The sequence below is a fragment of the Chiloscyllium plagiosum genome, unplaced genomic scaffold, assembly GCF_037043375.1.
Source record: "Chiloscyllium plagiosum isolate Xiang-an unplaced genomic scaffold, Cpla_swu_hap1 HiC_scaffold_41, whole genome shotgun sequence".
NCBI classification, from domain to species: Eukaryota; Metazoa; Chordata; class Chondrichthyes; order Orectolobiformes; family Hemiscylliidae; genus Chiloscyllium; species Chiloscyllium plagiosum.
The window spans coordinates 26,955,717-27,027,805 of NW_028270179.1; the positions used below are offsets into that span (position 1 = coordinate 26,955,717).

The 72,089-nt window shown below is 44.5% G+C and overlaps 1 long non-coding RNA gene across 1 annotated transcript; it reads right to left on the reverse strand.

Annotated features, from left to right (window-relative positions):
* Positions 1 to 14,132: 14,132 nt before the first annotated feature.
* LOC148138196 (uncharacterized) lies at positions 14,133 to 16,609 on the reverse strand. The gene is made up of 3 exons (XR_015754039.1): positions 16,569 to 16,609; positions 15,173 to 15,394; positions 14,133 to 14,252 (listed from the first exon to the last, which is right to left on the reverse strand). It is a non-coding gene; the product is annotated as an uncharacterized LOC148138196 (long non-coding RNA).
* Between the last annotated feature and the right edge of the window lie 55,480 nt (positions 16,610 to 72,089).

Genomic DNA, 72,089 nt, shown 5'->3' on the forward strand with positions numbered 1-72,089 from the left:
TCCAGTCCAAAGGCTGAGCTTAAAGGCAATATGACTATGCATTTCCCTTTTAACTTCCCTCCCAGCCAGAAAGGAGAAGCTTCTTTGAGGCCGCAGGAGAGAAAGGCCAATGTTGCTTACTCTCAGCTATGAAGCTCTGACGACAAAGATACACAAAGCTCTACGCGTTTCACTTTGTGTTTTTCTGTGCCCAGTCAAAAATGTGGGACCCCATCAAGAGCCATCAGTTAATTACTGACCAACACACAGACTCTGAGATCAAGGACACCAGTGCGTTGATAATCGAGAACTGAAAGATAATTCCCTTCCATGTCCTTTCATTGAATTTTGCAGAACCCAACCTATGTGTGTTCAAGCAGATTTCGCTTAATTTATGCATTTCAAAATTAGCTTCAACTCTCCACTTTGGATTGTGCTATCGGATGGAGCAAGGGACTACTGGAAGGATTTGCGCCAATAGATATCACTAATAGACTCTGGCTGTTAGAGCTCGACAAAGGTTCTCAGAAGAAACCAAACGAGGCAACCTTGACCATGGATGTTCAATTTGCATCAACCGGAGTCCATCCTGCTCCTTTGCTGATGTTCCGTATTTCTTTCAGCTAGCATTTAACATTTAGACACAGAATGACATCAGTGCAACAGATCTTGCTCATCACTACAGGATGTTGATTGTTTGAGCTTGCTGTGTATTTATTTCTTCCAGTGCTTCAACAGTGTCACATCGGCAATTTATTGCTGCCCCAAGTCACGGTAAGAAAGCTCCACCCTTCATTTCCTTGTAGTCTGTTTTCTCATTTCTCCTGAAATCCCTGTTCACGCATTCACCATCTGTTTGCATCTCTCTTTCTCTCGCTAACTATCGCGATCTCCCTCCATGCCTATCCGTACATCTGCTCACAGACCTCTTCGTGAATCTCTCTCCATCTCTCTTTCCTCCCCATTCCACATCCTTTTCATATCTGCTTTTTATCATTGTATCTCTTTTTCTATTTCCTGAAGATACATGAGTTGGCTTTCTCTCTGTTTTACATTTTTACCTCTTGCTGTCTCTGAAAATCCCCCCCTCTCTCTTTCTGTTTCTCTGATGCATCAAAATGCTTTAGATGCTGAAATAGTCAGAGAGTCATAGTGATGTACAGCATGGAAACGGATGCTTCGGTCCACCACTTCCATGCCGATCAGATATCCCAATCCAATCTAACCCCACCTGCCATCACCCGGCCCATATCAATCGAAACCCTTCCTATTCATATATCTATCCACGTGCCTTTTAAATGTTCCTCTGGCAGCTCATTCGATATATAGATATGCCCTCTGCTTGAAAATGTTGTGCCTTAGTTTCTTTTACCCTTTTCCTCTTTCAATCTTAACCTATTCTCTCCAGTTCCAGACTCCTCCACCCTTGGTAAATAGATATTTACCATATCTATACCCCTTATTATTTTCTAAACTTCTATACGCCTCCGACTCTTCAGGGGAAACTGCTCCAGCCCATTCAACCCCTCCCCATAGTTCAGAAACCTCCAACCCTGGCAGCATCTTCATACTCTATTGTGAACCCTTTCAAGTTCCACAAATTCCTCACCATACGATGAAGAGCAGAATTGACCGCAATATTCCAAACGAGGCCTAACCAATGTCCTTTAATGCGGCAACATGACCTCCCAACTCCTGTATTCAATACTCTGACCAATAAAGGAAAGCGTACAAAACGTGTTCTTCATCATCCTATCTACCTGCGACTCCAGTTTAAAGGAGCTTTGATCCTGCACTCCAAGGTCTCTTTACTCAGTAACACTCTCTAGGGTAAAAACAATGACTGCAGATGCTGGAAACCAGATTCTGGATCAGTGGTGCTAGAAGAGCACAGCAATTCAGGCAGCATGCGACGAGCAGCAAAATCGACGTTTCGGGCAAACGCCCTTCATCAGGAATAAAGGCAGTGAGCCTGAAGCGTGAAGAGATAAGCTAGAGGAGGGTGGGGGTGGGGAGAAAGTAGCATAGAGTACAATCGGTGAGTGGGGGAGGAGATGAAGATGATAGGTCAGGGAGGAGAGGGTGGAGTGGATAGGTGGAAAAGGAGCTAGGCAGGTCGGACAAGTCCGGACAGGTCAAGGGGACAGTGCGGGCTGGAAGTTTAAAACTAGGATGAGGTGGGGGAAGGGGAAATGAGGAAGCTGTTGAAGTGCACTTTGATGCCCTGGGGTTGAAGTGTTCCGAGGCGGAAGATGAGGCGTTCTTCCTCCAGGCGTCTGGTGGTGAGGGGGCGGCGGCGAAGGAGGCCCAGGACCTCCATGTCCTCGGCAGAGTGGGAGGGGGAGTTGAAATGTTGGGCCACCAATTAACCAAACCGCCCAGTGGCCCAACATTTCAACTCCCCCTCCCACTCAGCCGAGGACATGGAGGTCCTGGGCTCCTTCGCCGCCGCTCCCTCACCACCAGACGCCTGGAGGAAGAACGCCTCATCTTCCGCCTCGGAACACTTCAACCCCAGCGCATCAATGTGGACTTCAACAGTTTCCTCATTTCCCCTTCCCCCACCTCATCCTAGTTTCAAACTTCCAGCCCGCACTGTCCCCTTGAACTGTCCGGACTTGTCCGACCTGCGTAGTTCCTTTTCCACCTATCCACTCCACCCTCTCCTCCCTGACCTATCACCTTCATCTCCTCCCCCACTCAGCTATTGTACTCTATGCTACATTCTCCCCACCCCCACACTTCTCTAGCTTATCCCTTCACGCTTCAGGCTCTCTGCCTTTATTCCTGATGAAGGGCTTTTGCCCGAAACGTCGATTTTGCTGCTCGTCGGATGCTGCCTGAATTGCTGTGCTCTTTTAGCACCACTGATCCAGAACACTCTCTAGGACCTTACCATTAAGTATATAAATCCTGCTAAGTTGTGCTTTTCCAAAATGGAGTAGCTCGCATATATCTCAGTAAAATTCCATCTGCCAATTCTCAGCCCGTTGGCCCATTTGAATTAGATACCTTTTTAATCTGAGGTAACCTTCTTCGCTGTCCACTCCATCTCCAATTTTGGTTTCATCTGCAAATTTACTAACGATGCCTCTGATGCTTTCATCCAAAACATCTACGTAATGGAGGAAGAGTAGTGGACCCAGCACCGATTTCTGTGGTAGCCACTAGTGACAGACCTCCAGTTTGAAAAACACAAATCCACTAACACTCTCTGTCTTCTACCTTTAAGCCAATTATTTATCCATTTATTCCAGGAGATCTAATCTTGCTAATCAATCTCCCATGTGGAACCGTGATGAACGTCTGACTGAAGTACTTAGAGATCACATCTAATGCTCTCGCCTCATCAATCCTCCTTGTTATTTTTTCAAAAGACTCGATTAAGTTTGTTTGACATGGATCCCTATGCTCTAAGTTGTATTGACTATGACTCCTTGCCTTTCCAAATACTTGTGCATCCTCTCCCTCATGATTCCCTCAAGCAACTTGCTCACCTTCGACGTCAGGCTCAGTGATCTACAGTTTCCTGGCTTATCCTTACCGACTTTCGTAAAGAGTGGAACCGAATTCGCCAAACTCCAGATTTTCGGCACTTCACCTGTGAGGATCAATGCTATTAATATCTCATCAAAGGGCCCAGCAATCACTTCCCTACCTCCACGCAGAGTTCCAGATTACACCTGACACGGTGTTGAGGATTTATCAACTTTTATGCGTTTCAAGGAATCCAGCAATTCGTCATCTGGAAAATACATTTTTCAAGATGTCACCTTCCATTTACCTTTATTCTATATCTTCCATATCCTTTTCCACAGCAAACATTGATGCAAAATACTCGTATAGTGTCTCCCTCATTTTCTCCGCCTCCACACAAATGCTGCCTTGCAGATCTTTGAGGGGCTGTATTCTCTAAACAGTTACCCTTCTGTAAATGATTCGTTTATTTTATTCACTTGTGGATCTAGCATTTAACACCATTCCTAATTTACCCTTAAGCAGGTAGCCTTAGTTCCTTCGTGAAATGCTATGTTCCATGTATTGTAGGTAGAGTCCACTGTGCCAGTACGGATGGAATTCCAAACTTTTGACTCAGCAGTTATGAAAGAACGGCGATACATTTCCATGTCAGGATAGCGAGTGGCTTGGAGGGGAACAGACATGGTGTCATGTTCCCATACATTTGTTGCTTTGTCCTTCGCGATGGAAGTCGTCATTTGTTTGGAAAGTGCTGCCTGAAGATCTTTAGAGAATGTAATCCTTTTTGTAATTGATACTCATTACTGCTACTGTGCCTTTCAAGCAGAGGAAGGGGGTACCTGTGTTTGGGTTCCCGAAACATTCGTTCTGTTTTCGTCTCGCACCTGGTGCCAGACCTGCAGAGTTATCCAGCAATTTCACTTTTCGGTTTGACGAATGCTTGTTGAATGTGGTAAAAACAATTATTGCAGATGCTGAAAACCAGATTCTGGAGAAGAGTCGTGCTGGAAAAGCACAGCAGTTCAGGCAGCATCCGAGGAACAGGAAAATGATCTGGATGAAGGGACTGGGTGCATTCAAGCGAAGTTTGCCGATGATACACAGTTAGGTGGACAGGCAGGTAGTACTGAGGAAGTGGGGAGGCTGCAGAAGGATCAGGACATTTTGGAGGAGTGGTCCAGGAAATGGCTGATGGAATTCAATGTGAGCAAATGCGAGGTCTTGCACTTTGGAAAAAAAGAATAGAAGCATGGATTACTTTCTAAACGGTGAGAAAATTCGTAAAGCCAAAGTACAGAGGAATCTGGGAGTGCTAGTTGAGGATTCTCTAAAGGTAAACATGCAGGTTGAGTCCGTGATTAAGAAAGCGAATGCAATGTTGTCAATTATCTCAAGAGGGTTGGAATATAAAAGCACTGATGTGCTACTGAGACTTTATAAAGCTCTGCTAGGCCCCATTTGGAGTACTGTGTCCAGTTTCGGTCCCCACACCTCAGGAAGGACATACTGGCACTGGAGCGTGTCCAGCAGAGATTCACACGATGATCCCTGGAAAGGTACGTCTAACATTCGAGGAACGGCTGAGGATCCTGGGATTGTATTCATTGGAGTTTAGAATTTTAAGGGGAGATCTAATAGAAACTTACAAGATAATACATGGCTTGGAGAGGGTGGACGCTAGGAAATTGTTTCCATTAGGCGAGGAGACTAGGACACGTGGACACAGCCTTAGAATTAGAGGGGGTAAATTCAGAACAGAAATGCGGAGACATTTCTTTAGCCAGAGAGTGGTGGGCCTGTGGAATTCATTGCCACAGAGTGCAGTGGAGGCTGGGACGCTCAAGGTCTTCAAGGCAGAAATTGATAAATTCTTGATGTCACAAGGAATTTAGGGCTACGGGGAGAATGCGGGTAAGTGGAGTTGAAATGCCCATCAGCCATGATTGAATGGCGGAGTGGACTCGATGGGCCGAATGGCCTTACTTCCGCTCCTATGTCTTATGGTCTTAAAATCGACGTTTCAGGCAAAAGCTCTTCATCAGTAATACAGGTGGAGTGCCTGAATGATGGCGAGATAAATGAGAGGAGGGTTAAATGTGGTGTCAGCCAGTCGAACTGATATACCTGTGATTATGTTGACTCTCTGGAGTATTGTTGGAGTTGCACTCATTCAAATCTTTAGAGAGTATTTCATTACTTTCCGGACTTGTGCCTTATCGATGGTAGAACGGCATTAGGAAGTGATTCGGGAGGTGAGTTAATCGCTGCAAGATTCCCTTATAGTGACTCGACTGATTTGGTGACTCCAGTTCAATTTCTGGTCAATGGTAATCTCCCAGGTTTTAATCTGGAGGGAATTCAACGTTGGTAATGCCATTGAATATCAAGGGGCTATGGTTAGTTTCACTCTCAATGGAAAACCCCAAGATTTTGTCGGGTGGGCAGCATTCTGTGACAGTGACATCATTGAACTTCAAAGGACAATGATTAGCTTCACTTTCAATGGTGTTCATCAGCATGTTAATCATCAGGGAATTCGATAATTCGATGATGGTCATCCCATTGAATGACATGAGGCAATAAGGCGATTTGCTCTCAATGGTAATCCCAGAATGTGGATAGATGGGTTGAGGGGGGTGGGCGGAATCATGGATGGTAACGCCATTGGCTATCAAAAGGTAGTGATTCTTCAGTGTCTTATTAAGATGGCCATTGCCTGGTAATTGTATGACACCACGGTTCCCTGCCAGTTTTCAGCACAGAGTACTCGTGTAACAGTCATTGTCGGTTTGTTAAATATTTACCCCCGAAACGAAATTGTCCTGCTGTCAGTCACGATTCTGTATGACACCCTCCAGTAAAGTTCAAAAAGGTGAGCTGGTGCTGAGTTTGCACCAATCACTAATTGTCTGTTTACGGGAACAATGCATCAGCGGTGGATATTGACGGTTCATTCGCTCTTGATAAGATACTGTGTTCAATATCATAGGTTCAAAGAATCACAGAGTCATCGAGGTGTACAGCATGGAAGCAAACCCTTCGGTACAGATCTTCCTCTGGCAGCACATTCCAAACATGCACCAACTCCATGTGAAAAAGGTCCCTGTTAAATGTTATTACTCTCACGTTAAATAAATGCCCACTTGTTTGGACTCCCCATTCTGGACAAAAGGCATTTCTATTCACTCTACCCGTGTCTCTGATGAATTTACAAAAGTTTTAAAGTTAATCCCTCAGCTCCTGACTCTCTAGGGAAAATAGCCCGAGCCGTTTTAACCTCGCGCTCTACCTCAAATACTCCAATCCTCGTAACATCCTTGTAATTTTTTTCTGAACCCTTTAAGATTCATAACATTCCTCCGATAATAAGCAGAACGGAATTGCACACTATCTTCCAAAAGTGGCCGAGACAATGGCTTGCTCAACCATAACATTGACCTCCCAACTGCTATACACTATGATGCGATGCAGGAATTCCAAACTCAGCCCTTACTATCCTATCTATCTGAAATTGCACTCCCAAGGTTCAATCTATTAATTGTTGTGAAACGTTAGGTGTCCGCATGGCAAGTAAAATCATACATGCGTGGACATATTCTCACACAGACATACGTGTACGCACACACACAAACCCCACAATGAGAACAGAGTGGAAACAAGAGAGCAAATTGGAGATGGAGGCGAAGGAAGAGGAGAGAAAACTGGAGAAATCAAGGAATACAGTGAATACAGAAGGAGAGATATTATATATTTGGTGAGAAGTGGGGAAAGAGGAAATTGAGAAATGTGATGGAGAACGCGAATGTTCGGAAATAGAGAGGAACAGTATCGAGAGTGAGAGGGTGAGGAAAATGACGAAAACTGGATGATGAGAGAAAAGGTCAGAGAGAAAAAGAGAGACAACCGTGAAAAGGGAAGGAGAACAGAATACCTGTTATCTAAGGCAGGCCAAGGGCATCCCAGAATTCTGAGCAACAAAACTATTTACAAATCACTTTGACTGCTCATGGCAAACAATTCGTACACGGAGAGCTCACACAAACATCCGAATTGTAGTAAGTGCTCATTTTACTACTGACGGGGTAACTACTGGTGCCAAGGTGACAGTGAGAGATCTGTGACTGCATCACTAGGCGTGGGCCAATCCGTACCAAAAATTAAATTGTGTGGGTAGCTGTTAAATTTTGTCACATGGTGAGCTGAAAGCTTCGCAGCAATGCAGAATGATTCTGATTACGGTCGATTAAAGCAACAAAGTGGACTGTTCTATTCATATGACCACGGGTGGAGCCCTATCCGCAGAGGCCCTGTGGGACAATACATTATAGTACATAGAACATAGAACATAGAACTTGGAACAGTACAGCACAGAACAGGCCCTTCAGCCCACAATTTTGTGCCGACACATTGATCCTCATGTATGTACCCTCAAATTTCTGTGACCATATGCATGTCCAGCAGTCTCTTAAATGTCCCCAATGACCTTGCTTCCACAAGTGCTGCTGACAACGCATTCCATGCTTTCACAACTCTCTGTGTAAAGAACTCGCCTCTGACATCCCCTCTATACTTTCCTCCAAACAACTTAAAACTATGACCCCTCGTGTTAGCCATTTCTGCCCTGGGAAATAGTCTCTGGATATAGAACATAGAACGTAGAACATAGAACAATATAGCATAGAACAGGCCCTTCGGCACACGATGTTGTGCGGAACATTTGTCCGAGCTTAAGCACCCATCCATTTACCTATCCAATTGCCGCTAAAGGTCGCCAATGATTCCGACTCTGCCACTCCCAAAGGCAGCGCATTCCATGCCCCCACCACTCTCTGGGTAAAGAGCCAACCCCTGACATCCCGATGCTTCCAACCTTCACCTTAAATTTATGTCCCCTTGTACACTCTGTTGTACCCGGGGAAAAGGTTTCTGACTGTCTATTCTATCTATTCCTCTGATCATCTTATAAACCTCTATCAAGTCACCCCTTATCCTTCGCCGTTCCAATGAGAAAAGGCCTAGCACTCCACCTATCCTCGTACGACCTATTCTCCATTCCAGGCAACATCCTGGTAAATCTTCTCTGCACCATCTCCAAAGCTTCCACATCTTCCAAAGGTGAAGCGACCAGAACCGCACACAGTTCTCCAAATGTGGCCTAACCAAGGTCTTGTACAGCTGCACCATCACTTCACGACTCTTTAATTCAATCCCTCTGCTAATGAACGCTAATTCACCATAGGCCTTCTTACAAGCTCTATCCACCTGAGTGGCAACTTTCAAAGATAAACTATCGACTCTATCTATGCCTCTCATTATCTTGTATACTCAATTCGGTCCCCCTCCTCCTCCTTTTCTCCAATGAAAAAAGTCCGAGCTCAGTCAACCTCTCTTCATAAGATAAACCCTCCAGTCTAGGCAGCATTCTGGTAAAACCTCCTCTGAACCCTCTCCAAAGCATCCACATCTTTTCTATAATAGGGCGACCAGGACTGGACTCAGTATTCCAAGTGCGGTCTAACCAAGGTTTTATACAGCTCTCGACTCTTAAACTCAATCCCCCTGTTAATGAAAGCCAAAACACCACATGCTTTCTTAACAACCTTGTCCACTTGGGTGGCCATTTTAAGGGATCTATGTACCTGCACACCAAGATCCCTCTGTTCCTCCACACTGCCAAAAATCCTATCCTTAATCCTGAACTCAGCTTTCAAAATCGACCTTCCAAAATGCATCACCTCGCATTTATCCAGGTTGAACTCCATCTGCCAACTCTCAGCCCATCTCTGCATCCTTTAAATGTCTCGCTGCAGCCTACAACAACCTTCTATAATGTCAATGACACCTCCAATCTTTGTGTCGTCTGTAAACTTGCTGACCCATTCTTCAATCCCCTCATCCACGTCATTAATAAAAATTACAAACAGTAGAGGCCCAAGGACAGAGCCCTGTGGAATACCAATCACCACTGACTTCCATGCAGAATATTTTAGTTCTACTACCAATTCTGTATCGAGACAGCTAAGTTCCCCTGTATCCCTTTCCTCCTGACCTTCTGAATGAGCTTACCACGGGAAACCTTATCAAATGCCTTGCTAAAGTCCATATACACCACATCCACAGGTTGACCCTCATCAACTTTTCTAGTCACATCCTCAAAGAACTCTATAAGCTTTGTGAGGTATGACTGCCCCTCGCAAAGCCGTGTTGACTGTATTTAATCGAGCCATGCTCTTCCAGGTGGTCATAAATCCTATCCGTCAGAATCCTTTCTAACACCTTGCAGACGACAGACGTGAGACTTACTGGTCTGTAATTGCGGGGGATTTCCCTATTTTCTTTCTTGAAGAGAGTAATTGCATTTGCCTCTCTCCAATCCTCAGGTACGACTCCAGTGGAGAGCGAGGATGCAAAGATCTTCGCAAGTGGAGAAGCAATTGCATTTCTCGTTTCCCAAAGCAGCCGAGGACAAATCTGGTCCGAGCCTGGCGACTTGTCAGTCTTAATGTTTGACCAAATTTTCAGCACATCAGCTTCCTCTATCTCTATCCATGCCAGCATGCACACCTGCTCTTCAAACGTTTCATGCACAACAAAGTTCGTTTCTTTCCTAACGACAGAAGCAAAAAAACTAATTTAGGGCTCCCCTACCTCCTCGGACTCCACACACAAGTTCCCTATGCTATCCCTGATCGGCCCTATTCTTTCTTTGACCATTCTCTTATCCCTCACATAAGTGTAAAATGCCTTTGTGTTCTCCGTAATCCTTTCTGCCAAGCCTTTCTCGTGTCCCCTCTTGGCTCTCCTCAGACCATTTTTGAGCTCATTCCTCGCCTTCCTGTAATCCTCTAGTGCTAAGCTTGACCCCAGCTTCCTCCACCTTCTGTAAGCTACCTCCTTCCTCCTTCCTTTTGATGAGACACTCCACCGCTCTCGTCATCCAAGATTCTTTTATCTTACCCCTTCTTGCCTGTCTCAGAGGGACATATTTATTCATCACTCGCGACAACTGTTCCTTAAACAGTCTGCACATGTCTATCGTGCCTTTACCATGGAACAACCATACTTCCTAACTCATGTCTAATCGCTAACTCATAGTTTCCTCTTCCCCAATTAAATATCCTCCCATTTTGCCTAATCCTCTCATTCTCCATAGCTATGTAGAATGTCAGGCAGTTGTGGTCACGATCAGCAAAAGTCTCTCCTCCCACAAGATCTGATCCCTGCCCCGGCTCTTTTCCGAGCACCGAGTCTAGAATGGCCTCTCCCCTCGTCGGCCTCTCAACGTACCGAGTTTGGAAACCCTCCTCAACACACCTTACAAAAACTGCACCATTCAAATCTTCTGCTCGAAGGAGGTTCCAATCAATATTGGGAAAGTTAAAGAGACCCATTACAACAACCGTATTACGTCCACACTTTTCCAAAATCTGCCGACCTATGCTTTCTTCCATCTCCCTGCTGCTATTGGGGGGCCCGTAGTAAACCCCTAACGAGGTGACTGCTGCCTTGGTGTTCCCAATTGCCACACATACTCACTCGGTAGGCAGATCTTCCTCGACAATGGAAGCTTCTGTAGCTGTGATACCCTCTCTGATTAGTAGTGCTACATCCCCTCCTCTTCCCCCCCCTCCCTATTCTTTTAAAATGCTCTAAACCCTTGAACTTCCAGCAACCATTCCTGCCACTGAGAAACCCATGTCTGTGTTATGGCCACAGCATTATAGCACCAGGTACTGATCCATGCTCTAAGTTCGTCACTTTTATTCCTGATATTCCTTGCGTTCAAACAAACACACTTTAACTGATTCCTTGGTTCCTTTCCAGGAAAACCCTTCCCACTAGCTGGTTTACCTCTTGCTATTGCCTCATCTGCATCAACTCTCACCTCCGGTATACAGCTCAGGTTCCCACCCCCCTGCCATAGTTGTATAAAACCTCTCGGACTATTCGTTCAAACCTTCCACCCAGGACATTGGTCCCTTTCCAGTTCAGATGCAAACCGTCCTTCTTGTACAGGTCCCACCTTCCCCAGAAGGCATCCCAATTATCTACATATCTGAAGCCCTCCCTAATACGCCAGCTACACAGCCACGTGTTAGGCTGCGCCCGCTCCCTGTTCCTTGCCTTGTTATCTCGTGGCACTGGTAGCAAATTAGAGAACACTACTCTGTTCGTCTTGCTTTGCAGCTTCCATCCTAACACCCTGAAATCACTTTTTATATTCTCAATCCTTTTTTCTGGCTCTATCATTAGTACCACTATGTAACACGATTTCTGGCTGTTCGTTCTCACCTTTTTGAACCTTATACACCCAATCGGAGACGTCCCGGACCCTAGCACCAGGGAGGCAACATACCTTCCGGGAATCCCGATCCTGACCACAAAATCTCCTGTCGATTCTCTTAACTATCCAGTCCCCTACAACGAATACTTTTCTATTCTTCCCCCTGACATTCTTTGCCACAGTGTCAGGCTCAGTGCCAGAGAACTGACTACTATGACTTTCCTCTAGTCGGTCACCCCCCCCCCCCCACCCAGCAGCATCCAAAACGCTATACTTATTGCTGAGGGGAATGTCCACAGGGGATCTCTGCACTGTCTGTCTGTCCCCTTTCCTCCCACTAACTATAGCCCATCTATAATTGTCCTGAGCCTTGGGACTGACCAACTCCCGGTAATTCCTCTCAATTACGCCCTCAGATCCGTAGTTCATCCAGCTCCAGCTCAAATTCCCTCACACGGTTTTCAAGGAGCTAGAGTTGGGTGCATTTCCCGCAGATGTAGCCAGCGGAGACGTGTGCCATGTCTCCCACCTGCCACATTATAGAAACATCTGAAATCTCACATAAAGGGCTCATTCGAGGAGCACAGTGTCAGGTGGGGGAAACAATGCTTTTCATCCTTGCAACCTTGATGCCGCTAGAAATTTTTGTTTCCAACAAAATACATCATATTTTTCTTTTACGGGATACATATCTGAGTGAAGTGTCTGCTAAAATAATGATTGGCACGGGGATGTCCATTCAGCCTGTCTAACGTCTACTGACATGTAAGTGAAACATGGTGGAGCAGTGTCGTCGTACCATCAGCAAATCGTAGTCCCAGGATTTGTAAAAAATATCATCCTTTCCAGACGGAAAACTATCAGTCAGAGAGTTAAGTATTTTCAAAAGATGATTTACACAATTATTTTCTATAGAGTAGCACAAACGATCTATCCTTAGTCCCCTTGTATCTCCATCCAACATGTAGCATTTAGGGGATGATTTCCATCAATTCTACACCACGGATACACCTGTGTGTGTCTGTGTGTGTGTGTGTGTGTTTGTGTGTGAGTGTGTGTGTGTGGATGCGTGTGGGTGGATGTGCGTTTGTTGGGTTGTATGTGTGAGTGTGGGATGGTGTGGGTTTAATAAGTGTATGACAATGACTGTGTGTTCTGTACGTGTGGAGTGTGAGGGGGCGCGGTGTGTGTGTGTGTGGGTGAATGCGTGTCAGTTTGAGTGAGTGTGTGTGGGTATGTGTGTGGGTATGTATGGGTGTTTAGTGTGTACGTGTGTGTGGAGTGTGTGGTGTTGTGATGCGTGTGGGTGTGTGTCCGTGAATGGCTGTGGATGAGTGGATGTGAATATGGGTGTGTGTGTGGTTGTGTGTAGGTGAGTGCGTGGATGTGTGTGGGTGTGTGTCATTGGGCGTGGGGGTGTGTGTGAAGTTGTATTTGTGTGTTTGTGTGTAAGGGATGTGTGTGGGTGTGCAGTTGTGTGTCTGTAGGTGTGTGTTTGTGTAGATATGCGTGCGCTTGTGGGTGTTTGTGTGTGGGTGGATGGTTGCGCACGCACTTGCCTGTGTGTGTGTGCATCTGGGTAGGTGGATGTGTCTGTGTGTGTGAATGTGTCTGTGTATATATTTGAGTGCATGTGCGTTGGTGTGTGTGGGCGTGTGTGTGTGAGTGTCTGTGCGGTGTGATTGTCTGTGCATGTGCGTGTGTGTGTGTTTGTGTCTGTGTGCATGTGGGTTTGTTTGAAAGTGTGTGAATGTGTGTGTGAGTCTGTGTGCGGGTGTCGATGTATGAGGGGACATGTGTGTGGGTGTCGGTGTGAGCATATGTGGGTGCGTGTGTGAGTTTGTGTTTGTGAGTGCGTGTATGTGTTGGTGTGTCTGCGTGTGTATGAGTGGATATGTGTGTGTATGTGGGTACTGTTGTGTGTTTGTGCGAGTTTGTATGTATGGGTGGGTGTGTGTAGATGTGGGTGGATGTGTGAGGGTGTGTCATTGCATGTATGTGGATATGTGTCTATGTATAGGGTGAATGTGTGTGTGTGTGTGTGTGTGTGTGTGTGTGTGTGTGTGTGTGTGTGGTGTTTGTATCTCTGTTTCAGCTTGTGTGCTCATATCCAATCCTTCCCCACCTTTGAGCATTCAGAATGGATCAATATGACACCGAGAAAGAGGAAGAGATCGATTGACAGGCACTATCCTCAATATTTATTGCCAGTATGACAGATAGCAGGGTAATAAGGCTGTAGGAGTCTTGAGTACCAAGCTAAGCTGTGTAAAAATGGAATGCTTGGGAGCTGGGAGTGCCATCTCCACGATCCCACCATATCCAGGCCATTGCACTTTCACACATGGAAGATGGAGCGTCTGGGTCATCAGCAGATCCAACATCACCAACTCCTTCGCCCGGCATCAATGGGTGCCCCGGTAGCAGTTGGCTCTGATCTTCAGCTCGTCTCCTCGGCAGGTCTGCTCTCGGCACAGGCCTCTCAACACTTCACATGTGGCTCAAGTCTCTGCGAACGAAACCAGCGAGGCCGAGGATTAACCAGGATTCCTCTCAACCCACTCGCCCACCACGTCAGAATTACTGATGGTGAAACCTGAACAGCCGGAAGTGGGAGCCAATACGGTCATGGGGATCGCGCACGTAAGACTTTCGTCTCTGCAAACACACACCCATGAAAAGTTTTTGACTCTGCATCTTTTTTCTAGGTTCGGACAGAGTGTGGATGTGAGGCATTTGGAGTCTACCACGACGTCCAGAAAATAAACCTCTAAACCTGCTCCACAGCGCGCCTGACAAACCTGTGTCTCCGACTTGCTCTGTTCTAAAACTCCAACGCGGATATCGAATTCAATGATTGCTATCTATTCACACAGGCTGTGCCTGAACGGTAGGACGTGCCAGCATATGTGGGTGGATGCTAGAGTGTCACAGAGACTTGTGCTGATGCGCAGGAGAAAGAGCTTTTATTTTGTAGTTTTAAAGGCATCAAGGGTGTGGGTTGCAAGTGGGAAATTGACGTTGAGTGAGATGATCACCTTTCAGCATATTGAGGTACGGAATCGGCCGACTCCTGCTCTTAGGTGATATCTTTCTGGTTGTGTGTGTGTGTGTGTGTGTGTGTGTGTGTGTGTGTGTGTGTGTGTGTGTGTGTGTGTGTGTGTGTGTGTGTGTGTGTGTGTGTGTGTGTGTGTGTGTGTGTGTTTCTCTCTGGCTGTGTGTCTATTTGTTTGTTTCTCTGGTCCACAAAGCCTCAGTGCCAAGCTAGGAAAAGGCAGTATCAGAGAGCGGACTGACAGGGAATGGAGGGGGGTGCCTGGGGCCAGCGGGGCTGTGTGAAATCAGCTAAAGCCAGCAGTCTCCTTTCAATCCGAGAGCCAGACTTTCGATAACCTCCCACCCACATGCCCCCACGCGGTAGCGACTCACCTTGGTCGATGAATTTCCTCCGTGGCAAAAGACCGGCCCGAGACAGAAACAGGGCGAGGAGTTCAAGCAGGAGGAATAGGAATACTCCGTTCATCCTGTGGTCGGCTCCTCTGAGCCTGGAGAGGGCAGAGCGAATATGACACTGTTTACAAACCGACTTCTATGGGAATGGTCTCTAACAGTCCCATGTCAAGTGGCAAGCGAGAGCCGGGGCCTTCCAAACTGGTAACAGAAAGATAGTAGGAACAATCGGACTGTCAATATCGGCAAAGGCTCCCAACGTTTCTCTCTGTCTCTCATTTTGTTTCTGTCTTGACCTCATACTGTCAATCGTGTTTCTATTTCACTCTCACTATGTCATTCTTATGTCTCTCACTCTCTGACTTTCTCTCACTTTATGACTCCCTCGTTTATTGCTCACTGCCTCTGGCTGTCACTCTCTTTTTCTTTCTTCCTGTGCTTGTACCTCTGTCTTCCTGTCTCACACCTTCCCATCTTTCTCACTCTGTCATTCTATCTTGCTCTGTTTGTATGTCCCTGTCTTTCTGACTTTCACTCGCTCATTTCTCTCATAATTTCTCTTTTCTCTCATATATTGCTGAATCTTTGTCGTTCACAGTCTCTCTGTCACTCTTGCTATCACTCCGTTAACATCTTTGCTTAGTTCTATATGTATTTCTCATTCTCTCATCTCTTTCACTGTTGCTTCTCACAGTTACTCACACTGACTCAATCACTTTATCTCAACTCAGTCTCACTTACTATGTAACAATCTGAGTCGCTCCCTTTCACTTACCGCTTCTCACTCTCTCTACATTCCTTTTATCTTTAACGTTCTGTGTCTGTCATTCTTCCCGTAGTTTCTTACTCTCTCAAACGTTCTGTCTTTCTGTCTCTGTCTGTCGTGCTCTTTGTTTCGCTGTCTGGCTCTCTGCAATTCTCTCATTCTCTCTCTTTCCTCTCTTTGATGTTCACACACACTGTCTCTTGCTCTCGATCTCTCTTGCTGTCTCTGTCTGTCTCTCACTTTTTCACTGTTGCTGTCTGGTTTCTTTGTCGACAGCCTTCACACCGATTTGCACTTCTGATTCTGGATTCTGCTCTCACTTATTTTTTCCAGTAGATTTTCCTATGAAACATTTTCCTTGCTCATGCGTCAGAGACAGAGAGAGGGGGAGTGTGTGATAGAGACAGAGAGGGAGAGGGGGAGTGTGTGATAGAGACAGAGAGGGAGAGGGGGAGTGTGTGATAGAGACAGAGAGAGAGAGGGGGAGTGTGATAGAGACAGAGAGACAGACGGAGTGTGGGATAGAGACAGAGACGGGGGGAGTGTGTGATAGAGACAGAGAGAGGGGGAGAGTGTGTGATAGAGACAGAGAGTGAGTGAAGGCTTCACCTTCTTTACTCCGAAGTGCACGGTCCGTGTTTGAGGGTTCGTCTTGGGTGGTGCTGCTCAGCGCCGAGATATTGTGAGAAGCGATTCTGGACATAGTCCGTCCTAATTCCCTGGAGCTGACGTATTCTGAATCGAACAGCCCTCCAACAAGATGTTCAGAGTGTCCTCCTTCCTTGGAAGGAACTCAGCAGGCTGATCATTTTAAATCATTAACATGTGTACTCACCCTTCGATACAACCTGAGCTTGCTCCACCTCACTGCATCGCATTTCAGAGACTCTGTCGAAATTTCACCACCTTCTTCACTGAGTCAAACTGTTAATCATTTACCCCAATCCCACAGTGCGTCAGAGAAATTACTATTCCAAAGTTTCTGTGCAGAATCTCTATGGTGGAGAAGCAGAATACTGAATAGCGTGGACTGAGTGAATGTTGGGAAGATGTTTTCATTGGTAGGAGAGAAGAAGTTCAAGAGACCCTTAGTGAATGGTAGATCGAACTCGATGGGCTTAATGGCATAACTTCTGCTCCTATGTCTTTTGGCCATTTGGTCGATCGAGTCCACAGGATACTAAGCAGCATTCTGGCCTGTATTTTTGCAGAGTTAATCCACCCAGCCTGCACATCATGTCACATTGCGGAGACACTTCCCATGGCCAGTCCACCTGAGCCTGCACATCTTTGAACTGTGTGAGGAAACAGCAGCAGCCGGAGGAAACCCATGCTGACACAGGGAGAATCTGCAAGTTCGAATCTGACAGTCACCCGTATGCCTGGCTCTGCGAGTCAGCAGTGCTAACCACTGAGTGAAATTGCTACACACATTCCTGGTAGACAGAGATCCAGAGAATATTTCCCACGACAGGAGCAGAAGTAAGACTTTCAGGACATCACATTCTGTTGCGACATTTAATGGGACAACACCAGATCTGACTAACCACTGCTGCACCTTCCCTGTCTTCCCCCATTAACCCCCAATTCCCTCACTGTTTAAGAATCCCTCTCTCTTTGTCAGTCTTCAATATTTTGAATAACCCAGCATCATCAGCCCTCTGTGGTAAACAACTAAATTGTTTCACCCACCTCCCAGAGCACGGTCACTCCAATAGTGTGGAGCTCTCACAGCACTGACCATCTGATAGTACCATCACCCTCAGTGCTGACCATCTGACAGTGCCTATTCACTCAGCACTAACCCTCCAACAGTGACCACTGCCTCAGCACTGAACTTCTGACAGTGCCGAGTCGCTCAGCACTCACCTTCCGAACCTCAGTAGTGAAACTCCAACAGTGAGGATTTCAGTCAGCAATGACTCTTTCACAGTATGACACACCCTCAACCTTGATCCTCCAACAGTGCAGCACTCCCAGAGAACTGACCCTCTGAAGTGCTGCACTCCCTCAGTACTGACACTCCAACACTGCAGCGTTCACTCAGCATTGACCCTCCGACACTGTGGCTCTCCCTCAGAACTGACTGCCCAATAGTGCTGAGTACCCTCAGCACTGACCCTCCAACAGTGCAGCGCTCCCTCAGAACTGACTTTCTGACAGTGCAATGCTCCTTCAGTGCTGGCCCTCCAACAGTGCAATATCCCCTCAAAGCTGACCCGCCGATATTTCCACGAACTCAGCACTGAGTCGCTGACTATGCCCAATCATTCAATGCTGACCTTCTGGCATTGCCCACTCCTTTAGCACTCACCCTCCCACAGGGCAGCGCTCTATGAGCACTGACCGCCTAGCAGTACAGGACTTCCTCAGCTCTCCATCCGACAATGCAAATCTCGCTCAGCATTGACCCTCTGATAGTGTGTCAGTCCCTCAGATCAGACAGTCGGACACTGTGACATTTTCTCAGCGCTGGGACTCGAACAGTGTAGCACTCCCGCAGCTCTGACACTCCAGCAGTGCAGCACTGCCACAGTGCTGAACCTCTCACAGTGCGGCACTCGCTCAGCACTGACCCTATGACAGTGCAGAGATGCCTCAGCACTGACCCTTCAACATTGCGACACGCCCTCAGCAGTTACCGTCCGACTATTAGCCCTGTAAGCACTGGGCCTCGGACAATGCAGAGTTCCTGCAGCACTGCCCCACCAACCGTGGGACACTTTCTCAGCACGACCCTCTGACAGTGTCAAACTATTTCAGCGTGGTCCTCCTCCAGTGCGGCGCTCCCTCAGCACTGACCGTACTGGAGTACCCACTGCCTCAGCGCTGACATTCCAACAGTGTAGTAATTCTTCAGCACTGATCCAGAGACAGTGCGTTCTCCCTCAGCACTGACCGTCTACCAGTACGGCACTTCCTCAGCACTCCATCCGACAGTGCAAATCTCCCTCAACACTGACCCTCTGACAGTGTGGCACTCCTTCAGCTCAGACATTCCGACAGTGTGACACTTCCTCATCGCTGACACTCGAACGGTGCAGCATTCCCTCAACTCTGACACTCCACAATTGCGGCACTTCCTCAGTGCTGAAACTCCCACAGTGCGGCAGTCGCTCCACACTGGCCCTATGAGAGTGTAGAGCTGCCTCAGCACTGACACTTCAACAGTGCGACACGCCCTCAGCACTGACCGTCCGACTGCGAGCCCTGTGAGAACTGGGCCTCCGGCAACGCGGAGTTCCTTCAGCACTGTCCCACTAACCATGGGACACCTTCTCAGCACTGACCCTCTGACAGTGTCAAACTCGTTCAGCGTGGTCCTCCTCCAGTGCGGCGCTGCCTCAACTCTGACGTCCTAATGTACCCACTACCTCAGGGCTGACATTCCAACAGTGCAGCAATTCTTCAGCACTGACCCTCCGATAGTTGAGCATTCCCTCAGCAGTGACCTTCCAACAGTGCCCACTGACACAGCGCTGAACCAGAAACCATGTGGCAATTGCTCATTACTGACCCTACGATGGTTTGACCTTCCCTCAACGCTGTCACTCTGAAAGTGCGGACACTCTCAGCCCACTGATAGTGCCCACTCTCTCAGCGCTCCCTCAATCTCACATTGCCGCAGCACTGACACTCCAACGGTGTGGAGGTCTTCGACAGTATGGCACTCCCACAGCACTGACACTACAACAATGGGACACTCCCGCCAACAGAGCAGTGCAACCTCAACACTAAATCAATGACAAAGCCGTGCTAGCCATTCACTGACACGCTGACAGTGGCACACATCTTCAGGACTGATCATCCAACAGTGCGACACACCCTCAGCGCTGGCCCTCTAACATAGCCGAGGTCCCTCAGCCTGACCCTTTGTCAGTGCAGCAAACCCTCAGCACTCAGCCTTGGAAAGCCTTACGTTTCCTCAGCACTGACCTTCCAACAGTGCAGGGCTCGATCAGCATTGATCCTCCCAAGTGCGCGCTCCCAGAGCATTGATGCTCGACACTTTGTGCTACCTCAGCACTGACCATCCGACCATGCGCAACTCGATCAGCACTGACCCTCTGATAGTGGGAGCTCTCTCAGCACTGACCCTCCGACAGTGCAAAACCCCCTCAGCACTGACCATCCGACAGTGCAAAACCCCCTCAGCACTGACCATCCAACAGTGCGACGTTCCCTTGTATCTGAACCTCCAACAGTGTGGTGCTCCCATAACGCTAACGCGACAATGGTGCACCGTCCCTCAGCACTTTCCATCCAACAGGGCGCCGCTATCTCAACAGTGACAATCTAACAGTTCCCCATTACATCACCACTGCCCCACTGACAGTGGGACACTGCCTCTGCTCTGACTCACTGACAACGCGGAGCTCCCTGAGCACTAACCCTCCAATAGTGCCCCATTTTCTTGTCACTGACCCTGCGAAAATGATGCGGAGCTCCATCATTGCTGACCCTCCGACAGTGTAGCATTTTATCAGCACTGACACTCCATCAGTTAAGAGCTCCTTCACCACTGACACGCCAATGGTGTTGCGCTTCCTCAGGACTGATCTTCTGACAGCGCGGCGCTGCCTCAGCACTGACCCACCAACAATGCAGCACTCCCTCTGCATTGATCTTCCGACAGCGCAGCACATACTCAGCCCTGACCAAGTAAAGGTGCTGCGCTTCCTCAGCACTGATCCTCTGACAGCGCGAGGCTCCCTGAGCGCTGACCAACCAACAGTGCAGCATTTCCTCAGCACTGGTCTTCCAACAGTGCCCACTCCTATAACATTGATCCGGCGACAGAGCAGCGCACCCTCAACACTGACCAGCTGACAGTGGGACTCTGCCTCAACACTGACCGTCTGATAGTGGGACTCTGCCTCAGCACTGATCGTCTGGCAATTTAGAGCTCCATCGGCACTTCCTCTTCTAGTGCGGGACCTCATCAGCAATGACGATCAGCACTGATCCTCCAACATTGCCCACTCCTTCAGCAATGATCCTATCACAGTGCTGCACTCTCACAACACTGTCCTGTCCTTCCCCAGCACTGACCATACAATGGTGCGGTGCTCGCACAGCACTGAATCTCTGACGATGTGGAGATCCTTCACCACTAACATTCCAATAGTATAGAGTTCCCTCAGCACTGTCTCTTCGGCATTGTGGAACTCACCGAGTCCTTACCCTCTGACAGTGAGACATTTCCTCAACACTGACCATCCAACAGTGTGACACCCCCTCAGCACTGACTTCCGAGAGTGAGGCACTTCCTCAGTACTGACCATCTGAAAGTTCTCACTTCCCCTGTGCTAAACGGCGGAAAGAGCCCACACCCATACCTATGACTGCTCAAGTGTGCCCACTCACACAACACTGACCATACAACAGTGCTGCTCTTCCTCAGCAATGACGCTCCGACAGTGTGGAGAGCGCACTGCACTGACCCACCAACAGTTCCCGCCTTCCTCAGCACTGACCCTAGGACAGTGCCACTGTCCCTCAACCCTGGCAGTCAGAAAATGAAGAGCTTGCTCGCTACTGCGATTTCGACAGTGTAACACTCTCTCAGCACTGACCCTCGAACGGTGCGGCAATAATTCAGGACTGATCCACTGGCAGTGCGGCACTTCCGATGCACTTAGCCACTGACAGTGCGCCACACTCTCTGCACTAACCCACCATCAGTGCAGCGCCCGCTCAGCTCTCTCCTTCTGGCATTGTAGCACGCCATCAGCACTGACCGTCTGTGAGTGCCACAGTTCCACAGCACTGAGCCTCCAACAACTTGAAGCTCCATCAGCACGGAACCTCCGACAGAACCGCAGTCCCTCAGCACTGACGCTCCAACTGTAGGATACTCCTTCAGTGCTCACCCTCCGACAATGCTGATTCCGTCACCGCTGTTACACTGACAGTGTGGACCTCCATCGGCACTGATCTTCAGACTATGCAGCACTCCTTCAACACTGATTTTCCCACAGTGCGGCACTCCCTCAGCAATTACCCTCCATCAGAGAGTTATTCCCTCAGGCTGACCATTTAAAAGTGCCACACCCACTCAGAACTGACCATCCAACAGTACGGCGCTCCCTCAGCACTGACCTTCAGACCTTGCGGCGCTCCCTTAGCACAGATGGTCAACAGGGTGTCATCCCCTTCGGGCTGTCGCTTTGAGAATGACACACTCCCTCAGCATGAACCCTCTCAAAGCGTCTACTCCCTGAACAGTGATACTCCGACAGTGCAGAGAACCCTCAGCACTGAGTATCAGACCATGTGGCACTCACACAACATGTGACAATGCCGCACTGAACATCTGACAGAGCGGCAGTACTTTACTTTTCGACAGTGTGGTATTCGCTCTGCTCTGAATTTCCGTCAGTGTGTCACTTCGCCATTACCAGTTCCCTCAGTACTGACCCTCTGAGAGTATGGCACTCCCTCCGCACTGACCGTCTGACAGTGCGAAATCCCTCCAAACTGACCTTCTGAATGTTCATGCTCTTTCAGCACTTACCCTCCGACAGTGTGGCATTCCCCCTGCACTGACCCTCCGACAGTGCGGAGATCCCACAGCACTGCGTTTCTAACAGTGTGGCACTCCCTTCACACTGAGTTTCCAACATTGAATCAGCCCCTCAACACTGACCCTCCGTCAGTGCGACACACACATAACACTGACCTCTGAACATGCGGCTCTCCCTCAGCACTGACCCTCCAACAGTGCTGCACTCCCTCAGCACTGAAGTTCTGACAGTGCCCACTCCTTCGGCACGGACCCTCCGACAGTGCAGCACCCAGTGCGGATCTCCCTCAGTGCTGACCCTCAAGCAGTGACCACAGTGACCACTCTACCAGCGTTGACCCTCTACAGTGTGACACTACCTCTGCGCTAAGCCTCTCGCAGCGCTGTCTATCCAATACCTGCCGCTCCCTCAGCAGAGTCCCTCCATCAATGCCCACTTTCTCAGCACTGACCCTCCGACAGCGCTGTGCTCCCATAGCACTAACTCTGCGACAGTGCACTGTTCCTGCAGTACTAACCTTACAATAAGACACTCTATCTAAGCACTGACCCTCCAACAGCACACTCTGCCTCACCACTGACCTCTGACTGAGCCCACATCCTCAGCACTGACACACAGACAGTGCCGTAATGCGCAGCACTGGCCATCCGACAGAGCCTCCTTCCCCAGCATTGAGCCTCTAAGTGAGATTACTTCCTTAACACTGAGTGTCTAACAGAACCGTTTGCGTCTGCACTGACAATCTAATAGAGCCCTCTTCCGCAGCACTGTCCCTCTGACAGTCCCGACTGCCTAAGCATTGATTGTCCAACAGTGCACAGATGCCTAAACATTGATCTCTGACAGAATTAGAACAACCAGACATCGTGATGATTTTCTCCAGCCTGTGATTCCAGCTGGAGTTGAACATGCTAAGCAATGTGTGAACATGGCATTTTGTCATGTAGCGATGGGACTGTGATTGTAACTAAGTGCGAGCTACAAAAAATCAATATGCATCCCCATTCTCGGTCATTCCCCTTCCACCACCCTCCACCCACGCTCCCTAAATCCTGGTCAATGTGAGCACACCCTGATCGTAGTGAGCAATGAGAGACAGACACAACCAGTGATCAATGCAGTGAATTGTATTTCCTTGATTCAGAAAACAGTGGGTCATAATATCATCGTGTCTACGTGATTGAGCTGAAACAGAATTTCAGAATGGGCAGACAGCATCAGTTGAACCTCAGTCATCCCGCGCCCTGTGACACATTTGGTTTTCCCTTCATCAGCTTTTCCAACAGCAGTACTTGTTACCGGCACATATCCCATTGAGAGTAGTCTCACTGTTGTCACACGGCCTTTGTTTACAAGTTGCACCCAAACTCATACAATCGCTGAAGAAACCTGTGAAACAGAAAACGCCATTCATCATTATCAACAGTCAGTGCTGTAAGTAGGGTGCAACCCAGAGTGGAGTGTAGTTTCACACAGGGACAGGGAAAGAAGAGCTATCCAAAGTGTTCAAAGTCTGTTCTAACCGATACTGAGAACACAACTGTGCACTGTGCTAATGTGTGGTGCAATTGAGTGATATGGAGAGCAGAATTGTGCATAATGATTTAGTGTGGTGTAACTGAGAAATACAGATCGCAGAATTGTGAACTGTTGTTTACATTTGCTGCAGTTGAGTGACATTGAGAGCAGAATTCTTCTCTGTGCATTTTATGTTGTACAACTGAGAAATGTTGAAAGAAGATTTGTGTACTGTACATTAAATGTGGTGTAAGCGAGGGAAAATGAGAGCATAATTGTTCATGGTGTTTTCTGTATGGTGTACCTGAGAGATGTGGAGAACAGAATTGTGCACGGTTCTTTATATGTGGTGTAATGGATAAATATTGAGAGCAGAATTGTGCACTGTGTTTTAGGTACGGTAAAAGTGAGGGATACCGAGAGCAGAATTGTGGAGCTTGTTTAAGGATATCAGCACTGACACATAAAGTGGCGATGTACCGTTATGCCAATTGGAAACCAACTTTTCAATCGGCTGAATAAGAGGATTTAGTGTGGAGACGGGGTGACTATTAAGTGAGATGTGACAATCCATCTGCTATTGCGACTTCTCAAAGGATGAAACTTTCTATCTAAACTATGAAATTGCATCTTCCCAACAATTCTTGTGCTGGAAGAAAGCTATTTGACTTTTCTGAAATGTCCATGTTCTTCGTGTTAATTGTATACTTGGAACCTCTTCTGAATACATCCACGGATAAGCCTCAATGATGACAGAAACAAACCAATTTGGCGCCTCTGGCCTAACAAGCTGGTTTTCAGTCTGGGACCTTAGCTTTTCCTGTATGACCCACAAGCCGGGATCATTTTAATTTGTAGATCAGAGCGGTGCACAGTTCTCAGAGTAGGTCAAACAATTGGAAGCAAAATTCTGAGAGAACATACCAACTCATGTTGGAGCTGGGATGTCAAGAAATCTGCCATGGTGCCTTAGGGGACCATGTGAAAGAAACTCTGGCACCGGGCATCAGGCATTGCATAAACAGTATTTTGTGTCCAGAAAAGGCTTAAAGGGAGAGAGATAGAGACCGAGAAATAGACAGCGAGAGAAAGAGAGAGAGGGAGAGATAGGAGGAGAGAGGCAGGCAGATAGAGAAGCAGAGACAGAGATAGTGACAGCAGAATGATAGGGATTGAGATAGACAGGAAGAGAGAGAGAAACTGCAGATACGCAGAGACAGAGCTAAGGATAGTGATGGAGGGAAAGAGAGATCATAAAGTGTAGTCGAGACAGAGACAGGGGTAGAGATAGAAATGAAGAGACAAATGGAGATAGAAAGACAGAGAAAGACGGAGATAGAGAGAGAAAAAAAACGAGTGCGAGAGAGACAGAGTTGAAGGGGACAGTTTCAAGGAGATTTGAGGATGAAGCTTTTATTGTACTAGCCCCCTCCCAACTTAAATGCATAGCCTCTAGTATCAGACATTTCAACTCCGGGAAAAAAAAACATTCTACCTATGCATCTCATGGTTTTATAGACATCGACCAAGTCTGCCCTCAGCCTCCGCCGCTCAAAGGGAAACACTTGATAATGATTTCGAGATGCCAGTGTTGGACTGGGGTGGACAAAGTTAAAAAGTGGACAACACCAGGTGATAATCCAAACGGGTTATTTAGCAGCCTTGCTTTCGAAGCGCTACTCCTTCGTCAGTTTACATGTGGGGGAGTATCATAGGATTCAGAATGACTCGTATTTGATTTAAGTACTCCCAAATAAAACTGTTGGACTCTCACCTGTGGCTGTGTGATATTTAACTGCATTTTTCTGGCCTCTCCTTTATAGTTCATGTCCTCTAATCAAGGCAATATTCGGCTAAACCTCTTGAGCATACTCTCCATTGCTTTCACATCTTTCAAGAAATTGCGGTGATCCGCATTGAACGCAACGTTCTAGGTGTTGTTCAAACATACTCTTATAAAGGTACAGCATGATATTGTACCTCTTGTGCTCAATTACCAGACCAATAATGGCGATCCTGCCATTTTCCTTCTTTGTGAACTTATCTACTGGCATAGCTACTGATAGGGAGCCATTGACTTGAATCCCAAGATCCCTTTGTACATCAATGCTGTTCAGGTCCCTGTACACGTCTACTTTACATTTGATCTCCCCAAATGTCCAGTGCCTCACGCTTACCGTCTTTCAGTGTGTTGAAAGGTCTGAGATAGGGAGATCTGTAATCAGGGAAGGGATCATAGGTGTTGCGGAGAGTCCTGAGAATGGAATTGCGGATGATCAGTTCACCAACGATCTTCTTCAACAGCGGAACAGAGTAGATGGGCCATGCAGCCTATTAGTATTCCCTGTACCTTATTATCTTAGAAAGGTAATGTTCACAGCAGCCTCTCAGTGGGTGGGGGGAGGAGAGTGAGGAGGGAGTGAAGGATGTCTGAATGGAGATATAATTATAATGACACAGAATCACCCGCAACACAGAAGGAGGCAGTTCGGCCAAGCTTGCACATGCCAGCTCTGCAAGTGGGCAGTTCACCCAGCGCCATTTCGTTGTTTCCTTGTCATTCCTTTCCATATTATTTCGTCCTGGAGGCTTCTGTTCGCACTCCCCAGCTCCCCATTGACAGGTCGCTCGCTCCCCAAACCCCTCAGTGAGAGCGGTTTTCGTTCCTCACTCTGCATTTCTGCATCCTTTCCCAATGCCCTGAGCCCTCTAGTTGTATATAACCCTGTTTAAGAAACCTAACACACGGTGACTCAGCAAAGAGCAGGAAGGAAGCTTTTGATTGCGCTGCACTTTTTCACCTGAACAGAACCGACCTGAGATGCCGCAGACACAAGCCGAAGCAGCCCTGATGCAAATAAAAGGCAACACAGGCTGAACGGGCAGAATGGCAACCTTGTTTTCTCCCCTACACCCACATCCAGAGTCTTCTCTCCGATTTGCACTGACCTCCCAAATAAATGCCGCTTCGCAGTTCCCTGTCAGCAGTGTTGGGCTGCGCCAGCACCAAGACACAAACAATCAATATTGGAGATGTCCACATCATCAGGCTTGCTGCTCAGAGCTACAATGAGCTGGCTGGCACACTGCTGTTGTTTATATGGACTCAAAGAGTCTGCTGTGGTTAATCATCACACGTGTATGAACTAATATATATTCACACACACACACAGGCACAGACATACACACGTACAGACACACACACAGGGATACACACACACGCAGACACACAGACACACAAAGACCAAGACACACACACCCTATAACCACATACAAACGGACACACATGATGCACACACGCAGACACACAGACCCACAAAACACAAAGACACACTCACTCTCAACCACATACACATCGACACACACCGAGACACACACACAAAACCCACATACCCACACTCCTGCACACCCTCTCACACACACCAGCGACCCACACAGACACCCACTCACCCGGATACACAAACACACACACCTTACCCACACAACCCCACACATCCACATCCAAAAGCAAACTCCCACACACACGCATACACGTACACATATACCTCACCCAACACACACAAACACACCCCTCACACACACACATACTTGCACCGCGACACACGTACCCCCCACACACATACACCCTCACACACAGACACACACCCAGACACACACTCACACACACGCTACCCCTCACTCACGCACACAGGAAAACACAGACACACACACACGCACAGACACACACACACACTTCCCACACGTACTCAGACAAACCCCACACACACCCCTCATACACACAGCACCCCGCTGTTGTTTAGATAGAATCAGTCTCCCGTGGGTAATAATCACGCATGTGACTCAGCAGACGCTGTATCCCAGTTCGGCGACCGCCAGGATGGCCTCAACCATGATCTTTGTTGCTTGTCACACTACAGGTAACCCCACAAGCACGTAATAACTCCCCACACACGCTCTTACATCAATCAAACACGCACACATACATACACTCACACTCACACAATCGCACACACACTCACATGGACGCCCTCCCACAGTCACACATAAATACACACACTCACCCAATCACGCACACTCACCCAATCTCATGCTTACACAGACTCTCTCCCACACAGACACTCACATATACACACATACATAAGCACACACACTCCTCCCACACACAGTGACACTTTCACACAATAACACAGTTCCTCTCCGACAAACTCACACACGCACAGGCGCTTACAGTACCCTTCCCATACTCTCATCATCACACACTAAGACGGACCCTCCTCCCAAACCCTCACACACACTTACACAGACCCTTCTTCGACATACTCACTCCTCTCCTCACACAAAGACACACATCCTCACACACACACTCACAAACTTACACTCACAGTGTCAAAGACACCCACAGATTCACTCCTGCGCTCACACACGCAAGCACATCCTCACACATGGACACGCACAAGCAGATACTCACACACTCAAACACCCACTCATACACACTCACATGTAACCTCCATCTACGCACTGAACTGCACACACAAACACTCGCGCGTACACAACAAATTCCTCAAAAGTCCCGAAACAGCGCATTTAAAAAGCACTACCACATTCAACTAGAAGTACAAGGGTTGCAGGTATTAGGGAACACCACACTTGGGAAGTTCCTCTCCATTTCAATCACCACCCTGACACCCAAGACCCACGAATGAATGAAAAGCCCTTCTATCCACACTCACACACACACTGGTACAAACCCTATTCCCACACATGCGCACACACACATACGCACTTTCACAGACAACCTCCCCCACATGCACGCACACGCTTGCATACAGTAAAACACGCTCGCACACACACTCACATATACACATGCACACTTACCCAAAAACACCTTCTAAACATGCATAAACTCAAATACAATAACACACTCTCCCATACAATAACACAAACTGACAGACACTCACCAACACTCAAACACTTGTGCACACTTACACAAAACATCCTCCAACACTCACGCATACATACTCGCACACACTGACGCAGACCCTCATCCACACACTCACTCACTCAGAGACATTTACACAGACTCTCTCCCACACAGACACTCACATATACACACGCACATATGCACACACACTCCTCCAACAAACAATGTCACTCACACACAATAACACAGATCCTGTCAGACAAACTCACACACACATCGGCGCTTACACAACCATTCCCAGACTGTCACCATCATGCACTAAGACAGAATCTCTCCCACACTCACACACTCACGCTTACACGGACATTCTCCAACACTTCCACACTCATACACACTTACACAGACCCACTCCGACACTCTCACGCTCACGCTTACACTGATTTTTTTCCCACACTCCCACACTCATACAAACTTACACAGACTCTCTCCCACACTCTCACACTCATGCACTTACGCAGACGTTCTCCCATACTCACACACTCAGGCACATTTAGACATGTCCTTTCCGGCACTCACACAATTGCAGATATTTACACAACTCCTCCTCAAGCATACATTCACTTACACATACTTATATGGACTTTCTTTCACACGCATACACTCACGCGCCTTCACACCTACCCAGACCATTCTCCCACACACCCACACTCACACAAACTCACATACTTGAATTGACCCTCTCCGATCCACAGACTCACACTTGAACAGATCTTCCATCCACTCCAACGCTTGCACGGACCGTCCCACACATGCAAACGCTCAAACTTAAACAGACAGTCCTCTCACATGCGCACACACTCAAAATTATGCAGACAGTCCTTGCATGCTTCCACATGCTAACGGACAGTTATGCAGACACTTCCCCACACACACATGCACGATCAGAATTACACAGACTTGTATCCCAGACTCAGACACTTCCATAGACACTCTCCCATAGAAACAATCACGAGCACTCACACTGAGACAGACACTCCTCCCACATACACGCAGTCACAGTCAACACTGCCACACAGTTACACAGAGTTACACAGAACCTCTCCCACACACACTCGCATATACACATGCACACTTAATTACACAGATCCTCCACCCTCTCACACACATGCTCAAACACACTTACACTGACATCCCTCCCTCATACACACTCACACACGTACATTCTCACACACTCTTGCACATAACGTGTCTCTCACACACACTTACACACACTTTCGCACACTTACATAGACTATCCGTCCACAATCACACACTCACACAATCCACGCACAATCATACTTGCATGAACCCATTCCGGCCCCCCACATACACATACACATATGTACACACACAGAGACATACACACTCACTCACATTTACACAGAATGTTCTCCAGCCGGTCCATACACAAACTAACACAGACGCTATTCCCATACTCACATATTCACACATTTATGCAGATCTTCCGCTGATATTTAGTCTCACGCACACTTAAAGAGACCCTTTCCCAGACATTCACACAGGCACTCAAACATGTACACAGAACCTCCAACCACACACACACATGTAGGCGTATAAACGTAGAATTACGCAGACCTTCGCATGCACGCACTCAAACACACTCATATATACACACTCATACACTGTAACACCCGTTTACACAGCCCCTCTTCCCATGCATTCACACTCACACACTGGCACACACTTCAACAGAGCCTCTCCCACATGCTCACATCTACGTAAAATCATTCACACATACTTACACATACAGTTGCACACACTTACAAAGACCGTCCTCTCACACTGTCACACCAACACACACTTCCGCTGACTGTCTCCCAAGCACACAGACACTTACAAATGCTCAAATACACTGAAACACACAGCCACACACACTTGCACAGACCCTCGTGGCACGCATTCACGTTCAGATACACTAACAGAGAGCCTCATCCACATATTCACACTAAAAGATGAACTTATATACACACAGTCACTCAGGCGCACACTCAGACATACACACACCCTCTGCCCACTCTGACGCTCACGCAGCTATAGTGTTCCTCTCGCACACAGACACACTAACGCACTGCCACACACATACACAAACCCTCCTCCGACACCCGCACATTCACACACTTACATATCATATAAACTTACACAAAGCTGCCTCCAAGCTCACACACACAGTTACACAGACTCATACCTGCACAGCCCCTTCATCCACACACTCACACACCTGTAAAGTCCTTCTCACACGCACTTTCACACATTCACGCACACTTATACAGACTCTCCTCACACATACCTGCACTCACACACATTTACACACACCTTGCTCCCCTGCACACCCTTGCACAACCTCTACCATACACTCACACTCACACACACTTACACAGACCCTCATGTCAAACAGATGCACCCACACGTTTTTAAACGGAAGGTTTCAAATACTGACACGTCCACGCACATACAAAGATCGTCCTACCATGCACACTCACAGACATGTATGTATAAAGCACACATGCTTGAACAGAACCTCTCCAACACACTGACATTCACTCACATTCACCGTCTCCACAAAACAAACACCTACTCACACTCACATATAAACGCAGACTCTCATACATAATCATTGTCTCATATACACTTTATTGATGTGCCTCCCAACTCACACACACCCTCACACACACATATACACATGCACACTTACACAGATCCTCCACCCACATACTCATATTCACACACACTGACACATACTGACACACATTTTCACCGACCCTCTCCCGCACATTCGCACTCACACGCACTCCTATATGCTCACACAACCTCACACACAGTCACAGACACTTACACAGATGCATCTCCCACACACAAATACTAACCCTCGCATATGCACTCCCAGACTACTACTGACCCTCTCTCTCACACATACCCCGAATTACACTCACATATACATGCACAGAATTACACATACTATCCTTCCAGACATTCTTGCACACTAGCATTCATATGCACAGACCTTCCATCCACACACATGTGCTCACACACACATTCACACTTGCACAGTCTCTTCTCCCGTACTCAAGGACTTACCCAAATCCTATCCCGCACGCACACTTACAATTACACAGGAACTCCTCCAACACAGACACTCAAATCAACGCAGACCCTCCTCACATAGTCACACTCTCAGACACAATTAAGCAAACCCTGCTCCTACACATGACACACTCACCGACACATACACATTACACTTACACAGGAATTGTCCCCCCCCCCCGCACACTCACAATTACACAGGACCTCCTCCCATACACTTTAACTCAATTATACAGACATTCTCCCCACAGAGACACACACACGCTCACATATACACACTTGCACTTACACAGAACTTCTGCCACACACTCACACGTACACACGCACATACAAACAAACACACTTGCGCAGACTCTTTCCCGCATACACTTGCACACACTCGCACACACTTAAACAGGCATTCCTCCCCTACATGCAGACACGCTCAAGCACTCATAAGCACTTTCACACACCCTTTCTCACACACTCACACACACTTACACAGACGACCTCCACCACACACATACACACACACACTTACGTCCACACGCATTTGCACGGACTGCCCTCCCACACGCACACTCACTTACACAGACCCTCGCATACACAAACACACAGACACTTACGCATACAAACAGAAACTTGAACAGACTCTCTTCCACAAAATCGCAGTCACACATACTACCATATACATAGACACTCACAGCCTCTGCTCACCCACGCACATTCTAACAGATAAATACACAGACTCACAGACCTTTTTCCACGAATTCACACTCACTCACATATACACACATTACACTTACACAGGAATTGCACCCCCCCCCCACACACACTCACGATTACACAGGACCTCTGCAGACACAATTTTACTTAATTATACAGACCTTCTTCCCACAGAGACACACACACGCTCACATATACACACATGCACTTACACAGAACATATGCCACATACTCACACGTATGCACGCACATGCAAACAAACACACTTGCGCAGACTCTCTCGCACACACACTTGCACACACTCACACACACTTAAACAGACATTCCTTCCTTACACTCAGACACGCTCAAACACTCATAAGCAATTTTACACACCCTCTCTCACACACTCACATACGCTTACACAGACGATCTCCACCACACACACACATACACAAACGTCCACACGCATTTGCACGGACTGTCCTCCCACACGCACACTCACTTACACAGACCCTCGCATACAAGAGCACACAAATATACTCGCGCACACGCACATGTACTCATACAAGCTCCCACAGTCACACAAGATTATATAGAACGTCCACCCAAACATTTACACATGCACGCTCACACACACTTATTCCGAAACTTTCCCATACACACTCGAAGGCACCACACACACTTACACAGACCCTCCTCTTATGCTCACACTCACAAACGCTGGCACACTTATACAGACCCTCCCCTCTACACACAGAGACCGAAACGCACACAAACCTGCACAGACCCTCCTCCTTCACTCTCATACACACTTACACAGACCCTCTCCCCCAACACTAACACACATTTACGGAGTCCCTACTCCCATACTCACACACTCGCACACTCGTACAGAGACACATCTCCCATACAGACGCACATTTATACAAATGCTTCTCCCATACACACCCTCATACACACATGCACGGACTGTGTTCTAACACTCACGTACACAGAGACTCACACTTACAAAACCCTCGTTCCACATTCGTACACTCAACCACACATGCACAACTTGTCTCCTCGAGACCTGCACATTCGCATATACACCGATCAACTTGCAATGACCGTTGTCCCACATGCACACATTCAGGCACACTCACTCACTTACCCAGATCTTCCTCCCAAGCATTCACACTCTCATTTATATAGCACCTCCTTCTTGACACACACTCACTTGCACTCTCATATGCACACACATACTCAGCACACTTACGCACTCCCACACACTTACACAGAACCTTCTCCCCCATGCACACAAACACACTCACATGACCACCAACAGAATTGCTGAGTCTCACCCGCACATCTCAAAACACGCACAAATACACACTCACACTCACAGTCACAGACATGTACACTCTCCTCCCACACACTCACACATACTGATACACAGTTTCGCAGTAACTCTCCCACGCACTCCATATACTCACAACCACTCGCACACACGGACACACACACACTTACACATATGCTCCTCCAATGCATTCACACGCACACAGCACCTCACACACAAACATTCACACACACTCACATATGCACACACTCTCATGCACATTTACTCATAATCTCCCTTACTCATATATTTACACACCTTTACGCAGACACTTAACCCCCAACACACACTTAAACCCACTCACACGTAAACATTCACCTCAAACACAGACTGTCATTCACGCTTACAGAACACAGCCGCCACACGCTCACACATACTAACACACACATCCACATCCCCTCTCCTTCAGACTTGCACATACTGAGACACAGAGACACAGACTTACACAGATGTCTCTCCCATTGACTCACGCTCGCACCAACCATCTCCCACATAAAACACTGACACACACTCATATATGTGCGCGCATACACAAAAAGACACTGACACAGTCACACACGCATTTACACAGACCCTCCTGCTACACACTTACACTCACAGTCACATACGCATTCACGCACACTTACTGAGACCTTCCTCTGCCATTCACAACTGATAACACTTTCACAGACCTTTCCCACACACAAGCACAAACCTGCACAAACCTTCCTGCAACACGGACACACACACAGTCTTACAAAGATGCTCTCACATACATTCACATGCACTGACACAGACCCTGGTACGCCCTCTCTCACGCACTTCCACAGAACCTTTCCCATAATTTCAAGCACATGCACGCACGGACACACTCACAAAGACAATCCTCTCTCACAGTGACACGGTCACATTCACACACGCACATTCACACGTACTTACAGAGACCCTCCAACCACACACTCACACTCTCACACACTCACAGACACACACTCGCATTCACATACACTTGGACAAACCTTCCTACCACACTCATACGCACACGCACTCTCACACACATACACGCTCTCCAACACACTGACACATTCTCTCCCAGACACACACACTCCATTACACAAACATTGTCCCATAATCAGACACTCTCACACAATCCCACACACAAACATATACTCACGCACACTTTTACAAAGATCATCTCCCACGTACTCACACATTCCTTTGCGTATGCACAAATACACACACTCAAAATCACTTACGCTCACACACACAGTCACAAACATTCACATGTACACAGACACTCACGCACACCCTTAAACTGACCCTCTCCTACATTCACATTCGGTCACACTCATATACAGAGTTGCACAAATACACACACACATGCAAACATACACTTACACAAACACTCATCCCTCTATCCTTTCTGCTTCAGAGCAAAACAACCCGAGCAGGTTTTGCTTTCCTTTGTTGCTAACCCGATCCATAGAATACAGAACTTTACTGTATAGGAACGGCTGGTTCTGCCCACGATGCAACTATATTAAACTAATTCTATCTGCCTGCACGTTGCTTGTATCCCTCTTACTCTATTCGTTCATTTGTACATCTAATTTTAAGCTTTGCTTCGATATCCAGTTCAGCCACCTCTCCTGGCAGCATGGTCCCGACGGCGACATCCCTCGCTGTTAAAAAGATTCCTCATATGATTCCACATGTATTTCCTTCACCTTAAATATATGTCTACCTATATTTGACATATCCGCCCTGGGGATAAAAAAGCTCCGCCTGGATAATCTATCCTTGCATCATTTTTTGTGCTTTTGACACTTCGTCCCTCCTACTACCAAAGTCTAGCAGATATGATCCAAGGTTTTGCATTCACGTCTTGCAGTTAATCCCCTCCTATCCTGCCAAACCTCTTTTGGAGCCTCCCCAGAGCCTCCATACCATTCCTACACTGAGGTGATCCGGTCTGAACATGGTCTTCCAACTGCCATGTAACCAAAGGCCTACACAGCAGCTAAGTTGCAACAAAGACAATGTCGCCGCGGTATCCTGCCTATTCTGTGACCGTTGCCCTCGTCCCTGTCATTATGTTATAACTATGATCTGAATGGGAAATGAAGCTTGGACAATTTAAGTTTGTTGGTGTCAGTTAATTTTATTCATGTGTCTGAGAAAGCCGTGTGCCAGAGCTCATTGTATTGAGATTTTGAAATGAAGATGGAATTACTGAGATGACAGATCTCTCCATTCGGAAACTCAAATGCTTTCCAGAGGTGCATGTTCCCTTTTCTTCATCGCTGGCAAGAAAGGCATGCAGCACACTTGGAAGTGTGGGCATGCCCCATCGGTCCTTACTGAAATTGTCTCATCACATGGTACTTTACTGCAGTAACCTCTCTCTAAAACACATGGAATGATTGGATCTAGGAGACAGAAAAAGTATGCTTCAATGTTAACATTCCACACACGGGGATATCCTCCTGTGGTCTCACTGGGGGCCATAAAGCCAGAAAATGCAGATTGAAGTCTCTCGTTTCTAATCGTATTTCGTTGGGGTCGTAACAGTGCATATTGCTTGAAGTGGTTTCCATTATTGTTTGTGAATACCAGATATGCATGCAGTGCTGCAGCTCTGACCTGCTATAGATATATCCGATTGAGAACTGATCAGTTTGTTCACAGTGTGCAAATGTTTAGGAAGAGGTACTGTAAAGCTTCTGAGCAGTTTGCTTTCGGAAGTAAGAATCAATCGGAAACATCAGCTGGCTTAAAAGTGAACAGATCCCCTGGTCCATAACTTAGCGACTTCATTATTCAGAGAGTTTTTGGGATATGGAGCACACTACCTGGGACAGAGGTGGAGGCATATTCGACAGAAGGTTTCAAAAGAGATTTGGATATTCATGTTAAGGGGATGAATTGAGAGGAATGTGAAGGTTGAGGTGGAGAATTGTGCTAACTTTGCAGCTTTTTCAGGAGCCAGGGCAGAGACAATGGATAGAATGGTCATGCTCTGAACTGGATAATTCTATGATTCTTATATGGTCGACAGCTGATCAAAGAGGGATTGTTTCAGACCTATCATAAAGGTAAGTGTTAAGTATTTCCTTGTGCAACAGACATCTTGACGCACGGCAAATATAGACAGTTTTAATAATACAGCAGATATCAAAGAAGACAGGACTTGGAGGAATGCAGCCATTGTGAAGGCGTTCATACTGCAGCCACTGCAGATATCAGACCAACTACACCCACAACTGCAATTTCCCTCCTTTTACCAATACTTCACCGAATCCCTATTTGAAACATGTGTCTGTCACTCCTTTGAAGTTTTCAACCTTGACAGCTTTGTGGGGTAAATAATTCCCTGGATTTGCAACAATCCGATAGAAGAAACTTCTCCCCAAGAATGTTTTAAATTGTTAACACTTCATTCTGAGATGAGGTCCTCTCGTTTTACACTCTCACATTCGATCAATAGACCTCACATCAGTTAATCTGGAAAGGTGTTCAACAGTCTTTTCTTCTTCAATAATCTCACCTCTTATTCTTCGAAACTCCAATGGGTTTCGAAACTGAACCTCTCCTGCTAAGACAGTCCGTCCATAACTGGCATCAGCTCAATGAACTTTCTGTGGTCTGCGTTTCTTCAGGTACGATGCCCGAAACTGTTCACAATATTCCAATTATGCTGACTCCAGTCTTGTTTACCTTGAGTGAAACCTCTTGCATTTTATAATCCAATCCATTTGAAATTAAAGTCCGGCAAAGCCATGCATATATTTAAAAAAATCTGTTGAATTGTATGCGAATCCATCTGCTATAGAGATGTTATTACACAACTTTGGAGCAGGTAGAATTTGAAACCTACATTGACCCACAACATCCCACTTTCACTGAGTTGTCGCATATCAATTGCACATCTGCTTGGCGATCAGTATTTCCAATAAGAAAGAATGCAAGCGTACAATTTGTGGACAGACTGGGATTTATGATCGGCGTCTTTCTGTGTGAAATTTTTATTTCTTCCAAGACTACAGAAAACGGAACTAATGAAGTATTGATCGGAATGAACACACATGATCAATCATGTGTGGTCATTCAGATCAATACTTCATTAACATAGAACATAGAACATAGAACAATACAGCACAGAACAGGCCCTTCGGCCCACGATGTTGTGCCGAACTTCTAACCTAGATTATGTACCTATCCAAATGCCGCTTAAAGGTCGCCAATGATTCCGACTCTACCACTCCCACGGGCAGCGCATTCCATGCCCCCACCACTCTCTGGGTAAAGAACCCACCCCTGACATCTCCCCTATACCTTCCACCCTTCACCTTAAATTTATGTCCCCTTGTAACACTCTGTTGTACCCGGGGAAAAAGTTTCTGACTGTCTACTCTATCTATTCCTCTGATCATCTTATAAACCTCTATCAAGTCACCCCTCATCCTTCGCCGTTCCAACGAGAAAAGGCCGAGAACTCTCAACCTATCCTCGTACGACTTCCTCTCCATTCCAGGCAACATCCTGGTAAATCTTCTCTGCACCCTCTCCAAAGCTTCCACATCTTTCCTAAAGTGAGGCGACCAGAACTGCACACAGTACTCCAACTGTGGCCTAACCAAAGTCCTGTACAGCTGCAACATCACTTCACGACTCTTGAATTCAATCCCTCTGCTAATGAACGATAATACTCCATAGGCCTTCTTACAAACTCTATCCACCTGAGTGGCAACCTTCAAAGATCTATGTACATAGACCCCAAGATCCCTCTGTTCCTCCACCTGACTAAGAACCCTACCATTAACCCTGTATTCCGCATTCTTATTTGTTCTTCCAAAATGGACAAACTCACACTTGGCAGTGTTGAACTCCATCTGCCACTCCTCAGCCCAGCTCTGCATCATATCTAAGTCCCTCTGCAGCCGACAACAGCCCTCCTCACTGTCCACAACTCCACCTATCTTCGTATCATCTGCAAATTTACTGACCCACCCTTCGACTCCCTCATCTAAGTCATTAATAAAAATTACAAACAGCAGAGGACCCAGAACTGATCCCTGCGGAACTCCACTTGTAACTGGGCTCCAGGCTGAATATTTACCATCTACCACCACTCTCTGCCTTCGACCGGTTAGCCAGTTTTCTATCCAATTGGCCAAATTTCCCTCTATCCCATGCCTCCTGACTTTCCGCATAAGCCTACCATTAGTTCCGTTTTCTGTAGTCTTGGAAGCAAACAAAGAGCATAGTGGCCAACGTTCAAAAGAGTGCTTGCCTCGTTTGACCACAAGAAGTTGTGCAATTCTCTGCAAGGAAGATTAACGGGGGTACTTACAATTTTTCTGGACGTCCATCATCACCATCTTTCCAAGAAGCAAAAGCAGTATCGCCAACATCATCACTGTGGTGGTGAGAGGGAGAATGACAAAACTGAAACACCGATGCTCATTTTATGGTTTCAAAGAGTACCCTGCTTTTCATCACAGACATAATGATAATTGGCACCAGTTTGAATTCTGTTAAAAGTTACATCACTAACTGAGGCAGGGAGTGACTGGAACGGAAGTTCAAAACTATCTCCTTAAAGTTTACGTGATGTACCGAACAAAGTTACCAGCCTGAGTAATGAGAAAACGAAAGAAGATCAAAATAACTTATTTATAGGAAATCAGTAACACGGTGAAGCCGTTTAGGTCCTCGAATCTGCTCAGCTGGCTCGGAACACCATGTGTGATCTGTGGGATATCTCCATATGCCTGTCTTGAGAACACATCCCTTGCTCAAATAAAAATTGTCCATCTCAGATTTAAATGTAACAATTGAATAAACATCAGCCGCCATTTGAAGATGAGATTTCCTAACCACCACTATTCTCTGTGTGTAGAAGTGCTTCCTATTAACTCTCCTGAATGACCCTGTCAGAATTTTTAAATAATTTGGACATTGCTTACTGGAACGAGCACTTATTACCTGTTCTTAATTGCCCTCTAGTGAAAGTGGTAGGAAGCTGCCTTCTTGAATTGTTGCACTCTGGGTGCTGCAGGGAATATCCTTCGGCAGGGAATTCTGGTAATTCGTCCCAGCACATTTTTGACATTTAATTCAAGTTGTCACATTGTTTCTGTTTACCTCCCCTGACGTCGCTGTTGTTTCTGAGAACTCCTTAATTCTACCACCCTTTCATGATTCAGATTCCAGAGATGAAGAGTTGAATGGGTCTCATCACCCTTCAGAAATTAAGACGTGATGTTAGGGGTTTGCGTTTGTGCCCTGTAATGAACTGCTTCCAGGGCCTAAAGCTCCTCCATGAAGACGTTGTCAGAAGGAATGCATTGTGTTTCGGGTATTCACAGAGATTTGGAGTTCTAATGCTATCTCTTGTGTTATGTAACGGGATCTGTCAATGAACAATGGAAGCATATCTAGAATGACAAAATCCCTACAGTGTGTAAGTCGGTGATTCTGCCATCATGTCCACATCGACTGACTGAAAAGCATCCCACCAAGACCCACCACAGGAAAATTTGGCTGACTGGATACCGATTTGGCAGGCCCATAGAAGACGACAATCGTCGTAAATGGGAAGTATTCAGCCTGTATCTCGGTGGCCAGTGGTTTTCCACAGGGGTCTGTTCTGGGAACTTTGCTCTATGTGATTTTTACAAATAACTCGCATGTAGAAGTGGAAGGGTGGTTAGACAAGCATGCCGATGAGACAAAGGTTACTGTAGTTCTGAACATGTGGTTGTAGGTTGTAACGGGACAATGACAGGATATGCAACGGGGCTGAGAGGTAGCAGTCAGCGTGTAACTTGAAAAAGCACAAAGTGATTCATTGTGAAAGTTGAAATTATAATGCAGATACCAAAGGTAAAGGCAGCATTCTTGTCATTGTGGAGGAACAGAGTGATCTTGGGATTCACACACGTAGATTCCTCAAAGTTGCCAACCAAGTTTAAAGGGTGATTCAGAAGATGTATGTTGTGTTGGCTTTAATTAGCAGTGGAATTAGATTAAGAACCGCAAGATTATGCTGCAGCTGTATAAAACCATGTTTGGACCACACTTGGATGCTTGTGTTCAGTGGTTCGAAAAATATGGAAGCATTAGAGAGGGTGCACTGTAGATTTATCAGAATTCTGCGTGTACTGGAGGGATTATCTTTTGAATAAAGGTTGAGGGAGATAGGACTTTTCGCATTGAATAAGGGGGAGAAGTGATTGGATAAAGATAACGTGAAACGTAATTTGGAGGTGGCAGATTTCGACTGGAGTGTACAAATTTCTCCATCATACAACACCAGGCAATATTCCATTATATTTATGTGGAAGGGCTAGCTCTCAGAGCACTGCTGCTTCGTCAGGTGGTGGTTGAGTATAAGATCGTAAGATGCATAATTTACAGCAAAAGGTTTAAATGTAATGCAACTGACATGATATATTGAATATTTCCTTCTTTGTTAGTTAAGTCTCTCAACATTTGGAAAAACCGTGTTGGTTTCAGTTCTTTCATATGTAAATCTAAGAACTTTTATTTTTAATTTACATTCTCAAGTGAACTTTAATGACAGGTGCGATGTCAGCTCACAAAATGCATTGAAGGTGTGAGATTGAAGTCTGTCTTTCTATGTCCCAATGTTCAGCCTGATCCTATTTCCTTAAAAAAATACAGAATCTTGCATCATTCATGCAGTTTTTGAGCAATACAAAATGCAATTCTGTAAGTACAAATTCACTGCACCAAGTTTTATGCGTGTGTGTTCATATGGGTGTGTGTCTGTGTTGCGGGTGTGAGTGTCAGTGAGAGATTATGTGTATGTACGTGTGTGGCTATGAGTAACGGGGTGTGTATGTGAGAGTCATGGATAGAGTGGCTAGCCAGAGACCTTTCCCCAGGCTATCACTTGGGGACACAATTTTAACGAGATTGGGGGAAGATTTGGAGGAAGTTGTCAGTGTGAGGTTATTAACACAGGAAATGGTGAGTGTATGGAATGCCCTGCCAACGTTGGTAGTAGAGTCAGATACTTAAGTTACTCTTGGATAGGTACATGGTTGATAGTAAAAGATTTGGAATGTAGATTAATTTGATCTTCAAGAGGATAAAATCTCGGCACATTATCAATCATCGAAGTGTCTGTATTGTATTGTACTGTTCTGTTCTATGTTCTATGTATATCGATAAATGAAAGTGATGCATGGATGGAAGCTGAATAATATGGTTTGGTGTCGGATTGTTTCTGAAAAGGCAGACACAAATGTCATGTTCCCTACTTCAGTCATTTCTCTCTGTCTCTCTTTCTCAGTCGTATTTCGTCTGCCTCTCCCTTCATGAGTTAAATCAATAAAACTGAGTGAAACATGCGTTTCCTTGCTGCTTTCCTTGCTTAATGAGCTGCCAACTTGGTCCACACAAAATGCAGACAAACGCTTTTATTAATATGTCATTATTACTGACAGAATACGTTTTGAACTTATAAAGAGAAAGCTTGAGGACTGACTTAGCCCGGAGATGTGAGATACTCAATGGAGAACATCGAAGGCATGACTCTTCACACTCGGTTTCCTGATGTTTTTCCAGTCTATTGCTTCTTACTTTTCTTATTTACAGAAATCGAACACCTGTATTATTTTTCTTCCACTGCATTATTCGCAGGTATATGAGAAGTCGATTGAATCCCATAATTCCGACATAACAGAAAGCTGTTTCAGCCGTGAAACATGTCCAAAATTCATTTATTTCGTTAAAAATTCATTCACTTTCATAAATTGAAACCCGTGTTTTCCTGTTGGATCATTGTGATTTTCGCATTTTATTCATTAATATTCTTCCACTGGTGAACACTTCTGTCAGTCATCTACACACTAATCATTGCCTACTCCCGATAGCATCCATCCGCTCTTCCCTGTGATGATCTGGGTCACCCCCTTACTTTGAAATCAGCCTTTTTGACCTTACAACTGTTATCCCTTCTATCAGAAATGGGACGATTGAATCCAAAAGATAGAAGAATTGTTCCAGCACAGAATTCAGCCACTTAGCTCTGGATCTAACACTAGTTCAAGTTTTGATAGTGCCTCGAAGCAAGGAATAAATTGGTATTTGCAATTTATTCTTAAATGAATCTGCTATAAAAGAAGTGAGTGTTTCTGCAACCTGTAGAAGGAATCAGTGACTCTGCTGTTGGAATATTGTGGAGAGTTTTGATCACTTACGTGAGAAGATGTATAATTATATTCATGATTTGGAGATGCCGGTGTTGGACTGGGGTGTACAAAGTTAAAAATCACACAACTCCAGGTTATAGTCCAACAGGTTTAATGGAAGCACGCCAGCTTTCAGAGGAACGCTCCTTCATCAGGTGATAGTGGAGGCTCGATTGTAACACAGAATTGATAGCAAAAATTTACAGTGTGATGTAACTGAAATTGTATATTGAAAAATTGATTGTCTGTTCAGCCTTCCATCTGTTAGAATACAGTCATAGTTTCACTTCTTTCATGTGTAAATCACAAAACCTTTTTTCAAAAGTTGCATTCCCGGGTTACCTGTTAACAATGGTGAGAGCTAGACAATATGTAGTAGGTGTACGCCCACTGTGTTCTCTGTCTATGCCATGATGTTTACATTGATTCTAATCTAAAAAGTGAGATGATAGAGTTTTACATAAATTCTTGCATTTTTTGAGCTCGTAGTTCTCCATGAATGCATGCAGTTTTTGAGCAAAGTACAATGTAACTCTCCAAGTATAAATTCACCCCACAAAATATATGTGTGCATGTGGGTCTTTGTCTATCTGTGTGTGTGTGTCTGTCTGGGGTGGGGTTGTGAGTGTGAGAAAGTGTGTGTGTAGTGAGTGCAGAGTGTCTTAAGTCTGTGAGGGGGTGCATGTCTGAGTGTGGGAGTGTGTGTGTCTATAAGGGTGTGTGTGTGGGTGTCTGTGTGCGCGTCTGTGTGTACCTGTGTCCGTGTGTATGTAAGTGTGTGTGTGTGTGTAGGAATATCTGTGTATGTGTGTGTGTGTGTGTGTGTAGTGCAATGGTGATCACCTGTAATGTGATATGAACCCAAGGTCCCGTTTGAGGCCCTCCTTCTGGATACTGAACTTAGCTATCAGCCTCTGTTTGGCCACTTTTCTCTGCGGCCTGACCCGAAGTCCACTTTGGAGGATGGTCACCCGAAGTTCCGAAGCTGAATATCCTGGTTCACTGAACCCTCCTGTTCCCTCCCGGTTGGGGAACCTCAGTGGTTCAGGACATGCAGCCTCGGACCAGCGGAGTGTCAGTGTAAATTGAATAGAACGGGGAGTCATGAGGATTGACAAGCCACTATGAGCTGCACTGAGCACAGACATGTCAAAGTATCAGTAATGAGGGAGCACAAATCAGTCTCTCGGATATTCTGCACTGAGGTCAGCACTCACTACTGGGAAGCCAGATCTGATGGAACACCACACTGTTGGAGAGTCAGTTCTGAAGTATTCCTGCACAGACACATGGGCAATCCAGCATGATTTGCTGAATGACGGTGGGTTAGGTTGGAACACACATGGCAGGGTCAGAAGCAGGAAATTGAGCAAAGGTTGCTCTGCAAAGAGATCTCCAGACATACCAGGACGACCACAAAATGGCCAGACGTTTATATTGATGTCTGTGATTCATGTAGCTATTCCGTGCCCTCACTGACCAATAGACAAGTTGATTAACACATTAATCCCGTGAGAATCCTAACCATCAAACCTGACATTTCAAAACCATTTTCTGGGCATGTCTATCTGAGACAGGGTCGAACCGTCCAGAGTGGGCTGCAATGTGGCCAACAAATGGGAGGAGATTACAGTCGGTTGGAGCAATTCTCGGGTCTCAAGAATTCATTGGACCAAACGTGGCCGATGGTAGAGATGGGGACCTTGAATGTGCAGCCATCTGAGAAACACTGGGAAGAGATAAAGGAATTGTACCGCAGGAGAAAACAACTGTGTGCATCTCGCATTCAACCGCAGCTTTTGAACGTGCGTGAATTACTCTGTGTGTGTGTGTGTGTGTGTGTCCGTTTGCTTTTCTCATAAAAACCTGTTCAAGCATTATTTAAAAAGTGGATCAGAAAACAGTTTTAATGGACGGAGAAGTTATAGACATGCAAGTTTTTAAATTCACTCATGTCACGTGGGCATCACTGGCTATCCAGCATTTATTGCCCAACTTTAGTTTCCACCTAAACAAGGTGGTTTTGAATGCCTTCTTGAACAGTGCAGTCCATGTGCTCGCCATGGACTCACATTACTGTATGGGAGACCGTTCAGAAATGAGACGCAGTGACACCGAAGAAAAGCCGGTTTGGATTGGGGTAGATCACTCAGAAATCCACATTAACACATTAATCCCGTGAGAATCCTAACCATCAAACCTGACATTTCAAAACCATTTTCTGGGCATGTCTATCTGAGACAGGGTCGAACCGTCCAGAGTGGGCTGCAATGTGGCCAACAAATGGGAGGAGATTACAGTCGGTTGGAGCAATTCTCGGGTCTCAAGAATTCATTGGACCAAACGTGGCCGATGGTAGAGATGGGGACCTTGAATGTGCAGCCATCTGAGAAACACTGGGAAGAGATAAAGGAATTGTACCGCAGGAGAAAACAACTGTGTGCATCTCGCATTCAACCGCAGCTTTTGAACGTGCGTGAATAACTCTGTGTGTGTGTGTGTGTGTGTGTGTGTGTGTGTGTCCGTTTGCTTTTCTCATAAAAACCTGTTCAAGCATTATTTAAAAAGTGGATCAGAAAACAGTTTTAATGGACGGAGAAGTTATAGACATGCAAGTTTTTTAATTCACTCATGTCACGTGGGCATCACTGGCTATCCAGCATTTATTGCCCAACTTTAGTTTCCACCTAAACAAGGTGGTTTTGAATGCCTTCTTGAAAAGTGCAGTCCATGTGCTCGCCATGGACTCACATTACTGTATGGGAGACCGTTCAGAAATGAGACTCAGTGACACCGAAGAAAAGCCGGTTTGGATTGGGGTAGATCACTCAGAAATCCACGACATTACAGACTTGTTTCAAACATCGGCAAAATAACTGAATTTCAAAGCTGAGGGGGAAGTACAGCTCTTGACATGAAGGTCGCAAAACTGGACTCAATGGATATCTCGGGGCAAACTCTCCATTAGTAAGGGTGATAATCATATGATAGGCCAAATGTCAAGGTTGTTGGAGGTCAGTATTCTCAGAACCAGAACATCTCTATATGTGTTCCTCAAGATAGTGACCAAGGCTAAATTATCGTCAGCTACTCTAGCATAACGTCATGATTACGGATGTTGCTGATGACTGCCCAATGTTCCTCATCATTTGCATCTACCTAGGTACGGAAGCAATCCATTTTCAACTGCAACAATATCTGTACGATGACTTGGCGAGGCTGACAAGTGTCAAGGCAAATAGAAGACTGCAGGTTCTGGCGATAAGAGGCCAGAGTGTGGTTCTGGAAAAACACAACGGGCCAGACAGCATTTAGGAGCAGGAAAATCAACGTTTCAGACTAAATCCCTACCTCAGGAAGGGCTTTTGCCCAAAACATCGATTTTCTTGCTCCTCGGATGCTGCCTGATTTGCTGTCGTTTCCAGCACCACACACTCAACAGAAAAGTTGCAAGTCATATCCACGTCGTGCACATGCCAAGTTATGACCCCTACCAATAAGAGACAATCTAACAATTGACCCGACACATTCAATGCTGTTACAATTAATGAGTCCCCACTATGAACATCCTGGGCTTTATGTTTGATAAGAAACTCAACTGGACTCACCACGTAAACACATTACCAACAGGAAGAGGTCAGCGACTAGGAATACTGTGGCGAATAACTCAGGTCTTAACTACCCAAAGCCTCTGCATAATCTAAAAGGTACAGGTCATGAGTGTGATGGACTACTGCTCGCTTGTATGGATGAGTGCAGCTGTAACAACACTTAAGAAGTTGTGAACTATCCAGGATAAAGCAGTGCATGAATGGCATTATATTCTCATCTATCCAATTGCTCCAACGCCCACGCTCAGGACTAGCAGTTTGTTCTTTATATCGGATGTCTTGACAAAATTCAGCAAATTTCAATCAGATCGCACTGTCAAAACGCATTACCAATGTGCCGAACACGAAAATGTGTAGCAGATTCATGGGGAAGCTATCACCGGCAAGGTCTCCTCCAAGCCACTCATATCCTGACTTAGAACAAAGAAAAATAAGTATATCAAAGGAACAGGCCCTCAGCCCTCCAAACCTTCGCCGAACATTATGCCCTAATGAAAATAAAACACAAGTCATTTGCCCTTCTTCAGTTGGAATCCCTCTATTCTCTCCCTATTCACGTACTGATCCAAATGATTCTGAAATATCGTCAAACTGGTTGTTTTCATTACCTCATGTGGCAGTGCGTTCCAGTATCCTGCCCATCTTGCTGGATGTTTTCCCTCGCACATCTCCATTGGCGAATACTGATGTAATGTTTTCATTAAACATCTTTACAATTTCTGTGGTCCATGCATAATTTCAACTGCACGCCCTTTATCCTCGAGTGTGCCTATTCTTTCCTTGTGACACAGTTTCTTCTCATCTATGCATGAAAAGTCCTAGGATTCTCCTTGACCCTGTTTGCTAAAGACATTTCGTGGTCGATTTTAGGATTCTTAATTCCCCATTTAACCTCCTTACTAATTTTCTCTATCCACCCAAAGTGCTTCGTCAGTTTGTACCTGCCAATGTATATTCTACTCTTCTTTTTCCCCTTTTTAACTAAGCTTACAATTCGCCTTGTTACCCACAATTCCCGATTCTTGTCAGGCTTAACATTCAAATTATTTTAATGTTTTGTAGTTTAATCAACTGGTCTATAAAAGCCTCACATTTTCCAGATCCAGATTGGACCTCAAATAACTGTCAAATCCACATTCACCAGTTATTATCTAATTAAATGCAATTCGTCCTTTCCAAATTAAGCACTCTAATCAGACGGCCACTCTTGTTCTTGTCCATGACTCCTCGAAATCTTATGAATTTATAGTCACTAAATCCAAAGTGCTCTTCTACTTAGCACTGATCTACTGTTCTGACACATTTCATAATCTCAAATCTAGTATGGCCGCGTCTCTAGTTAGATTGTCAATGTATTGTCTCAAAAGCAATCCTCCCCTGGACACATCCAATAATTTGCTCTTCATCTGGTCCCCTGGACCTAAGTGAGTCCCAATCAGTAACTGAAAGTTTAACGTCACAAATCACAAATACCCTGTTTTATCCAAACGTTTTCAGTAACTCACTTCGTATCTGCGCCTCTCTCTCCTCTGAGCCCAGCGACGTAACTCTGCCTATTCTTACTCTCGCTGTTGCCTATCTCGGTCTCACATTTGGTCCGACTCCCTGAACTGACTGCTTCGTTGTTCGGGTTCTGATCCAATGCTACAACGGCTGAATCCTTCAGAAGATCTCCAGCCAATATAATTGGAATTATATAGTTGTTCCATCACTCTCGCTGGGACAAAATCCTTCCCTGATATCATTGTGGGTCAACAATGGCCTGCAGCCTTTTAAAATGTATGCTCATCACCGTGTTCTGAAGGGGATGTCGGAGTCGGCAATGAATGCTGGCCAACCAGAAAAGCACACGTCCGATAACCACACCTTCAAATAAAATTCTATGTCATGTTCAAGTTCAAGGATCCAAGTTCATCGGGTAATAGGAGAAAGTGAGATGCTGGAGATCAGAACTGAAAAATGTGTTCCTGGAAAAGCACAGCAATTCAGGCAGCATCAAAGGAGTAGGAGAATCGACGTTTCGGGCAGAAGCCCTTCTTCAAGAATGACATAAGTTGATGCTGTCTGACCTGCTGCGCTTTTCCAGCAACACATTCTTCAGCTCATCGGGTAATAGACCAGTCAAGGAGAATGTTGGCCCATAATTCAAAGAGAATAGTGTGCAAAATTAAGTTGATCAAAGTATACAAGATACGAGTCACGCCACTGCTCCAATTTTGCAAACAGTCTTTTTTAAATCGCCATTATAAAGAAAAAGTGTGCTTATTGGTTGAGCCAGAATTTATTACTCATCTCTACTTTCCATCTGTCCATTGCCTACGCATTAAATATATATTCAACGTTGTCAGCTCTGGTCAATGATTCAAAACAGGTCATCTTTCAAACGAACATAACGAGCACGCTCCCAATACACGAGAATGGAAGACCTTGGACGGTGGGATTGACATTGCTTTTGAAGGTGGTTGACATGGAACGTTTGCATTTTTAATCTGTCCAAGACATTATTCATAAAGTACCTTATGGTGGACACTGGAAATCTGAAATAACGCCTGAAAAATGCCTCAGTAAAGAATTCTACACTGGAATGATTAGTGTTTTCTTTCCTCCCTCAATTGACGCTATTCGACTTGACGTGAATTCCACGGATTTCGGGTGTAGTTTTCAGCAGATAACCGTAGTTAAATCATCTTAAAGTTTCAGTGCACATCTCTGATCACCATTTCCCTAATGCCTTTCAAACTGTATGTATTTTTATCTTCCTCATGTTAATCTGTGCACCACATGTAATGTATCCAAATCATTCCATACTGATCATTTCTTACTCCGTGTCTCTTGATTACTTTCTCCATTTGGAAGAAAGGTAAAGATAGACATACGTACAGTAAGATCCAGTCTTTAGCTGACTCCTCTTCTACAAGTGTGTTTGCAATGATTGAATGACTTTTCCAGCAAGAGATTTCTGAATTTTGTGACCGTATACCCCACTTTGAATTGAGTGTTTGATTTACGTTGTATGCTGCACACCTAGAATTTATAACCTGGTTTGCCTGAACCATGGAACATGATTTGAAGTAAATACATTTGATTTTCTAATTGTTCGGATTACTCTAATTTAATAGTTTGACACTCAAATAGATTACTAATATCACGGAAGCGGTTTCTCAATACAAAAGTGGCTTGCATTGAAGAAACTTCTATTTTTCAGCAGTAAACATCAGTGAGTCCACAACATCAGTGCCTACTTCAAGTATTCAGTAATTTTCCAGATAGAGTGTATGTCTTACCCGATACTTGCAGCTGTTGGTGTTACTTGCAAAACTATCACTCCAGTGTTGGTTACATAAGATAATATTTAACTGTGTTGTAATGTTCATGAAAAAAAATTAACATGTTTGCCAGGATTTATTCATTTTTAAGCCAAGTCATTCTCCCAGAGGCTGGACGCAAAAATCTTTTCTTGTTTTGCTCGGACTACAGAAATCTGACAGATCAATAAACACTCTGGAAGTTCTGTAATTCCAAAATGAAACATTTGCTCCAAATTATTTCAATTCTTACATATTATGGCATATATTGGTTGAAACAAAAATACGCATCCTTGAAGGCTTTTGTGAACTTTCCATTGGAAATACATAAATTATATGATTTAATATCAACGTAAGTCACGAGGTGATTATCTTTTCCTTATCATCATATTTTATGTGTCCTCTGACCGCCATGCATAAATATACCTGCCAGTCTTGATGATCCATTGAACCCATTCTCAATTGCCACAGTTTTGACTGACTGCAATCTGAGTACACTGCATAGCAAACTTTACTTTAGCTATTTTTTGTTATATAATCCTTAACTGAGAGATACAAGATGTGAGGTTTAGAAACATCGAGGTAAGTGATTTATTTTTATTTCCACCAGGTAAAAATAGGGTGACGTCTTATTATCTTGGATCAGTGTTCACACTGCATTATATCTGATGATACATACAATATAAATCTAGAACATGAACATTCGAATTATTTTATAATCAGTTGGAAAAGATGTGCTTTATTCGATCTGTGGTTATTTGGGTGAAGCATTTACATGTTGATCTTGCCACATCTTGCTTTGTGTGTTGTAAACTGCATGGGTTACTCTGTCCAGTTTATTTTCACTCTATCATCTGCATGTAAGATTTCACTCTATGGTCTGCTTCTACTGATCACAAATAATCTTTTCACCATATTTAGTTACACGGGAAAATAAATCAAATCAATTCAAATCATAGACTGTTGAGAGGAAAGCGGTATATTACTGTTAAGGTGCAAAATCACGATAATTTCTCAGGAAAAAAGAGGTTTCAAACACAAGATACCATGAATTGAGCGTAAACGACTGACAGCAATCGCAGCATCCTACAACCACAATTGCTATTCTCAGCCTGTAGTATCTGGACTTTATGTCAGGCCAGAAATGTGTGTAAATCCATCAACTGTGAAAGCAACCGAGAACCAAACACAACAGGGCAGGGCCATAAGAAACAGAACAATTCTGAATGCACACAGAGGGTGGATGTCCAAGAATGCAACGGGGCAATGAATATTGTTAATTCTGTCCAGCAGAACATTGCAAATGATAAGTATGCCAACAAGCAGCAAGTCACGTATTTAGACAGGCTTCAGCATTCTCGAATCAGGATCACAGTTTCAATTACATGGGGGCACAGGATCAGGGTGGTGGGGGAGTAAGTTTTGAGGAGATGTGTCTCGGAAGGTTTTCACGCAGAGAATATTAAGAGACTAACATTTAGCTTAGAGCTGAAAAAGTGTTGCTGGAAAAGCGCAGCAGGTCAGGCAGCATCCAAGGAACAGGAGAATCGACGTTTCGGGCAAAAACTCTTCTTCAGGAATTCCTGAAGAAGGGCTTATGCCCGAAACGTCGATTCTCCTGTTCCTCGGATGCTGCCTTTCCTGCTGCATTTTTCCAGAAACACATCTTCAGCTCTGATCTCCAGCATCGGCAGTCCTCACTTTATCCTCTAACATTTAGCTTAATTTTCTTCAATGTTCAAGAGAAAGAATTGCATATACCGTGAGGCTGATCAGACAGTTTCAGCTTATACAATGATTCAGCATGATAATGTGTCCCTTCCTGTTTCAGCTGCCATAAACATATATGTAATCTTGCACTGAAATATGGATAGGGAGACTCAGTAAATAAATAATTCATCATCTAACAACCTGTTGAACTTACAACAAATGAAAATGAAAATTAATTACATCAGTGAATTGTTTAGTGACCATAGTCGCGTGGAACTTCATTTAAGACTTACTTTAGACCCTTTACGAATCCCAGCTAATTCAGGAGATGTAGCCTTAACTTTATTTACTAAAGCAATATTTTCCTCTATTTCTCAACTCCAATCATAAGTTTTCCCATGGAAGTAGAATAAAATAAAATGGGATAATGCACTAACTTTACCCAGAACTCTTGTACATCGTGTTTGGAAACCTGGCTCTTTGATTCCCAGGCAAATTGAAACTGTGACCATCAGTCGAGAAAAGTGAAGCCTTCCAAAGGTGCCATTTGTTACTTTTTGGCAATGCCAGCCAGACATCTAATACTTGTTATTTTCAATGTCCTAGTGGACAGAATTAACATTATTAATACCCCAATTTCATTCATTGACACCACTCCTCTGTAAGCTTTCAGAATTGCTCTGTTTCTTATGACAATGCCCTGTTCTGTTCCGTTCACATTTGCTTTCATATTTCATCGCTTTTCCCCCATTTCTGGTCACAAATTAAAGTCAAGATACGACAAGAAGAGAACAGCGACTGTGGTTATTGGATACTGCAAGTGCTGTCAGTTGTTTCTGGTCAATTCCTGATAACTTGCATTTGAACCTGCTTTTGTTAGTAAAAATGTGTTTTAATGTTGCAGCTGAACAGTAAAATATTACTCCTCTTTCTTCTGGACTATGAATTGACTTGATATTACTTTATTTTATTTTATTTATAATCCTTTTTATCTGAGCACAGCGAAATGGCTTTTTGTGAACAGCACAGGCATATCATCGTAATCAAGGATATATAGATGATAGAATGAAAAAAAAATACTGGACAGATAAAGCCATGCATTTTACGGCACACAAAACATACGCGAGGCAAGATCAACATTAAAACGTTGAGCAATAATTGGAGTTAAAGACTCCATTAATCAGTCTAATAAGAGCAGAGAAGAAGCGACACTTGAACACGTCAGTTCGTGTTCTCAAACTTCTGTACCTTCTGCCTGGCAGAAACGGTTGCCGGAGAGTATTTCCGACTGGTTTGGGTCTTTCATGATGTTGGCAACTTCTCCGTGGAAACGAGACTTGACGATAGAGTCTATAAATGGGTGATTGGATTCCGGGATGATCTCAGCTGTGCACACATCCTACTGTAGTTTCTTCAGGTTCTGCGCAGAGAAGTTGCCGTATCAGGCCATTCTGCACCCGGCAGTATGCTCTTTATGGTGCATCTGTAAAAGTTGATGAGGGTTGTTTTGGACATGCCAATTTTTTTGCACCGCCTGAGGAAGAAGTGGTGTTGTGACACCTTCTTGACATTCTCATCTACGTGGGAAGTACAGGACAGATTGTCGGTTATCATCATTCTGAGGAACCTGAAGCTCTCAACTCTCTCAAACTCCACTCAGTTGATATAGATACGATTGTGTTCTCCTCTTTTTTTCTGAAGTCCGTTGTCAGTTCGTTAGTTTTACTAACATTGAGAGAGATAGTTATCATTGTACCACGTAACAAAACCCTCGATCTGTTTTCTTTCTTCTAAGCTCTCATCGTTGTTTGATATCTTTCCGAGCGTGGTCGTCTCGTCAGCAAACGTGGAGATGGCGTTCTGTCTACACATGTCGTGGATGTGCAGGGAGTATGGTAGGGGTGGAGAACGCATCTTTCTAGGCGCCAATATTGAGTGTTTTGACGGAGGGGATACAGTGGGCTATCTTCACTGATTGCCGTCTCTGGTCAGGAAGCTCAGTATATAGTTAGAAAGGGAGGTGCTGAGGTCTTAACTCTGAATTTTAAGATCTGTTTCCTTTGGCAATGGTGTTGAACACACGGCTGTCGTCAACATTCACATTGTGAAGATAAAACATCCCTCATATTTTCTTTGTAACACAGAAATATCCAAACATTCAGTGCTCTCAGATCATGGAACAAGAATGATATTTGCAGAAGCCTCTCTTTTATTCTTTCCGCAATACAGCATTCGTTGATATAGTTTTCACCTCTATTTGTAAGACTACTGTAAAGAACATTTGTCAACAGCTAAGAAATCGACATCAACAAAACCTGAAACATGAATAACAAATGGATTAAGGAAGAACTGATTCGATTTTCGCAACGATTTGAGCTTGACATCTAGAATCTAATGTAAGACGAGCCACCATTGGCGGAATTGGACAAATTTACTTACTTTATCAACGTCATGAATGGATTGAAAAACTTAGTATCTCCCACATTCAGTCGAGAAATTGCATAACTAACAAAAAAGCTGATTAACATTAATTGTTCAACCTTGCCACATTAGAGAATGAGTAAAGTAGAAAATTCTTGACGTGAATTCACACTTATTACTGAGTAAATGAATTTGTAAGTTCATACAAATTAAATGAAGACCGAAGAAGTGCACAGGAAATCTTCGCCCCAAATACTTACAACAATCACAAAATCAGAATCATAATCACAGAACCCTTGCTCTTATAAAGTGATTCAACAATTGAATAACACGATTAGGTGGCAGGCCGACAATATTAATAGGTCACATATAATTGTAAGATGTTTCCACAATTAAGAAGTCAGATTCTACAATCAATTCAGTCTTTAACATTGGTTAGAATATATAAAATTCAGTTAAATGAGACTATGACATTATTGCAGATAGTGGAGATTGGAGCGACATTGTGGCTCAGAATTTAATACTGCTGCCTCCCAGCACCAGGAACCTGTATTCAATTTCACTCTGTGTGGAATCTGCATCGTCTCCAGGGTGTTCTGTTTTCCTTCCACAGTCGAAACTTGCCCTGTTTTAATATATTGCGAAATGCGTGGTTTGGGTGGCTCTGCCCGGTTTGCCCTTCAAAGGATCGGTCTGGATCTGATGGGCCGAATGGCGTGATTCGAGCAGTTTAGGTACTATGTCGGAATACGGAACGTTTTTACATGGATCATGAACAGTGCACAGGTCTTTATGAATGAAGCCCTGATACAAAGGAAATTGCGAATAAGTGGTGATTGCAATGATATTATCAAGAACCCGTGGACCACAGAGGCCGTATTCGGCCGTTGCATGGGGTCCTGGATCCCACGAGGAAGTGGGAGAGACAGATAGGCAGAATGATAGTAAAGCAGGGTAAACGATCGCCTCCAAATTTTCAGTCCACAAATTTATACATTCTGCAACATTTTGCAGACTCTTTTACAATATTTTCTCAGCTTCCACATAATTTACAGCCCCATTCTTCCAATCTTAAACTCTGCACCCCCCCGACCATGCAACTTCCTACTTTTTCTCACACTCTGTGTGCCGCCAAAGTATTGCTCTCTCAATTTTGCAGTCCCGTAATTTTGCAAACAACGTGAATCTATGTTGTGTGTCATATAGCTTTATTTTTACAGAGCGTTTGTACTCTTAGTGTTGCATTTTCCCCAGTTTTACATCTCGCCTCCTTAAGTTTTGCCCGCTTCCCCAATGTTATGTCTGCTCAAAAATGTCCTTGCCGAAATATTGCTCATCCTTCCGAATATTTCCCTTTAAAAATTACGCCCAAATGTTTTGCCCAATTTAAAATTTTACTACCTCTTAGTATTGCAACTGATTTCCTTCATCTATTTACTATCCATGCACACCGTATCCCTATCACTCTTTCCCCATGCCTGACCCACAGTATGTAAAAACACCTTTGTATTTCCACACTCTCCACTGCTCCATTTGTTTGGTCGCAAGCAGATAAATGGAGTGAGAAGGACGGACAGACACGGAGATGGTGTAAGAAAAAGAAGGCAGATAATTTAGAGAGGAGGAAGAGTAAGATCGCAAAAGAGGAAGTGAATCAGATAGAAAAACATAGTTAGATATGTTAATGACCAGATAAAGTGAGAGAAAATTAAAGAGGAGAAACAGAGAAAAAGAGAGAGGAAGAGAAGAAGTGGGAGTGAAATCCCTGCAAGGGAGATATTTCTTCAGCACTTGCCCCTCAGAAGGCTCATGCCACATTCAGTCCGTGCATACTCTCCACCCATCCTCCACTTTTCCGTTTCTGCACACCCTCCATGTCAATCTTTTGCCCTACGCAATACACCTCTCTGTCAGTCCTCCGTGGAGCACACTCCAATCACATCGATCACCCAGTCACTCATGGGTAGTGATCAATGCCACAGTATACTGATCTATCAGGCGTTCACGCAGATGGATCCACCCCCGACCACATCAATCACACAGTCATGAAGTATCCATCCCCAAACAATCCCATTCTTCCTTGGCTAATTTCGAAATTGGACATTGTGTCTGATCATGTGGAATCTTTTTGGATTAAGCTGACATACACCAAGATACAAAAATAGTAGTAAGTCTGGAATCGTTCTGTTGGTAGTGAGACTTCTCAGGTCTGTATTCCAATTCCAACCAACACTTATTCCACTTCTTCCCGTTTGATACCAATTCTAATTTCTCCTGTAAATCATGGTTCTGTCATGATTTGCAAATATGCAAGACATGATGCTGCAGTTCATCCATGCGGTGTTAGGATGCCTTGTTTTACTTTTACATATACATTTCAGTTATATTCCCCAATCGCCATCATGTATCTCATACCGTTGGCCTTTACTCCATTGAGATACGGAATCTCGTCACAGAGTTAAATATGTTATACTTCATAGTTGCCATTAATTCTCAAGGAATGTCAGACAAAAATATTATTAATTATTCATTCTCATTATCCAGCACCCATACTGGGCTGTCCTGTTTTCTCCTGGATTCCTCAAACTACGAGTTATGGAACCATGCTTTCTCAACTCCAGGAATTCCTCCTCTATGGAGACGTGACTCATTGATTTTGCCAATCCGGAAGCAGATTAAAGAGATCAATGATTGTGCATTATTCTTTCTAACATTGCTCTAACTTTTAATTTCCAGTTGCAGGTCACTACCAACAAAACGATTCCAGACTTACTGTTATTTTTGTGTCTTGGTGTATGTCAGCTTAATCCAAACAGATTCCACATGATCGGAACCAATATCCAATCACATTAGTATATTAATTACATCATTATCAAACAATTCAGCCCCATTCATTTTGTTGTGAATGCCCTGGCAGGAAATCACGAGCCATTTAGGCCTATTTTCTTTGAACATAATGTGTCAGTTTCGTTGTTTTTTTTTTACTGTGGGGTTTTTGAAAATGGCTTTTGGTTTTGCTCACTCACTTTTCTTATTCACCATTCTTTCTTGTCTCTTCTCCAAGATTCCCAATCCGCACACTTCTTGCATAAATTCCAGTCCCCCTGTCATTTTTAGTTTATATCTTCACAATCGCTGTCACAAATAATCCCTTTCGGACATCAAGTCCAAATCTCTCTTTCAGAAATTTGTTGCCTGGCCCTCTGAGGAGAGGGAAGCATTGTAATGTGCAAACCGGTGACCCTTCGGATAATATTGTTCAAATCTGCATTACCCTTAGATTTTTTTTTAAAGACTGACAGTTTGTTTCTTGTCTGGATATTCCAAATGAAACGGATAATCCATGGATTGATTGCTCAGTGAGGTCTTTGATCGATTTATCTGTAAAGGAATGATTCAACATATTCTTCAACTGCTCTCTGAACTTAGTCTGCATAACAGAATAGATCACGGTGATTGTGCAGCAACTGGGAAGCTGTAAAATGCAACCCAATTCCAAGATGTACCCATGTGAATAAACAGACTGAAATCCAAAATGATGCATACTTATACAAATAGAAAACACAGTGAACATTGAATATAACAGAATGAAATTGTTTCCGATAATGAGTAAAATATTGGATGTTCTTCGAATCTCAGTCTCTGCATGTCGACAATTCTCGTCTCTGCTCTAAGCCCAGAGACTCCTGCTGGCTCGAATTGTCACTAAATTTACCTGACAGTGAAAACATTGAACAACCGAATCAGTGAAAATGCGAGAGTTGGCTTTAAGATGTGGTGAACAAATTTGATTGTGACCGAGGCATGAGACAATGCAACTTTGTCATTATTACGCAAAACCAGAGATTTTCCGAGGAAAATGGCGTGAACATTCACACATGGTATGGACAAGAAGAAACAAAATTATTCCCGATAAATAATCGGAATATGTCTCAATGTCTGGTCGAGGATAATTACCAGTACATCAACCAGAAACATGACCATCAGAAAACGACTGACGTTTGCAGATAATCCACAGTTTTTTTTTCATGAAACAGGACGAACATCGTCACTATATTAACTGCGAAGAAAAGAAGAAAACCACGTCAAACTCTTGGTAAGTCACCATTTGATTGCAAGTTTGTTCAGAGTGCCAATTGAATCAATGCTTTGGTCAGACTTTTGGACTTCAAAAGGGAAATGAGAGTACCTTAATTATTGTAACAATTTGCAGACAAAAAAAACATGCCAGATTCTTTCCAAATACACAGCCACACATCCATCAGAACAGACAATTTCGATAAAATTCCAAAGTACTCCATCACCCTAGAACAGAAACAGATCACTTTTTTATTGTACGGAGATGACTGTTGAAAACATTGCCATTCTAAAAGGTTCTCTCCCAATTTTTTGCACACAAACGTAGGTCGGATGCTTCTACCTCCTTGTATAAATTGTTGTTGATCCTCTATCCTGAAGTAACGTCAACGCATGGACATTTTTTGCACTCTTGTAACTGATTGAGAGGACTTCAAAACATTGTCTCCTTCTCATTGGAACATTACTTCTTCCTCCAAAGTTTTATCATATGTTCAATGTACTCATTTACCAAATAAATCAACAATAATATCCAAAATAGAATATCCAAGGTGAAGTTGCAAACAGCAACCATGATCAGGACAAGACCAGTCTCCCTCCCAACATCTCCCCACGGCTGCAAATATGTGGCATATGAGAATGAGCAAAGTCTGCTCTGTCAAAAAAAAACGAGAACGCATCTAATCGAGGTGCATCAGTTCAGCCATTCAGTGCTTCAAACTTGCTCCATCAATCAATGATTTCCTGGCTGATCCGATCGTCTCCCGAGGGTAACATTGTCATTCACTCCTTGATAACCCTTGTTTTTATTGTTATTCATGAATCTATCTTCATTTACTTCAAAACATATTCAATGACTCTGCCTTTACCCCTCTCTGTGGAAGATAGTTAACACACTTTTTTTTCTCAAATTAAAAGAAAGTAAGAAACTCGACACTAATTTGAACGGCAAATCACAATTGGTCTCTCATGCTGACAGAGGGAATCTTCAGTAAACGAATCATAAATATTGAGAAATTGAGGTTAGAATATGTTAGAGGGAATCAGTCGTTATCGAGTCGTGAGATACCTGAAAAATGTTCGTTCACAAAAGCACTGTTTACTTTTATCCGGTTACCCCATCGCTTCTAAAAACACCTCTAAAATCGTTGTTGCTAAGATCATCAAACAGCTTTTTTTAAAAAGAAATTCCCCCTTCCTATTATTCAAGACAGGTGATTGAGGTCACAGCAAATTAATCACTGTTTCACCATGAGGTGCAATGAAATGGTATTGGGATTAATGTGATTTCATTCTAATAGAGTGTGAAAATCTTTACGCTTGTGTTACATATTAATTACATTTACGTTGGCACATTTCACTTACTCTACATTACCTTCTGCAGTTTTACGTAAAGAAAAGCATCTGATTTATTCTTAGAATCAAATCTGCAGCAAACAGCGATCTTAATTCACTGAAAGTGAAAGCGAAACATTCAAACACAATATGATGTAGAAAGCCAAATTTTAACACCCCTTCTGACTTGTCTATAAATGATGTCAGCAGGCGTTGGAACCGTATTCAGCTCATCAGGTTGACAGCACATTGAAAGATGCTGGATGTGCCAAAGGTTAAGATGTGGAATACTACAGAGCATAAACATGCAATGAACCTTGACTTTAAAGATCATTAACAGAATGAAATTCAACGTGACTTGAGACTCCAAGTGGAGATGATGGAGAAGTCAACTCCGTGACGATTTCGAATTAGATCGGTTTCACGCTTTTCTCATGAATTTGTGTCGGTTGTTCAACTGTTCGATAACCTGAGGTCCGCTGGGAAGAAATGCTCCTCTCAGAAGCTTTCCCTTTCATTAACCCCCACTCTCTGGAAATGTCATGATGAAGATCCACATGCAAAGTCTCCAGAATTAACTCAACGTTGAGACATTCATTTGCCCTTGTGATGATACTGTGTTGTTAGGAGCTGTGTTCATTCCTGGTTTGTTTTCGAGAGAGTCGTGCTGACAATGAAAAGGTGAATAACGTCTGAAGCCTTGTATTTTTTAGGTTTACAGAAGAGAAGAAACCTGAGTAGGTAAGATAGTCTCCAACCCAAACAACCAGGGCTTTCGTTTGTCTTTCAGCAGTTGTTGCTTGGGTCTCAGCAGAATTGAAAGGCAACGATGCTCACCTGGTTGCTACACCGTCTGAGACTTTTTCTGAATGTTATTTCTCCTCAAATACTATGGCAATTGCATGTGAAACAGCCTGTCTTCTATATTTTCCTATCGCTAATGGCATGTTGATGGGCTGTCACTGTATTTTTACAAATAATTATTAATACTTACTGCATATAATATGCTCTAAATTATTCTATAAGAATTAGGTTATGCGAATGCCTTTTGTGTTTTGTTGCACTTTTACTATAGATGATGAATGAAGTTTGATTTGCTTTAAATCCGGTCGTTTGAAAAATCGAATTGTGTCTGGAACACTGGACTTGACGTTTACCTTTAAAATAAGAACGAGTTCACATGGAGGCTGTCTTCTTAATATATTTTGTAGGTTCCAGTCATGTCCGTAACCTATTTGGTAGCTCTTCACAGGATCAAAGTCTCGAATACTTCAGTGGGTTTAGGATTATTGACATCAATGGCAGCGACCGGTAAGAGTCAGTGTCTTTTATTTCGGATGCAGGAATTTGGTTGGATGAAAGGGGGTGTAACTTGTGCAGTATTTGCTGATTCTGTCATTATGTAAATGGGAAGAAGGTATCTCGAGCGTTTCAATTGAATTTAGCAAGATAAGGCTTTCGGATTTAGAAAACTAACAGGAAATGTGTTTGTTTGTGCTGGTAAGGAAAGAGGCAATCGCTTTGGCAGTCTTGCAACATTTATAATTGTCAGGAATGCCATCGGAATATGTGGAAAGGCCTAAACATGCAAGTACTAGTGAAACAATTTGAATTCGAGGCAAGTGCAGAACAAAAATAAAAGGAAAAATAATAGCCTTGACAGAACAAAAATAATGAAATAGTTTGAATTGCAAAAATAAAAGCGGAGGAAAAGGAGAAGCATAGGAAGAATCCCGCAGAAGAAAGACAGAAACGAGAGAAGAAGGATAGAAAGAGATAGAGAAGGAACAGGTAAAGAAAGTTTGAACATCAGTGTTACCAACCAATATAATTTAATAAAGGAACCCAGACTCGAATTGTTTCTTAGCTTGTAAGAGAAATGTAAAGTGCCATCTTCGAGATGTAATATGACCAATCAAATTATTTGTCATTAAGCAAAACACAATTTATTTGAACACGAAAGTTAAAACTCAATGAAAGAAAGCGAAATTTAGAATAAATTTAGAATTCATTAACTGGCTTTAAAAACTAAGAAGAATAGTATCTACAGTTATTATTAATTGCTGCAATCTCTTAAAGCTTCAGCCTCATCACATTTCACCGTTTTAAAAAATGAACCATCAATGCACAAAGACGACTTCGTTTTTAAAAAACCTTCGGTCTTAATCTTTTACGACATTGCAATTAATACACATCACGTTGACTTTTAGTATGCAAACATTCATGACTGCAGTCTGTTTCAGTCCATGTATTTCCATCGTCGTCTTCCGACATCAAAGTATCAATCAATCGGCACTTACTTCATGTTGTCTGCCACGTGTATAATTTTCACTTTCATTCTGTCCTCTTGCCACGTGTATAATTTTCAACTTGGATGGTTGAAATAATAACTTCCTTTCCTGACAAAGTAAACGTTGAAATGTTATAAGACTAACACCAAACTCAAGGCTCCATTCTCAATTATTTGTTTTTGTTGATGATCACTCAATTTTGTTTAGAAAACTACCCGTTAGATATTTCTAACCATCATCATCCTCTTGTTAGACATTAGCACCGACACCACATCACTCGCCCCGATAGTCACCTTGGACGGCGTGGTGTAATTAGGTGTGGCTAACACTGGAGCTGTATCATTGTTCTCAATCTGTCAAATGCCTCGAGGCTATTGGCCGTCCAGTGAAATTTTCTGCCGTTCTTCAATACGTCTGTCAATGAAGAAAACACACTACCAATATTCGATGCGAACTTCCTTTAACAACATCCCGTCTCAGGAACATTAGCAATGCCTCGACGCTGATGGGTTGGGAAACTCCTGAATGACCTTTCTTTTCACATCCCGTGGCACCATTTGTTTATATTCAAGATTATTGTCCAGAAATTTGACTTGGGCTTTCACAAACTCATTCTTAGCCAGGTTTCTAAATAGGTTTACCTCCAAAGGTCGATAGAACAATTCCTATTGATGCTGCAAACGCTTCACCTGAAGTAGCTGAAAATCACCCGGACTTCCATGGATATCACACAATTGGATAATAAAGAACTGACTTTATTGATAATTTTGAAAATGTGTGGCGGTGCATTTTTAATAGACATTTAGTGTCAGGCATTCTTGAACTATTTAAGTTCATTCGTAAATAATTGTACCTGCCAGTATCAGCTGGGTAATTACAACTAAGAAATATAAGTTGCTGATCCCACCTTCTCAATGCAGTCTTCCAAAGACAGATTACCATATTCATCAGCTGTATTGTTGCTGCATTGACTTTGTTATCGTCCATACAAAATCATTGGATACCAGTTGGTTTTTGACTGTGGATCCGGGTGAGCTCCAGCAACTGCAACTCTCTTTGACTATGTTGTTGTTGAGCATGCGTGCAAAAGTTTTTTTAGGATCTGTGCCCATTTTGCAGTGTTAACTCTGGAAGGATGTCTTTTATCTGAAGCAACACTTGCTCTCTCAGTATTATGGGTTATTAGATCAGTTCTTCCAAGCTTATTCCCACATATCTCGCCATGTGATTTTATTAACTCTTTGGTCATTTCAATTTCTCTCCGCAAGTTAACTCAGTACTTTATCACAATTTTTGAAATCTTCTGCAATGCACAACTTAAATTGAGGATTTTAAATTCCGAATCATCTGAACCTTTTACCCTTTACTGTGTTCCAACAAGTAACACATTCCCCATTTGCTTTATTTTCTATCAAAATGCTTTTGAACATATTCACATAGCAGAAGTGTACTATCTGGCACTTTTGTGAAGTGATTCACCTCATTCAATTTCCTTTCAATTTGGTACGGTCCCCTAAAGCTTGTTTTTAAAGATTCACCTCCCACTGGAAGTAACACTATCACTTTATCTCCAACAGCAAAATTGCGACTTTTTTCTTTACTTGTCTACTTCCTGTTTCATCACATACTGTGTTGCTTTTACATGCAGTCTTGCCATTCACGCGCTACATTTAATTTTCCCTGAAAATTTGACATATTCCAAGTATGTGGTCTCTGCACTCTGACAGGCCAAGTTTTGCTTCATTAATTATAGTGATCTTCTCACATCATACCCAAAAAATAATTCAAATGTTCTAAATTCGATAGATTCATTTGGTGTATCCTTAATTGTAAAATGTACAAATGGAATTTCGATATCTCAATAATGCAAGTAGTTTAAGGATGAGAGTCTCAATTTCCTATTTAAAGTTGAGACTACTGTTCTAATGTTCCCTGCGATTCTGGATATTATGCAATGGAGTTGGCTTGGTACATTCCTCGGCTATCTACAACCTTCCTGAATACGTATAATGTGAAATTTGACATTTTGTCTGCTTGTATTGTTGTGGTAGTTCATATCTCATGAAAGTTTTAAGTAACTGTTCAATTTTTTTTAACCTGTGATACTACGACACGATATGGCCTCTGTAAATCTGGTGGACTCATCCATTATGGTCAACTCACACTGATTCGCTCTTTTCTGTTTCAGGTAGGGGTCCTATGCACTCAATTAAGACCATTTGCAAAGGTTCCTCAAATGCGCTAACGGGAATGGAAGGTGTTCCTTTGATAACTGTCTGAGGTTTTCTAATTTCTGAAACGTATGACATGCCTGGGAAAATTCTAAAGCATTCTTATCCAGTCCTGGCTCATAATAAAAAAATATATTTTTGCTTGAGTTTCGGCACTCCCAAATAACCTGCTGTTTGCGATTCATGTGCTACACATAACAACTCTTTTCTATTACCCACTGTTAATAAATCTTGCTGAACGTTTGCCCATTTGTCTTCTGAATGAAAACATGATAATCTCCATTTCTTTATGACGATATAATTTTTAGAAAGTTACATTTGGGGATATGTGAAAATTATTCGTTTGTGTATGCGTTTTGATACAATTCTGGGTCAGCTACGATGGAGGATGGAACAAAATAATACGTAGTCCATTTGTTGAGGTTTTTTTTAACTTTTCTTGGTGGTTCACTTACACATCTTGAAATATAATTATTGTTTCAAAAACTGTTGCACTGGAAAAAGAGCAAAACAAATGTATTTTTAAAGCAGGAAGAATTGGGAGAGCGGGTACGATCCTGGGAGGTGAAACAAAAGAGCAGTGAACACGCCCGTTCGAATGACCAGGCAATGAATATTCACAGTCAAAATTAGAATGGTGCTGGAAAGGCACAGCAGTCCAGGCAGCATCCGAGGAGCAGGAAAATCTACGTTGTGGACAAAATGAGAGGCTTTCGACAGAAACGTTGTTTTTCCTGATTCTCGGATGCTGCCTGACCTGCTATGTGTTTCCAGCACCGCTCTCATCTTGACTCTATCTCCAGCATCTGCAGTACTCACTCTCGCCTAATGAAAATTTACAGCTGCCTGCATCTTTGAGATTGTGACATTCTTCCCCCGCTGATATTCCAGAGTCTTCTGGAATATTCACATAGCATAAGTGTACTATCTGGCACTCTTGTGAAGTGATTCACCTCATTCAATTTCCTTTCAATTTGGTACGGTCCCCTAAAGCTTGTTTTTAAAGATTCACCTCCCACTGGAAGTAACACTATCACTTTATCTGTCCTGTTGGTCATTAATTTATGGCCGAATTATACTGAATTGAAGAGCATAATCAAAGGAATTGTCAAACACAGGGATAGAAGGTGATTTCGACTGATTTTGACACTTCCCCAAAGCTGAGCTAACATGAGAACCCATCGTACCTCACAAAAAGTAAGGAGTGTTCTTTAACTGATACTGAAATTGTTCACATAAAATATCAAAATGTATTCTTTAAGCAGCTCAGTGTCGTCATTATTCCCAATACCACTGATGCAGTTTTCTTATTACAGTATTCATGCTTCATTTTACGTCAACGGTCTCTCCCTCTTCTTTCTTCCTCGAAGTCTTACCCTCTTTCTGTCTCTCGCTTGGCCATATTTTTTCACCCATTGTTATTTTCTCTCAGTGTCTTCTCTTCACTCTTTCCAACTGCCTCTAATTCTCTCCCGCTCCTTCTTTCTCTGTCTCTCTTCCTCCAATTTTCTCTCGATTTCTCCCTCTGTCTGCTTTTATAACTGAATCTCTCCCTCATTCTGTCTGTCATCCCTCTTGCTACCTATCCCTCTCCCCCAGCTCTCCTCCCCATCTTGCTCTATCATTCACTCTCACCTTCACTCACTTTCCCTCCTATTCCCTAACTCTGTTCCTGTCCCTCTGTCCTTTCTTCTTTCTCTCCCTCCTGCTCTCCTCTCGCACACCCTCCCTTTCTCTTCATCTTGATTTCTCTCTTTCCAATCTCTCGTTCCCTCTATTTGCAGCTGATCTGCAGAAAGAGATCATCACGAACTGAAGTGCTCAGCGAAAGCAGAGGGAATAAATAATTGGAAGCAAAGTGGGAAGAATGAATGAGAAACTACGAGAGGACCGGATGTTTAGAGTGAGAGGGGAGAGTCGGGGGCGCAATGCCGAAATGGTGAACAAGGCAGGAAAGGAGAAATTTGAGCGGAGGAGAGAAAGAGAGGTGGGGTAGAGATAGAAAGTGAAAATGTGCGTGAGAGAAGGGAAAGTGAACAGTGAAGGAAAGAGACAAGAACGTAAAAAGACAGGTGAAAGACGGATCTAAGAGATGTAGATATATAAATAAAAAGAAAAAGGGCAGTAGAGAGGCAGAGAGGAAGAAAGAGATAGAAGTAAGTGAAAAAAAGTCAGAAACGAAGAAAGGGATGGTGAGACTGTGAGGCGAGAAGGAAAAACGGAGAAGGATGGAGATAGAGAAGGATAATAGCAAGTGAGAGAGAGAAAAGAGAGGGAAGGGAGTGATGGCGATTGAGAGGGAGGAAGAAAGGAAGACAGACAGTGGTATGAACGGAACAAGAGAGAGAAAAGGGAGAGAAGGGCGTGATGGTGAGAGAGAAGGAGGGCGTAAGGAAAACAAAGAGGCATATGGATGGAGCGAGAGAGATATGGAGAGAGAACTATTAGGTTAGAGAAAGACGGAGGTAAGTAGAAACGAGGAGAGGCAGATCGAAAGAGAGTGATAGAGACAGTGCGGCAGAGAAAGAGAGGGAGATAGAGAGAGGGAACAAATGTTGAGAGAAATCAATTCCTGCCTTGCAGAAATTGCATGGTAAGCTGACGTTCGTGTCTATACTTAGCGTTAGCAGTGTGACTGAGAGCCAGTTTTGGTTGAGAGACATCAAAACCGTCTATAAATAACTTACTGAAACGGAAAAGCTGGCTGATCACAAATTCCCCACACCACCCCTCCTTGGGAGGTTGTTTCCGAAAGTACCTTCTGTGTTGATATTTAAAATGACATCTCAGACTCTGGGGCAACCATGGGTTTGACAAGCGAACTGTTGTAAACTCCTTTCTCAAATGGGCAGTGTTTGCCTTCATTACTCACCTAGGCATTCTGTCACAGAGATTCGTCAACGTATTCTTCACCGTACTCATCACAGCTTCCAGGCTCCCTCAAGGAAATGCAACTGAACGGCTGTGAAGCAGCCCTTTCACAATCAGATGTCTCTCTCTCTCTCTCACGCACACAGACACTGTCTCTGTGTGTGTTTTTGTATGTGAGTATGAGATGGATACACTACCACAACCCCTTTATGAAACAACTTTGATCCTCTTGCACGTTTGCGAACACAAACACAAGTAGACTTGTGTCAGTATTTACAGGGGTGTGTGGGGGAAGAGTCAGTATTTACAGGAGGGATCCGGGTTGTGTGTCAATGTTTATTGTTGTGTCTCATGATGTATCTCAGTATTGACAGGGGAGTCCGACGGAGAAATTCGGTATGTAGCGGGAGTGGGGTCAGTATTTACGGGGGTTCTGGGCAGTACTTGAGTATTTACGGGGGTATACAGGGGAGTGTGTAAATATTTACAGGTAGTTTCCGGGAAGTGTGTCATTATGGACAGGGTCGTCTTTCGGGGTGTGTGCCAATATTTACAGAGGGTTTCCAGGGCACTGTGATGGCATTTCAAGGTGTGCGCCGAGGAGTGGGTCAGGAGTTACAGGAAGGTTCCCCGGGTTTTTCGGGTTTTCACAGGGCGTGCTGTCCTGCGCTGTGTGTCAGTGTTCAGTGGGAAATTGCCAGGCAGCAGTCCGTATTTATAGGGTTTTCCAGGGAATGTATCCATGTTCCTGGGCAGTGTGACAGTCTTCAGAGGGGTGCACCGGGGCATGTGTCAGCATTTACAGGAATGTACCCCGGGGGATTTTCAGTATTTACGGGGGGGATGGAGGAGTCTCCCAGGATGTGTTCGTATTCAGACGCGAATTCCCGTGCAGTGTTCGGTAGTTATTAGGGGAACAGGGGATATGTGAGTATTTTCAGTGGAGTTCTTGAGCAGTGTGACAGCATTAAAAGAGGTGTACCGGGTAATGTGTCAGTATTTACTGGGGTCCTGGGCTGTGTGTCAGCATTTCCATGGGTTACCGTAGAGACAGTTGGTATTTATCGGGGAGGGCACATGGAGATTGTAAAGATTTACAGGGGTGTCCCAGTGGAAAGTGTCAGTATTTACTGGGTGGTCTTGCGGATTGTGCCAGTTTTTGCAGTGGGGATCTCGGGGAGCATGTCGGTGTTAATATGGGGCTCCCGTGGTGTGTTTCAGTATTAACAGGTGAATCGTGGGGAGTGAGTCAGTAATCACAGGGTGGGTCACAAGGACTATGTCGGTGTTGCGAGACTGTACCTGGGAGGATGTAGTTATTCCAGGGGTGAGTGCCAGGGATCGTGTTAGTATTTAAAGGGTAGTCCAAGGGAGTGTGTTGGTATTAATAGGCGGGTACAGGGAAACGCGTCAGTTTTTACAGGGAAGTGTTGGGCATTATGTCAGTATTTAAAAATGTGTTGCTGGAAAAGCGCAGCAGGTCAGGCAGCATGAAAGGAAAAGGAGAATCAACATTTCGGGCATATGCCCTTCTTCAGGAATCCTGAAGAAGGCCCGAAACGTCGATTCACCTGCTTCTTTGAAGCTGCCTGACCTGCTGCGCTTTTCCAGCAACACATTTTTAAACTCTGATCTCCAGCATCTGCAGTCCTCACTTTCTCCATTTTGTCAGTATTTACAGGGTCTCCCCAGGCAGTGTGTCAGTATTCACAGGGCGTCCTGGTGAGTGAGTTAGTACTTACAGAGTGATCCCAGGTTGAGTGCCGGTATTCACAAGTGTGGTCCCGTGGAGATTGCCAGCATTCACCGAGATGTCCCGGGGAGTAACTTAGACTTTACACAGTGGTGTTAGGAATGTGCGTCCCAGCCAATATGGCACTACTTGCAGGAGTTTCTGTGGTATGCATCAGCATTTACACATGCGTCAGGCAAAAGTGGCAGAATTTAAATTGGGGGCCCGGAGTGTGTGTCGGCGTTTAAAGGAATGTGGAGGAGAGTGTGCCATTGTTTACACGTGCACTTCGGGGTGTGTGTCAGTATTTACAGGCGTGTCCCAGGAAGTGCGTCTATATTTACAGGAGTGGTGTGAGGAGTATATCAGTACTTACAGTGGAGTTCCTGTGCAGTGTGACGGTATTTACAGGAGTGACTTGGGGGTGGGTGAGATTTTTCACGGCAGGTCCCAGGCACTGTATCAGTATTTACAGGGGGTTCCTGTGAGAGAGCCTGTGCTTATAGAATGGGTCCCAGGGAGCATGTCAGTATTTAAAGCAGGGGTCCCGGGGAGTGTGTTGTCATTTACAGGTCGTTTGCGGGGTATGTGTCAATATTTACAGGGGTGTTCCCGAGGAATAAGCCAGTTCCTTCTGGCGGGTCACGAGGAATATGTCGGTATTTCTGGGGGTGAAGTTACCAGGGACTGCGTCAGTATTAATTGTTTTTTTTCCCGGGCAGTGTGTTCGTAATTAACGGGTGATGCCGAAGGTATGTATCAGTATTTACAGGGTTGTGGCGGGCAAATTGCTAGTATTTCACGGGGTCTCGTGAAGCATGTCCATATTAACAATTTACAGGTGCGTTTCGGGAAGTGTGTCATTATTTACGGGAAGGGTCGTGGGGAGAATGTTGGTTCAGAACAAAGACCATAGAACATTCCAGTGCCGACCTGTCATACCAATCTGAAGCCCATCTCAACTACACTATTCCATGTAAGACCATATGCTTGTCCAATGACGACTTTAATGTACTTAACGTTAGCAAATTTACTACCATTGCAGGCAACGCATTCCATATCCTTACTACTCTCTGAGTGAAGAAACTACCTCTGACATCTGTCCGATACCTATCACCCCTCAATTGCCCCCTCGTACTCGCAGTCACTACACTTGGAAAAGGGCTCTCGCTGTCCTACCGATTTCACCTTTTTATTATCTTACACGTATCTATTAAGTCATCTCCCAAACTTCTTCTCTCCAACGAAAACAGCCTCAAGTCCCTTAGCCTTTCTTCGTAGGATCTTCCCCCCATACCAGGCAATATCCCAATAAATCTCCTCTGCACCCTTTCGAAACTAATTAGCTTAGCTTCTTGGTGTCAGTGATATGTTGTCACAGCGATGCTATTGGTAAATAAAGGGGATGACTAAAATTAAACTAAACTGCCTGTGAGAGCGATTTATTACAGACTTCCAAAGAGTGTGATCTCTGGGACGATCCTTGAGAGAGACTCTACAGGTCTGAGTCCACACGAAATTTTCTGGGACGACTCAAATCTCAACTTTAAGACTCCCTTGCCAATTCCGTCTTCTGGTCATAAGTGCGAGGTTCTAGGCTTTTCATGAATGCAAATTCTTCTATCAATAACTAAGAGCTAGGCCCAGGCCTTTTGGCCAACTTTATCCCTTGTGATCAGTCCAGTTGATGTCGAGGAGCTAGGCTTCAGGCTTCAGTCACACCAGATCCTTGACACGTCAGCCCATCCAGTGTGTGATGATGTAGTAGTCGTTGACATGGCCTCCCACTGTGTCATGCCCGAGGGTGGGATGGAATGTTCCTGGGGCTGCTTGACGCTTTGCAGCTTGCTGGAGGCCAAGCACAGTGATGTCACGATGCAGCACAGTTTGGCATCCAGGTCCTGGAGGCCTGTAATGGTTCACTGCAGCTACTGGTGGAGGTTTTGCCTGGCCTTGTTCAGCTCCCCACGCACCCAGGATACGGTGCAGGAGGGCAGCCAGGTGATGGCAGGAGGACGATGCTGACACTGGTGGAGGGCAGGCTCCCAAACACCCAAGTCGTTGTGAGGGCTGAGCGTGCAGGTAGCTGGAGTTGGGCATCTGGGGACCCTGAAGGGCCGCCGGCGACTCCTGCTGATCCACTCGCTGGGAGGGAAGGATGATGGGTCTCAGGGATGGGGAAGCTGCACTCACCCGTGGCACAGTCGTGGCCCCCCATGCCAATTAGACATTGTCGAGGCCTGTCATAGACCCAGCTGATTGATGAAGAAGGTGAAAATGAAGCCTGAGTGTTAATTTCCCTGCACTGAACTACTCAATAAATCCTGCACTTGGATTGGCTCTTTCAGCATTAGGCCCATGATACCGTCTGCTCCTATACTTCCCCACATTTAATCCATAACTGGGTGTGAAATTGGCTAACCCAGCTCTTGCCCCTTGACGCATGCTGAGCCGATCTTTTCTGGCATTGTGGAGATATTGGCTAATTGACTAACTCAGCATTAGGCCTGAGATGCAACCTGGACCTTTATCATGGCCAGGGTAGGTGTGGGATATTGCTCATTTAATCCACCACCATGAATCACATTGGCTGACGAGGACCAAGATACAGCTTTAGATCTGGGTGTATGGGTGGTGGAAATAATCACTGATCTGATACCGGGAGTGTAATTGGCTAATCCAGTCCTCGGCCAAGATTTGACCTGGGCTACATCTTCGTGATCAGTGGGTTTCATCTAGCCCTCGATTAGCTGTAAATATTTGATTCAGGATCTGGATCCTAGGCCTACGTTTCCCCACACTGTGCTTCTCGATTCATCCCACATCATCGAGTGTAAGATCAGTGTAGGGATGTGCCCAAGAATGGAGCCTGAGACTCTCCTGCTCTGTGTGTACATGTATCTAGCTGGGAGGGTGAGGAACCTTGGTTCCACATTATTCCATCAGATCAACTAGCACTAGGCACACGATGCAGCCTAAGTTTAAGTTTGCTTACGTTGTGGGTTTTGGTCAGTTCAAGAAGGAAATGTCAGGAAAACTGGCAGATGAGGCATATTGATCTGGGTCAACTGGTCGACTTAAAAACAGAGGACTAGTACATTTACTTCCAAGGATTACTGGTTTTTACTCTCTCTGGTTAAGAATGAGATTGGTAATCTCGGAAGTATAAAGCCAAGA